At 41.0% G+C, this 72089-nt stretch overlaps 2 protein-coding genes and 2 pseudogenes across 2 annotated transcripts; 2 read left to right on the plus strand and 2 right to left on the minus strand.

Annotated features, from left to right (window-relative positions):
• Nucleotides 1–19548: 19548 nt before the first annotated feature.
• On the minus strand, nt 19549–20791 carry LOC114706225 (annotated as a pseudogene).
• A 3046-nt stretch (nt 20792–23837) lies between these two features.
• Nucleotides 23838–25226, minus strand: LOC114706226 (olfactory receptor 10Q1-like). Its single transcript, XM_028888569.2, has one exon. The coding sequence runs from the start codon at nt 25151–25153 to the stop codon at nt 24218–24220; it is 936 nt and encodes a 311-aa protein (XP_028744402.1). The 5' UTR covers nt 25154–25226; the 3' UTR covers nt 23838–24217.
• Nucleotides 25227–28434: 3208 nt separating this feature from the next.
• LOC114706227 lies at nt 28435–33469 on the plus strand (annotated as a pseudogene).
• A 21699-nt stretch (nt 33470–55168) lies between these two features.
• On the plus strand, nt 55169–57073 carry LOC114706228 (olfactory receptor 13H1-like). Its single transcript, XM_028888571.1, has 2 exons — nt 55169–55219; nt 56120–57073. Exons 1-2 carry the CDS (start codon nt 55169–55171, stop codon nt 57071–57073), a joined length of 1005 nt encoding a protein of 334 aa, XP_028744404.1.
• Nucleotides 57074–72089: the final 15016 nt, after the last annotated feature.

Below are 72089 nucleotides of genomic sequence, written 5' to 3' on the forward strand. Positions count from 1 at the left end.
AGCTTGAGCAGGAGACCTCAAAGCCTGCCTCCACAGTGACACACTTCCTCCCACAAGGCCATACCTTGCTGTGGGATGTTCTTTATGTCCTGTGGGAGCCTGTTCTTGGGTTCCTCGTGGCTTTACCCAGCAGGTCCGCATAGAGGATGATTAGGACCACGGGCCTGAGTGCAGGTGTCTGAGATGGTCTGCACTTGGCTGTGCTGTGGGATGGTCTATATGTCAAGTTGCTCTGATTAGTCAATAAATAAAACCTGATTGGCCCGTGGCTAGGCGGGAAGTATAGGCGGGACTAACAGAGAGGAGAAATAAAAGAACAGAAAGGCAGAAGGAGTCACTGCAAGCCGCTGCCATGACAAGCAGCATGTGAAGATGCCGGTAAGCCACGAGCCACATGGCAAGGTATAGATTTATAGAAATGGATTAATTTAAGCTATAAGAACAGTTAGCAAGAAGCCTGCCATGGCCATACAGTTTGTAAGCAATATAAGTCTCTGTATTTACTTGGTTGGGTCTGAGTGGCTGTGGGACTGGCGGGTGACAAAGATTTGTCCTGACTGTGGGCAAGGCAGGTAAACTCTAGCTACAATACCTCCTAATGGTGCCACTCCCTTCTGTGGCCATTTTCTTTCAAACCACCACAGTAGTCCATAAGGATGTGAGCTACACTACTAAGGAGCTTAATTCATTCAATTGATTCATTCAGTTTGTTCACTGAATTGTTTATTCAAGCAGAAGTCTGGGGAGTATGTGTGGGAATGGATTTTAATTGTGGAAGAAAAACTATATCAGGCTGAGTTTATTGATATGGACCCTCTGAGTGGAGAGTCTAGGTTTAATATGGAAACTCTCATAATTTAAAAAAGGTATGAAAAGTTTGAATGGTTGACTGAAGAGTTTATCAAAAGATGGCCTAAAGAAAAGGAGTTGGAGATGACTGATATTCCTTGGTTTAGTGTTGATGAAGGGATTTTTTTGAGTTTCAGAATCTTTTTTTTCTTATTAATCTGCAGTTGTTTAAATCTTTTTTATTTTTATTTTATACTTTAATTTAATTTTACATATGAAGGGATTTTAAGGCTCAGGGAAATTGCAATGCTCGAGTGGGTACACTGTGAAAGGACCAAGCAGATACCATAACAGACTGCTCAGTCTTTTCTCAGAGATCAGGCCTCAAGTTCAGTTACCTGAGACTTAAGCAAGCAGTTTCTGAGAAAGCTATGACATAGTCCTTGTAGTAGCTCCCTTTCTGCATGTACTCTGACTGCTCAAGGTTCAGCCAATTGTTTACTGTCTGGGACCCCTCACCAACTTAGAGCTACGTACAAGGGTCAATGTGAATGTGTGAGGGCAGCCAGCCTCCATGGCTGCTCAAGGACAGAACCTTGGCCACTTAGTCAGCCCCATAGTTAGTACGTGCTAGACCAGCCAGCCCCCATGGCAGCTCAAGGACAAAGCCTGGGACTTGTTTAGGCCTGCCCCCAAGATGATAACTGTAACCTCCAACCAGTAAATTCAAAGGTTACACACCCTCACCCAGGCTTGGACCACCCTGCTTGTGTTTTTTCCCTTTAAAAAAACCCCTCACCCTGAGAGCTCAGGGCCATCCTCCTTCACCTGGCTAGCCAGTGTGTTGGACGCGGACCAAGTCCAGGCTTATAATAAAACCCTGTTTTACATCAGATATCAGCTCTGTGGTGGTCTTGCTGGGGGAGGGGAGGGAGTCTTGCAATGCGGTCACAATAGTATAAAACCTAATTCTCCATGATGGGAAGGTCCAGAAGATGTGCCCTTTACAAATCCTATAAGATGCAAAATGGTGAGGTGGCACCAGCACATTTGAAGAGTTTTGTTGTCACCCGTTTCCTTGTGCTAGACCTTACGGTTGGAGATTCTGTTGCTCAATTGAATAAATTAAATGCAATGGGTTTAATAGGACCCGGAGGTAGCAGGGGCCAGATGGCAGCATTGAATCATCAGAGGTAAGGTGATCATAGTTGTCATAATGGGCAATGTAGACAAAACAATGTTCATAATGGCCTAATTCTGTAGCTAGAGTTTTCCTGCCTTGCCCACAGTCAGGACAAATCTTTGTTACCCGCCAGTCCCACAGCCACTCAGATCCAACCAAGTAAACACAAAGACTTATATTGCTTACAAACTGTATGGCCATGGCAGGCTTCTTGCTAACTGTTCTTATAGCTTAAATTAATCCATTTCCATAAATCTATACCTTGCCACGTGGCTCATGGCTTACCGGCATCTTCAAATGCTGCTTGTCTTGGTGGCGGCTGGTAGTGACTCCTTCCGCCTTCCTGTTCTTTCTTTTCTCCTCTCTGTTAGTCCCGCCTATACTTTCTGCCTAGCCACTGGCCAATCAGTGTTTTATTTATTGACCAATCAGAGTAATTTGACATATAGACCATCCCACAGCATAATTCATAATGGTCAGCATAGGCAAGGTGAATTTTATAGTGGTATGACTTGTATGGACCTTTGGTACTGGCTAATCAATCATTGTATTTCCAGGCATGAAATAGATAAGAAGCCTACTGCATTTCAGTTTGATCTGTATAAGAAGAAAAATTCTCAAATGAAAGAAAGGCTGCATTGGATTGTGGCAAAAGACAATTTTGGCCAGTGAATTGATTTCCACATGAGTCAGTTTGCAGACCCAGAACCCTTTGAATGAGGGGTGGCAATGTTCCCCTGAGGAAGGATCCTGATATGACACCTAAAAGTTTTACACTTAGTCTTTCTCCAGTTCTTCCCCAGAGGGACCTACAGCCTTTTTCAAGGGTAACTTACACTGGGGGAAAGGAAACAATCAGATTTTCCAGGGTGTATTGGATACTGGTTCTGAATTGATGCTGATTCCAGGAGATCCCAAGAAATATTGTGGCCCCCCAGTTAAAGTAGGGGCATGGAGGCCAGCTGATTAATGGAATTTTGGCTGATTCCAACTCACAGTAGGTCCAGTAGGTCCCCAAACCCTGTGGTTATTTCCCCAGTTCCAGAATGTATAATTGGGATAGATATACTTAGAAGTTGGCAAAATTCTGACATTGGTTCCCTGACCTGTGCAGTGAGGGCTATTATGGTTGGAAAAATTAAATGGAAGCCTTTAGAGTTGCTTCTTCCAAAGAAAATAGTGAATCAAAAACAGTATTGTATCCCTAGAGGAATTGCAGAAATTATTGCCACCATCAAGGACTTGAAAGATGCAGGGGTGGTGGTTCCCACGACATCTCCGTTTACTCCTCCTATCTGGCCAGTACAGAAGACAAATAGATCATGGAGAATGACAGTTGACTGTCAAAAACTCAATCAGGTAGTAACTCCAATTGCAGCTGCTGTACCAGATGTTGTGTCCTTACTTGAGCAAATTAACACATTCCCTGGTATGTGGTATGCCGCAATTCATTTAGCAAATGTCTTTTTCTGGTATCTGTCCATAAGGATCACCAGAAGCAATTTGCTTTCAGTTGGCAAGGCCAGCAGCATACCTTTACAGTTTTACCTTAGGGATATATTAACTCTTCAGCCCTGTGTCATAACTTAATTAGAAGAGATCTCAATTGTCTGTCTCTTCCACAAAATAGCACACTGGTGCATTATATTGATGACATTATGCTGATTGAACCACGTGATCAGGAGGTATCAAACACTTTGAACTCATTGGTAACACATATGCATGTGAGAGGATGAATACTAAATCCAACTAAAATTCAAAGACCTTCTACCTCAGTGAAATTCTTAGGAGTCCAGTGGTGTGGGGCATGCAGAGATGATCCTTCTAAGGTGAAGGATAAGTTATTGCACCTGCCCCCTTCCACCACCAAGAAAGAAGCACAATGTTTAGTGGATCTGTTTGGATTGTGTATCTTTCCATCCTCCAGTGTGTACTTCAGTTTCCCTTTTCAGTGTTTTATAGTTTTCAGCATAGAGGCCTTTAAGCTCTATGTTTATTGCTAAATAATTTTGAGGCAATTCTGAAAAAAATTGTTTTCCTGTTCTTTTTTTAATGAGATTAGTATGATGTACTCAAAGCTTCCTATTTGTTTATATGTAGTTTGATATGAATTTAGGGGAAATATTTTTATTTTTTTCTAGTTCAATATAATATTGGCAAGTCAATATCTAATAGGTGATTAATATCTAGAGTCTATAAAGAATTCCAAAACTTTAAAACCCAAAGTCATCCAATCAATAAATGGGCAAATGAATTAAATGATCTGTTCTCAAAAGAAATAAAAACAAATGGGCAGTAAGTACCTGAAAAGATGTTCAACATCCTTAAACATCAAGGAGATGTAAATTAATCCTGTATTGAGATTCCATCTAATGCTAACAAATTTTTGTGAAGATGTGCAAGAACTATTGTACACAGCTGGTAGGAATATAAACTGGTATAGCTACTATTGAAATGAATATGGATTTTTCTCAAAAACCTGAAAATAGAAAAGGTGCTCCAGCTGTATCACTTTTGTATATGCTCAAAGAACTGTAAGTCAGCATACCACAGAGCTACTTGCATATCCATGTTTATTGCTGCAGTATTCACAATAGTCACTGTAGTGGGTAGCCATTCCAGCTTTGATCTGGAAGTTCCAACCCCCATTGAGGCTTTGGTAACTGTCACGCCTACAAGGCGGGGCCAAGAGAGGACCCTGAAGACATGAGATCCAGATACACCTTCTCTCTTGGTTCTTGGATCCTGGACGCTGCAGGTAGACCGAGCAGAGTTCTCCAGAGAACACCACCGGACTGTGCCATACCTTTCCCAGACCCTGTTACCTATCCCTTCACTTGTAAGTTACCCCACAAAATAAATCTTCCTTTTAACTATGTGGAGTGGCCTTAATAATTTCACCAATAAGTCACTATGGTGGTTTGAATGAAAATGGCCCCCATACGCTCATAGGGAATAGCATTATTTGAAAGGATTCGGACATGTGACCTTGTATTGACTGTTTTGCTGTTATTTTTTGTTCGTTTGTTTTGTTTTTCTTTTATTTATTGCTTTGTTATTAATGGCCACACTTATGCAGATCTGTAATAAAAAGGAGCAAGTTGAGCAAAAAAAAAAAAAAAAAACAAACACAAAGTATATAGTTTGAGGAGAAAAGGAGAACCAGGAAGTGCAATGGAGTCAAGTCCAGTGTTCATGGATATTAAAAGTTTAAAGAAAAACTTGACATTAAATGGAATAAAGGGAGTTGCAACCTCAGGGCAAGACCCCACCCAGCTAAGCTTCCAACTTAAGACAAGGAATTAAAGAAAAATCTTCGGGTTGGGTATGGTGGCACACACCTTTAACCCCAGCACTCTGGAAGCAGTGTGAGGTGGATCTCTGAATTGGAGGCCAGCCTGATCTACATATCAAGTTCCAGGACAGCCAAACTTAAGCAGTGAAGGAAACCATCAAAAACATAAAGCTAGTGAAAATGTATTTGAATGAGGGGTCCATGTTCCATGCCGAGCAAGCAGTAGAACTTGGCATCTTTAGCCACATGGCTCTGGCTTTAGAGTCAAGGATAGAAGAAAGGGGTTATGAAATTTCTCTCCATGACTAAGGAAAGTCACTGAGGCCAGGCATGTGTCATGGGTGTCCCTGAATGGAGGCCTGGAGAGGCTGTTTTGTGGAGCTGTGAAGGAGAAGCCTGGGTTGCCTTGAAGACCCCAAGATGTTGTAGATGCCAGAGCCATGGGATACCTACTGAGGAAAGCTGCCAACAGGGAGTAGAACCAATCCAAGAGAAAGAAGTGTGTTGCAGTCAACAAAGCTGAATGGAGTTGGAGATCTGAAGAGCACTTTGACATCAGGCATGGAGATGCAGTTTGAAGTTTTCCCAGATAGTTTTTGGTCTTGCTTTGGTCTAGTATTTCCTCCCTATGCTCCTTTTCCTCTATTTTGGAATGGTAATGTGTATCCTGTGTCATTATATGTTGGAAGTATGTGATCTGCTTTTTTATTTTGATTTTATAGGAAATTACAGTTAAGAGACTGCATGAGTCTCAGAAGAGACTTTGAACTTTTAAGCAAGTTTGAGACTGTTACACAATATGGGGGATTTTGAAATTAGACTAAATGCATTTTGCATTATGATATGGCTAGAAGCCTATTGGGGACCAGGGAGTGGAAATGTGGTGGTTTGAATGAAAATAGCTCCCATAGGACCATAGGGAATAACACTATTAGGAGGTGTAGCCTTGTTGGACTAGGTGTAGCTTTGTTGTAAGAAGTATGTCACTAGGGGCTAGGCATTGAGGTCTCAAATGCTCAAGCCAGGTCTAGTGTGACATTCACTTACTGCTGCCTGTGGATCAAGATGTAGGAATCTCAGCTACCTCACCAGCACCATGTCTGTGCACACTACCATGCTTCTTGTCATCATGATAATGGACTAGACCTCTGAACTGCAAGCAAGCTCCAATTAAATGTTTTCCTTTATAAGAGTTGCCTTGGTCATGATGTGTAGCTAGAGTTTTCCTGCCTTGCCCACAGTCAGGACAAATCTTTGTCACCCGCCAGTCCCACAGTCACTCAGACCCAACCAAGTAAACACAGAGATTTATATTGCTTACAAACTGTATGGCCGTGTCTGGCTTCTTGCTAACTGTTCTTATAGCTTAAATTAATCCATTTCTATAAATCTATACCTTCCCACATGGCTCGTGGCTTACTGGCATCTTCACATGCTGCTTGTCCTGGTGGCAGCTGGAAGTGACTCTTTCTGCCTTCCTGTTCTTTCTTTTCTCCTCTCTGTTAGTCCCGCCTATACTTCCTGCCTAGCCACTGGCCAATCAGTATTTTATTTATTGACCAATCAGAGCAACACATTTGCCATACAGAACATCCCACAGCAATGATGTCTCTTCACAGCAATAGAAACCCTATCTAAGACATCACATCATAATGAAAAAGTTCTCCCAGTTCTTTACAGCTTAAACATTTTAAAAGTACAAAGTCTCTTTTGAGACTTAAGGTAGTTTCTTAATTGTAACCCACTGTAAAATCAAAGAGCAAATTACATACTTCCAACTCACAATGGCACAGAATATCTGAGATTGTCTTAATTTCTAATATAAACTCTTTTGTTTTCTTCTTGAGGCAGGCTCTGTCTATATAGATCTGGATGTTCTGGAACTCTCTATGTAGACCTTGAACTCACAGAGATCTGCCTTCCTCTCCCTCCCAGGTGCTGGGATTAAAGACCTATACCACTACACTCCGATTCTAATAGAAACTCTTAAATATCTAAAATTTTTACCAAACATTGCTTCTTCATCTTCAAAATTGTGTATTCCAAGAAGCTGGTCAATATCATCTGCAGGTATCTGTGCTGGAGCCAAACCATAGGCTTCATACTCTCTTCCATGCTGTGCGTGCCCCTCCACCTCCTAGGCTGTCTCCTCAGGGCAAAAGGAACCATGGCAGAGGTAAGATCCCTACCCCACTCTTCCCTGGGAGGGGCAAACCGTCATCCAGAAACACAGCTCAGACTACGGGTAAATGGAAGGAAAGCTAACCCATCATGGCTTCATGTGGCAACATGGAAGCAAGGCCTACCTCTCATTTTCCACACAAGGACCACTTAACCTTGCTTCCCATTGTAGGGAGCATGGCCTGGAAGGGTGCCCTAAGAGAAACAGACCTGCCTTGGTGGCAGGTAGTAGGAGCTAGAGAGGCAGAAGCTATTGCCATGGGGTGGAGCAAGTGACTCATGGGAGGTTCAACATGCCCTCCTCTCCCACAGCGCTGGCAGCACCTGACCCAGCCTATCTGGGGCCTTCACCACTTGGAATACAGAGCTCAGGATGCAGATGTCAGGGGCCTGACCACCCTGACTCCAGTGTCCGAGAGCAGCAAGGTCGTCGTGGTGGAGAGTGTCATGTGACAGGCACCCCCCAGCTCATATCACCAGCTCATCCTTTGGTAGCCATAGCAGCCCTTGCTTTAGCCTCTACCCATCCCTCCAGGGGGCTTGCCTTTCCTTGACAGTTTGGGGGTCTGTCTGTGGTGGGGGGGGAGGAGGAAGCACCATGAGTGCTAACAAAAATAACTTTTTCCATTTTTAATAAAATGCCAAAAATACCACAACTCACCCTAGCAAGTCAGTCATATTCCTAGGCTCTACCTCTTGTTCCTCTTTTCAGTGCCCAAGAAAATGAAGACCATTGTCAAAAATGACTTCCAGGCTTTGGTATAACTGCGGTCCATCTAGATGATACTGTAAAGGGAAAAAAAAAAAAACGGATGTGGAAGGTTAAAAATGAAAAGTTTTGCTATTAGTCTCTTTCCTGTATTTTCTATTTCCCCTTTGAATCTGTTCTGGTTACCATCATCTCTAGAGTATAAAGGACCTTTGTACTTCCACAGAGAATTTTTCACATCTCACATAACACTGTATAAATGGCATGTTTGGTTGATATCACTGGGAGATCTTCTCTTTTCTGAAGGGAAATGGAAGAGCACTAGATCTGAGGGAGAGAGGAGGTGGGGGAGGACTGGGAGGAGAGGAGGAAAGGGAGGCTGTGGTTGAGATGTATTGTATGAAAGAATGAAGAAAATATGAATGCCTCAGTCCCTTACTCTTTGGAAGACACATCTGAGATGCAGCTGGTTATTGAATAAATAAAATGAAATGAATAGTTAGAAATAAGAATGGACAAATAATTACTGACTTATTAAGCAAATGTATATCTTGTATGTTAAAGAATATTACAAGTAAAAGTATTTCTATATTGTTTGAATTATTTATAACTATAATGTATTCAATTAGTATATATATATAAATAAAACAAAATATTAAGAAGAAAATTTAGATGAATTTTGTTTGATTTTTGGATTGGGACATACTTTTCTTGAATCCACTTGCAATTGAATAGTAACAACCAATGACACTGGGCAATTTTCATGTAATCACTGCTCTAAGCACTAAATAGGAATTAGTTTATCTAAATATTATATATTTTTCATTATGACTATCTTTAATAACAAGATGGTGGTGTATTTTTACATTCTTTTCCATAGTTGCCCATTTTCTATAGTTAACACGTATCACATTTGTAAGCAAAACAAGTTTAAGAAAGTTATTTACCAATTGTTGAGAAAAACTTCTAATTAGTTCCCAAGTGATTTGCTTTGCTGAAGTTTTAATTATCCTGTATAATTCATTAAAAGCTGAATTATTCCTCTGACAGCTCTTCTAATTGGTACCCTGTTATCCATGCAGTGAGGAGGACTATACTATAATGAAGTCCCTGAAGCCACTGAGCATTGGGTCCAGGGCTAGTCACCATGGGGCCAACACAATGGAGTTTTTTCTGTTTCTGTGACTTTAAGCTGTTTCTAAAAAGCAACTTTTGCAAAATTCTGCACATATACTCATCTGATCTTGAAAGTTATCCTCAAGAGAGCTACTGATGGCTTGCTTCATCAACATTTTGTCAATATTATACAGTGGCATTTGTATTCTGCTTCTTCAAGTGCTCACATATAAACTCACAAATGCTTAATCACACAAAAAATATGCATACAAGGCAAGTGCTTAACAAATAGAAGGCCCTCTTCTCCATAGTGGCCAGCCCTAGCCTGAACACATTGAATATCACTGCTTTCCTGTTTATGTATCATAGAAGACATGCTCAGAATGTAATAAACATTTGAAAACATCAACCTGTAGTAGTTAAGCCTAAGAAGTGACAGAACTGAGTGTATAAATTTGAGGAAAATGGAAATTAAACAAATATCTATTTTCCAGATACTTAGGACATTTCTTAGAATACTGAAATTCAAGAAGGACAATTATCTCTTAGTATCTGTGAGAGACTGATTCCAGGGCCCTCTTAGATGCCTAAATCCTCATGCTCAAGTCCTTTATATAAAATGGCATATTATCTGCATGTAACCTATCCTCCCAGCACTTTAAGTGGTTTCTAGGGTACTTTTAATTTCTAACACAATGTAAAGTCTACACAAACAGTTGTTATACTGTATTATTTAGAGAACAATGGTAAGAAAAGATCTCTGTATTTTAGTACAGATGTAATTTTTTAAAAAAGGTTTTCCTGGAGCTCAGCCTGGTGTTTGGCTGTGGATCTCTGCATCTGCTTTCATCAGTTACTGGAGAAAGGCTTTATGATGACAGTTAGGGTATTCACTGTTCGATTACTGGAATAAGCCAGTTCAGGAATCCAGTTAAAGAGAGAGAAAAGGGATTCTATGAGCAAGGAGCACCAAGATCATGATGGGGAAACGTACAGAGACAACCAAACCAAACTAGTGGGAACTCATGAAATTTAGACTAACACCCATGGAGCCTCCACAGGACTGGACTAGGCCCTCTGCATAAGTGAGATGGTTGTGTAGCTTGATCTATTCAAGGGGCCCCCTGGCAGTAGGATCAGGACCCATCCCAGGTGCATCAGCTGGCTTTGTGGAGTCCACTACCTATCATGGGACACCTCACACAGCCTTGATGCAGGGGGAGAAGCTTGGACCTGCCTCCATTGAATGTACCAGGCTCTGCTGACTCCCCATGGGAGGCCTTACCTTCTCGTAGGAGGAAATGGTTGTGAGGGGAAAGCTGGAGGGGCAGGAAGAGGGAAGAGGAGGATCTGTGGTTGGTATGTAAAATGAATAAAAATTTCTTAATTAAAAAAAAGAATTTCCATTTGATGTTAGTTTTCTCTAAAAATTTTGGATGGCCAAGTATATAGCACATGAATTTAGATAACCCATGGTCACATCAAATCTAACCAACTCCTAACCAATTCTATTGTGTATTTCCTTCAGTTCCCAAATGTATCTCTCTTATTTGTTCTGTCTTGGTGATATGCATTTTCACAGACTGTTAGTTCCCCTTCTACCTGACCAGTTGTCTTAGCTGTGTCCTATCCAATTTCCCTAGGTTACCAGATGCCAAGAGGGCAACATCTCTCACCTGTGTGAGGACAAAGTATTTCCCCTGTTCATTTCAGGTTCTTGGAATTTTTCCTGTAAAGATTTGGTCTAGGTGGCACTCTCCCTCTTGGAAGGGGCATGCAGCTGGCATAGGCTTAATTGGCATAGACCAGGGAAGGCCCAGCTACACCTGACAGATAGTGGGCCTGATCTTGTTCCTTCCCTTGGAGATCTCTGAGGACCTCCAGTTTCCTTGGGGGCTCTTGTTCTGGATCTGTGACTTGGGGTAGGGAGTCTTTGTATCAATGGTGTGCTCTGAACTTCCTTTCCCCTATCCTCCCACTATTTGATGACAATGAAAAACAGCCACGAAGGGGCAGCATATCTGTTTGGGAACAGAAGTCATTCTGCTTTGAGAAGCTAACTTATTCTTCAGTTGCTGCCCACTTGACTGGGAGGCCACCTTCCATAGATGGCCCTACCAATGGTGTCTTTTTCCTTTCTGTCCCCATAGCCTGATCTATGCACTACTTTTGCTTGGGGCTTTGTGTGCTGCCAAAGCCTTGTCTTCTTGACTGGGAGTGGCCTGATTCCATCCCTGTCTGCCCTATCTCCAAAATCTGTGTACCTATGTATGTGCACATGAGTGCATGAGTGTGTGCATGTGTGTGTGTGTGTGTGTGTGTGTGTGTGTGTGTGTGTGTGTGTGTGTGTGAATAGAGTGGTAGGGAAAGGACAATTAGACTGCCTAGACTAATGAGTCCAATTAGTAATCTTTAACTTTTAAAATGTTTTATTACACATTTTTTTCCAATTTAACTTTTTATTGATTCTTTTGGCTTTCACATCATGCATCTCAATCCCATTCACCTCTCTGTCCCTTCTCATCCAACATCTATCCTTGCAACATACCCCTGCCCAGGATAAAACAAAATAAAATTTAAAAGAAAAGAAAAATCTCGTCATGGAAGCTGTACTGTGACACAGTGAGTCACACAGTATACCCTTTAGTCCATATATCATAACTTATAAGTGTTCATTGCAATGAGTCATTGGTCTGTTTTGAGGCCTCTGGTTTCTGCTACATCATCAGTACTGGGCCCTCCATGGGGTTCTGTAGTTGGAAGTTTTTCTATGTCCCACCCAGACCTGAGTAGTTGGGTCTAGCTGCTCAGACCCAACTAAACATATTATTTTCAAACTATGGCCATGTCAGGCTTCTTGCTAGCTAGCTCTTATATCTTAAATTAACCCATTTCTATAAATGTATATCTTGCTACATGGCTTGTGGCTTACCAGTACTTTACATCTTGTTTCTCCTGGTGGAGGCTAGCAGTGTCTGCCCCGCTCTCCTTTCTCCTCTCCTATCTCTCTTGGATTTCTCCACCTGGCTCCATCCTGCCCTGCCATAGGCCAATGTAGCTTTATTTATCAACCAATCAGAGCAACACATATTCACAGCATACAGAAAGATATCCCTCAGCAGGGTTCCTCTTGGATATCCTGTTGTCCTGTTTCATGGAAATCCTGAAACTTTGGGTCCACAGGATCAGCCCCTTCATGTGCTCCAGCAGATCATAGGTGGGGTGGATGTTGGGTTGGGCCAGCTCATAGCCCTGATTCTGGGCCTGGGTGGTAGCTGGGTTGGTCAGCCCACCAGCTCTCCCTCATCCTCAACACCAGAGTAAGCTCTCTAGCACTGCCCCAGCTAGCTCACCCTATGTAGTAAGCAGCAAGAGGCAGGGCCAGTTCTCATGCTCTCAGGTCCTGGGGCTGGCTTGTCCACACCTACACCACCAGGGCCAGCTCTACTGTGTCACCCAGGTGAGGTGTAGGGGCCACTATACCCAGTGCTACAGCTGGTGAGAGGCAGGGCTAGCTCTCTCACTCTCATGACCTTAGGGACAGCTCTCCCAACTGCTACAGGCCTCAAGGGACTGCAGGGGACATGTTTCTTTCCTTTGCCCACACCACCATATGGCACATGAGAGGTGGGGACAGATCTGTCACGCTCAAATTTTCAGGACCAGCTTACCCATACCTCCATCAATGGTCAGCTCAACTGTGTTGCCTAGGTGAGGTGCCAGGCATGCAGGTGTCAAGGGATGAGGGGGGAGGGCATCTTTCCCTCACCCTCACCACTACATGGCAGATGAGGGGTTTAGGGCTAGCTCTCCCACTCTCAGACCACAGGGCAGGCTCACCCATGCCCCTGCCAGCAGAGTTGGCACTACCGTGGTGCCCAGGTGAGCTGCATGGCCTGCTCTCCTAATTACTGCAGCTGGTGAGGTGCAAGGCCAGCTCTTCCACCTTCCTGACACAGGAGCCAAGGGGAGGCTAAGGGAGGCATGACAGACAAGTAGTGGAGAGACTGATAGAAGAGAAAGTGGGCTAGCTCTCCCATGCTCACACTCTCTGGGCAGCCTCATCCATGCCTCCACCAGCAGGGCCAACTCTACTGTGGTGCCCAGGTGTGGTGCAGAGCCTACTCTCTGGAGTGTTACAGCTGGTAAGGTGTCAAACCAGTTAATTGATTCTCATAACCTCAGGGCCAGCTTTCCCACTTGCTACAGGTGGTGAGGTGGGAGTGGGGTGGGGTGAAGGGGCATCTCTCCATTGCTTTCACTACTCTATGGCAGATGAGGGGCGGGGGCAGATCTCTTACACTCATGTTCTCTGGGCGAGCTCACCTGCATCTTTGCTTGCAGTGTCAGCATTACTGTGCTGCCCAGGAGAGCTGCAAGGCCCACTCTCCTCAGTGCTCCAACCAGTGAGGGGCATGGCCAACCCTTTTACTCTCATGACCTAGTGGCCTGCTCTTCCACCTGCCATAGGCAACAATGGGTGAGGGGCAAAGGGGAGGCATCTCTGCCCAGCCCATGCCACCACGTGATAGACAAGTAGTGGGCTAGCTCTCCCATGCTCTCACCCTCGGGGTAGGCTCACCTGCACCATAGTCATCAGAGTCAGTTTACTGTACACACATTATTTCTATACAAAAGTGCACATCTACACAAAAGTGGAGAAAAGAATTTTTACATATATATAAACATGGCATATCAAGTTGCAGTAAGACTAAGCACTTCCCCATGTATTATGGATGGGCAACACGACCCAGTATGAGAAGTATGGTCACAGAAGCCAGTAAAAGAGTCAGAGACATCCCCTGTTCCCACTGTTAGGAGTCCCATAAGAGGTCCAAGCTACACAACTATAACATATATGCAGAGTGCCTAGGTCAGTCTCATGCAGGCTCCCTGGTTGTCAGTTCAGACTCTGGGAGCCCCTATGACCCCAGGTTAGTTGATTGTGTGAGCCTTCCCCAGATGTAAGCTCACAGACTATGGACACCTGATTTTCAACAAAGAAGCTGAAATTATACAATGGAGAAAAAGAAAGCATCTTCAACAAAAGGTACTGTTCTAATTGGATGCCAGCATGTAGAAGAATGCAGACTGATCCATATTTACCACCCTGCATAAAACTCAAGTCCAAGTGGATCAAATACCTCAACAAAAATCCAGATACACTGAACCTGATAGAAGAGAAAGTGAGAAATAATCTCAAATGTATTGGCACAGTAGACAAGTTCCTGAACAGAACATCAATAGCACAGATACTAAGACTGACAATTAATAAATGGGACCTCATGAAATTTAAAAGTTTCTCTAAGGCAAAGGACACCATCAATAGGACAAAACTAGCCTATATAATGGGAACCCAACATCTGACAGAGAACTGATTTCCAAAATATATAAAGAACTCAAGAAACTTGATATCAACAAACCAAATAATCCAATTAAAAATGGGGTGCACATGAACTATGAACTAATAGCTGAGGAGCCCCCCGTGGAACTGGATCAGGCCCCCTGGGTAAGTGAGACAGTTGATTAGCTTGAACTGTTTGGGAGGCATCCAGGCAGTGGGACCATGACCTGTCCTTAGTGCATGAGCTGGCTTTTTGGAGCCTGGGGCCTATGCAGGGACACTTTGCTCAGCCTGAGTGAAGGGAGGAGGGGACTGGACCTGCCTGGACTGAATCTACCAGCTGAGCTGAATCCCCAGGGGAGTCCTTGCCCTGGAGGAGATGGGAATGGGGGATGGTTTGGGGGAAGGGGGAGGGCGGGAGGAGGGAGGACAGGGGAATCCATGGCTGATATGTAAAATTAAATTAATTATAAAATTAAAAAAAAAATAAAAAATGGGGTGCAGATCTAAACAGAAAATTCTCAACAGAAGAATCTCAAATGGTGAAAAGACATTTAAGGAAGTGTTCAACATCCTTAGCCATCAGGGAAATGCAAATCAAAATGACTCTGAGATACCATCTTATGCCTGTCAGAATGGCTAAGATCAAAAACACTGATGACAGATTATGTTGGAGAGAATGTGGAGCAAGGGGAACTCTCCTCCACTTTTGGTGGGAATGCAAGCTTGTACAACCACTTTGGAAATCAATATGGTGCTTTCTTAGAAAATTGGGAATCAATCTCCCCCAAGATCCAGCTATACCACTCTTGGGTATATACCCAAAGAATGTTCAATTCTACCACAAGGACACTTGCTCGGCTATGATCATAGCAGCTTTAGTTGTAATAGCCAGAACCTGGAAACAACCTAGATGTCCTTTCTACCAAGGAATAGATAAAGAAAATGTGGTACATACACACAATGGAGTAACCAAGGAATAGATAAAGAAAATGTGGTACATTTACACAATGGAGTAACCAAGGAATAGATAAAGAAAATGTGGTACATTTACACAATGGAGTATTACACAGTTGTTAAAAACAAGGACACCAGGAAATTTGAAGGCAAATGGATATAACTAGAAAAAAATCACCCTGAGTGAGATAACCCAGACTAATAAAGACAAACATGGTATGTACTTACTCATAAGTGGATATTAGCTATAAAATAAAGGGTAACTATGCTACAATCCACAGATCCAGAGAGACTAGGTAACAAGAAGAGTTCATGGGGGAACACCCAGATCTCCCAGAGAAAAGAACGTTTTTAAAATTTTTTATTCACTTTACATATCAAGCACAGATCCCCCTCTCATCCTTCCTCCCACTCCACCCCCCACCTGACCCACCTTCCCCTCCCTGACCCATTCCTCATCCTTCCTCCCACTCCATTCCCCACATCCCACTCCAACTTCCCCTCCCTGACCCACCCCTCATCTCCTCCTCCAAAAGGGTAAGTTCTCCCATGGGGGGACAGCTAAGCCTGGTACATTCAGTTGAGGCAGGTCCAAGGCCTTCCCCGCTGCATCAAGGGTGAGCAAGGTGTCCAACCATAGGTAATGGGATCCAGAAAGCTAGCTCATGCATTGAGGATAGATCCTGATCACACTGCCAGGGGCCCCTCAAACAGACTCAGCTACACATCTCTCTTCCATACGCAGAGGGTCTAGTCTGGTCCCATGCAGGTTCCACAGCTGTTAGTCTAATGTTTGTGAGTCACACACAGATCCAGAGAAGCTAGGAAACAAGGAGGATACTAGGAGAGACATAAGGATCACCTTGGGAAGGGGAAGCAGAGGAGATCTCCATGAGTAAACTGGGGGTGGGGGAGCATTAGAGGGGAGGGAATGGGGATGAGAACATGAGGGAAAAGAGTATTTAAAAAATCTATGCTTCACAGAGCTGAAGTAATTGTCAATATTTTATAGGTTTATTCTGAAAGTAGGAGCAGATTTATTACCTTTGTATCTGTTTATCATAGTCATAATACTGAATAGCTCCAACACAATAGTTCCTTCATGTTGGTCTCTTACAATCATACCCACCACATCCAGTCACAAAGATGTAAACCTAAGAATCAGGAGAGTGATTCAAGCAGTGTGAGCTAATGCTTCCTGAAGGAATAAAAGAAGAACCAACCTAAGCTTGCTCAAGTGAATGGCTGCCCACCATAGGATATAAGAGCAGTGTGTGTCCCTTGAACCATAGAAGCCATTTGGGGCTGGAGTAGAAAGTTGTCAGCTATTTTTTTTTGACCAGTCTTTCTCTTATTACCATTTGCCTTTTCTCTCTCAAGAGCTATATGGATTTTATGTACCTACCACACCAGTTGTCTTCCAAAAAACATAAATTGCTTAAGTTCCCAGCAAAGACCTCATGATAGTCAAGTATGCCTAGTCTAGGCTGTGACATTACCCAACTCTGAGATGGAAATACAGCCCAATACTTTCCTAAGTTATGGAAAATCCTCATTGTCATTGGTTTGGCACCTAGATTCTGGGCCTTGAGCTAAATGTGACTCTCCATGAATCTTTCCATGCAATCTTCACTACAATCCAAAGAGGTGTTAACAGTTTTACTATATTCAGATTCAATGCCAGCCTATCTTTAAACATATAATCAATAACACCAGGGATTTTTAAAATCTACCTTTTGCATTTATTTCTGAGCTTCCAGCCATACATTATATTCACCATTTTATCACAAAGACATTTTGAGCCTTGTCTCTGACCTAAGAATATACTGAGATAGACGCAAGGGGGAAAGAATCCCATTGCATGAATTTCCCAAGGAGACATAAAAGAAATACTTACCTATGAATTTGAACAACATGTTGATTTATGTCCAGCTTGTGTAATCTCTTTTAGATGTCCCAGCTGGGAATGAGTTTTATGTGTCTGTGTATCATGTAAAATGTTAGAATACTCTCTGGAGATGTCTGAAGCCTTTGTAAATTTCCAGGATATGTTGCCCCACCACAATGCTCTGATTTTGCATGTGCCCAGTGGATAGATTCATCAGGTATCTTGTAGTTATAGTTGAGGCCATCAGTCTCAATACGTATGTCTTGCATGCATTTGTCACAGGACTAGCAGATAAGACACCACATTGCTACAACCTTACAAGTGTATGTGCTACTTTCATGGAGTCTGATTTTGGGAAATCCCAGAAAGGAATTTTTTTCTAAAAGGAATTCAGTCTAACCCATTAATGGATAGGTTGTTTTATCCCTCACTGAAGGAGGTCCAGTGATAGATTTTTATCTGTTCAATGGATTTATATATGCTTGATAGTTGTATGTTTGGCTTTCACCCTTTTCCACAGGATTCTGGTGTTAATCATGAAACAGCGTAGAAGGAAGTCCAATGTACAGCATAAAAAATTTAACTTGATCAAAAGCTTCTTGAACCCTTGACTCCAATTCTCTGTGGCCCATATTTATCACATCATATAAGGGATGGGCAACTTAAACAAAATGGGGTACAAAAATGTGGCAGTATCCCAGATGTCTTAGAAACAGCAGTCATCATTGTTTCACATTCATTAGTACAGGCTGCTGTAAAATTTTCTCAATGACTTTTTCAGATACCATGGATGTTTTACATGACCACAAAATTTCCTAAAAATTTACTGCTATGTCAGGCCCTTGCATGTTATGGGGATTGACCCCTTCATCTCTTCAGGTTTGATTATATATCTTCAACATTTTTTTCTAAATCTATAAAATATTCATGGATTTACATGATTTCATGTATATAACTGCCCTGGTTAGTTTTTTGTCAAGTTGACACAAGCTAGATTTATCCGAGAAGAGGGAACCACAGTTCAGAAAACGCATCCATAGGACTGGCCTATAAGCAAGCTTGTGGGGCATTCTCTTGATTAAGGATTGATGTGGGAGTGCCCCCAGCTCACTGTAGGTGGTGCCACCCCTGAGCAAGTGGTCCTGAGTTATAGAAGAAGACAAATTGAGCAAACCATAAAGAACAAACACTCCTCTGTGGTCTCTGCATCAGCTCCTGCCTTCAGGTTTCTGCCTTGAGTTCCTGCCCTGACTTCCCTCAGTGATGGAGTGTGATCTGAGAGTTGTATAATGAAATACACCCCTTTCCTCTCCAAGTTGCTTTCGGTCATGGTGTTTTATCATAGCAACAGAAACCCTAAGACAATAATGAAACATTTTACAGTTGGTGGCCAGGATAAGAAAGCAGGATTACAAGCCACCATCTTATGCCACACAATAGATAGAGGGACTGTGCAAGTAACCTTGTGCAAGTAAGCTAAAGGTCCATTGTTGTCCATTTAAAATAAATATAAACTGGTTCTGGGACTCAATGGGAATAGGAATTCTGAAAAAATGTAAGATGATCCCAAAGAATATGAGATATCATAACTTGTATCAATTGTTTAGTCAGGAGAGTAATGTTGGGTACAACAGCATGAGCAGGGAGAGTATTACTTCATTATCTCTCTATAATCCAGTCATTCAGGAGTCACATGGCTTCTTTACTGGCCATATTGGACTGTGTTAAAGAGGCTTTAGACTGTTTGGATGATTTTTTAAAAAATATTTGTTCATTTTAATTTTTATCTGTATGTGTATACACCTGAGGGCATGTATGTGTGCCACATGCATGCAGGTGCCCACAGAGGCCAAAAGAAGGATACCAGAGCCCCTGGAATTGGAGTTACAGGCCATTGTGAGCCACCACGTAGGTGCTGGAACTGAACCCAGGACCTCTACCAAAGCAGCACGTGCTCTCAACTGCTGGGCCGTCTGTCTAGCTCTGTGAATTATTTTTTTAATATAAGTTTTTTATTGTCCCTGGAGACACGCCAAATCATTCTTATAATCCAGGATCTTGTTTCTGGAGCTGGGTAACTTAAGTCTTATTCATCAGCCTGCTGCATGGTTCCCTTTTCAGACACACAGATGCCATTCAAAAACTTTCTGATGTGCTTGTTTTTAACTATTGTGGCTTGCTGCATCAGAGCCACTGAACTTGAAACAAGTCCAATTATCATTTTCTTCAATGATGAATTCATCCTTCTGTGCTTGAGAGACAGAACAAGCAACACTTATCCTCAACCAAACCTTGTGGATGTATTTTTCACCCAAGAAATTTTAGATTTCAACCAAAGACCCATTCTTCTGAATAACAACTTTGATGGGGACATGAGCTTACAGAGATCTCATCTTGTAATGAAAGCCCAGCACAATACCCTCAGTCATGTTCTAAACATGACTGCAGATGGTTCAGACAGTGGCTAGTTCCTTTCTGTTATCTCACCATTTGTCAATCTAATGCCTCTTCTTTTTCTTTCCAGGGAGACTCAGCTCTACATTGCTGTGATTGAAGTCTCTCTGAAGGGTTCCTCTGGGGCCCTTCACAATGACTGTGATCCCCTTCAGAGTGACGGTGACATTTTCTGGAATGTCAACAGTCTGATTACTGAGAATGGTCTTCACTCTCAAAGTAGATGTGGCAAAGAGAGCACTATGAATAATTTTTTAAATTTTTTTGAGGGAGGCTATAATATCCTCATATTCCTCTGGTTTAGCCTTAACTACCACATATGTGGCTCTCATTTTGCCCAGCCTTTAGTATTTCTACTCTCAGATAGGTGAAATTCTCTGACAGCAGTGTATAGTTTGTCTCAGAGGTACATTTTTCTCCTAGTGTGTTTTCTTGCAGGGAATAAATAGAAGCCATATATTCCTAGAGGAGAATAACTGTTTGGCCTTCTTAGACCGTTCCCTATCTGTATCTATCTACAGATGTCCATTGCCCTCTCTATTTTTATGAAATTTCCATAAGTTACAGTGTGCTATGCTCATGTCCACCAGAGCCCATGTGGTGTGTATATTAGAAGGGGATCAATATATTTATATTTCAGTGTGAAACTTCTGGTCATCCTGTATGGCCCTTATTTTTAGGCAACCTTTGCCACTCTGTCAGAGGAGCTATTCTGGGGGCTCCTACTCCATGAAATTCTATGCTTCCAACACAGGGAGTGCTGTAGATGCGGCATATACTTCCCCATCCCCATCTCTACCTAGATGACATACTGTTCTGAGCATTTCCATAAACTTACCAATATTAGGTTCACTATCATCTATATCATGTGGCATGCCAACGTGGCTCAGATCCTGCCACATTATCTCTGCAACATGTTTTTTTTTTTTTTTTTTAACTTTTTGCTTTGCTCTTATTCCCATCCATTTATTTTACTTCAGGACAAAGTCTTATTTTGCAATGCAAAATCAGTTCTTATTAAAAAAATTCTCTTACAACTTTTTTTGCATCTATCTCCTACTTACTAGTTCCTTTCTATTCATTGCTTTCTTTAGTTTACTAAAAATATTTTACATAAAGATCTAGTCATGAAACATAATAATGTAACAAAATGTACTAATTTGTTTAAAAGAGATTAATATAAATTGTATTTTTGACATAAAGAAACAAATTTATAAATGACTACATAATAAAACAGTACATGCAAAGAAGCAAAAGATCCCAAATCTTTTTTTTTTTTTTTTTTTTTTTTTTTTGGTTTTTCGAGACAGGGTTTCTCTGTGTAGCTTTGTGCCTTTCCTGGAGCTCACTTGGTAGCCCAGGCTGGCCTCGAACTCACAGAGATCCGCCTGGCTCTGCCTCCCGAGTGCTGGGATTAAAGGCGTGCGCCACCAACGCCCGGCTAAGATCCCAAATCTTTATATGTTAACTCTATAATTACAGTTATTTTTAGGATACAAAAGATATCTAGTTTCCCAGAGAACAGGAGATATTAAATGAATACTTTTCTCACAGAGGACCAGAGAAGATACAGTCCAGTGATGTAGACTGGACAGGAAACTCACTGTTGAGTCTAGCGATGGCAGGGATATCAAGAGTACTTTTCTCTATATTGTCCCCTTACATCTAATTTTATTGTCAAGTCAAAAGCTAATTCAGAGGCTTCTCCTCACATATTCTTAAGTTATTCCTTTGAGCTATTTCCCTCTGAAGCATTTATCCAATTATTCTTTATCAAAAAAAATTGGGAGTCAGATATAAGAACCTGAATGATCAGAGAAATGACGGAGAAGCCACCAGTGACCTCCTCTCTCTTCCGTTCCTCAATACAAAAAGGCTGAGATCCCCTCTCAGCCCTGCCTTACTACTTCCTTTCTCCTATCTGTACTCAGTCCTCCAAGACTGCTATGGTTAATTTTGTTCAGCTAGTGGCTACCTCTGCCCTCTGACTCAAAGCAAACTTTATTGTCAGAATGTAATCAAAATATCATACAACATACCTCTAAGAAAATAGTCTCACTTCAGTAGCTTCCAGAAGATGGCAGAAGTAAAGAAGACCTAGAAAGGAACTGTGTGTGGGATGGGGATTATGACATTTTTGTTTTCATTATTAATTTCAAATGTCACAGCATACACTGTCAAACTATTGGACAGATGGTTTTGTTTGCTGCAGTCTGCACACAGCCTCCGTATACAAAATAACTAAATGGTATTAACTTTGGCCAGGATATGGAGGACTGTTTTCCCCACAAAGCTACATTGTTCATTGTTACTGTCCTTCCAGGTATCTCTGACCCTTTGGTGCTTCTGAGGGCAGACTCACCACTTAAGCATCATGACAGAGGTGATAGGAAGGACAAACTGAAAAAGTTGAGCAAGGTTGTAGATAGATAGTGTTTAAAGATTTTCTGTTCCATGTTTTATTTAACAATGCTTCTTGAGTTCAATCCACACAAAGATTAATTGTTGAATGAATACAAAGTCTAGAGAAATGTGGCCATGGTCATGTTTATTTGTTCAATGAAGGGTCCAACAAGGGGCCAAGCTCCCTCAAGACAAATGAGAGTTACTATATTTGGTGAGAGGAATGAACAAATAGGAAGTAACCATTGTATTAAAATTGATTGTTTTAGTGTCTAATAGCCCAGGCTAGTTTGCCAGCTCCTTGAGAACAGGAACCTTATCTTCAAGTTTTCTGTATTCCCAGTGTTTAATCCAGTGCCTGGACAATTGAGGTGCTCATTCATTCAAGATATATCTCTTTCTAAGTATTATGGTAGAGGGAATCACAGCATCCATAACATGCAGTCCGGTCTGTGGGGTGGGAATGGAACCATCAAATACTTTCTCATAATCAGTATACCTAATCGATGTCCCAGGATCATAGGTGACATCTCAATTAGATAGGTTATTAAATAGAGACTGGAGAGATAGCTTAATCAATAAAGTGCAAAAGGGCCTAAATTTGATCCCTAGGACACATATTAACAAATCTAAACATATTGGCATGTGCTTGTAGCCCCAGAGCTGGAGGGGTAGAGACAGGTGTATCACTAGGGCTCACTGGACATTCAGTCTAGCTGGCTTGGTGGGCTCAAGGCCAGTGAGAGACCTTTTTTAAAAAAATGTAAACAGCACACAAGGAATGTGGAATGAGAATATCCAAGGTTGTTCTCTGACCTCTACATCCACATAAATGCATATACCTGCCCCCCTCCATGCATGCACCTTTACCTGCATATACCCATACATACACATGTATCTTCACATGTGAACACACATGTAAGCACTATACACACACAGAGAGAAGTATACAATCAATCAACGTCTGAATACATTCCTGTTCCAAAGCTCATGGGATTTCATAGTTCAGCCAAATGGCCATTTCTTAGGTAGCTGTTATGTGCTATGTGCTGGGATAATAGAAATTAATCATAGTTTTCACCTTCAAGGAGCTCCCAGGCTGGTAATGGAGCATACAAATAATTATAGCACTAAAAATGCATAAGCACATGTGGTCACAGAGAAGGGACACCTCCTTCAGCTGCTGGGTCAGCTATGGGCAGCCTGCTTTAAATGTTAGGTTGGTCCTTTAGCAAGATGTAAGCCATGAGGGGTCATTTGGCCCAGAGTGGAAGGAAAGAAATCCAATACTGAAGTGCCTTGGGGAGGATAGTGGGGAAGTTGAGTGTAGATCACAGTGTTGGCAGATTGCAGATCCTCATTCATAATGTTAGTGCTGCTCCTTCACTTTGTATTGTTTCTTAAGTAATGTCTAAGCTATCTTTTGGTGGCACAGGAATTCAGATTCTGGGCTGCTTATTCACTTCTAACTCTTTACCTAGCTTTGATCAGGAAGTTTCTTATATTTGTATTCTCCTTGGTTCTTTAGCCAGAGAAGCTTTATTTGGGTCATCCTATCACCTTGCTCATCAGTGTCCTCTCTGGCAGTGCTCCTGATCAAATTGTTTATGATGGAGAACAGAAAAGCATCTAAAATGCAGAATATTCTAGTTATTCTCCAATCCATAAGAAACTCTGAAACCGTTTCCACACCTCAAAAATCTTAAGACTCAGTTCATCTTCCCAAACACAGAAAAGTGAGCAGTAAGTTTCATGTGCACCCAGAACCATGCAGAAGCCTCAAAAGAGAGCATGGGAATATAAAGTGTTCATTGAGATGACTGAGTTGTTGAAAAATGGTCTGGTTACAGTTGTTGGGCTGTGCCTTCCTTTTCAATTTGTATTGGGCTACCACCTCATCAGTTGTGGCTCACCAGGAGTCTCCTGAGGGCACCTTTGACTTCCTTGTTCCTCAAGCTATAGATCATAGGGTAGAGCATTGGGGTTACATTGGTATAGATTAAGGATACAATTTTGTCCTGTTCCGGGGTGTAGCAGGACTTGGGACGAATGTAGATGAATATTGCACAGCCATAGTGCATAATAGAGACCAACAGGTGGCCAGCACAGGTGGAGAAAGCTTTGCTCCTGCCTTCTGCTGAATGAATTCTGAGGATGGCAGCAATAATGAATCCATAGGAAAACAGGATCAACAAGAAGGGTATCAACAGAATCAGCATGCAGACAAGGAACACTGCAATCTCATTGGCCCGTGTGTCAGAGCAGGCTAAGAATAGAACGGCAGGAATGTCACAGAAGAAATGGTTGATGACATGGGACTGACAGAAGGGCAGGAGGAATATCAGCGTGGTAAGGGTAAGTGAAAGTGTAAAACCACTGATGCATGCCAGAGCCAACATCTGCAAACAGAGTGCCCTGGTGATAATGAGTGTGTAACGCAGGGGGTTGCAGATGGCCACAAAACGGTCATAGGCCATTGCAGCAAGGAGGAAACACTCTGCTCCACCCAGGGCAATGAAGAGGTGCATTTGTAGAGCACATCCAAGGACTGGCATTCGCTGGTTTTTGGACATGAAATTGGCCAGCATGTTAGGGACAATAACTAATATGTAGCAAATTTCAATGGCAGATAGGTTCCTAAGGAAGAAATACATGGGTGTCTGAAGGCAGGTATCAATGAGGGTGATGAGCACAATAGTTGTATGGCCTGCTAGGGTGATGAGATGCATAATTAGAAAGAGTCCAAAAAAGAGAATCTGTAGTTCAGCCAGGTCCCCAAAGCCTAAGAGAATAAATTCAGAGCTTAAGGTGTGGTTTTTCTTCAATGGTTCCATGTTTTAGTCTCCTTTGTAGCACTACTGGGCTGGAAAAGAGATTCTTCTAGCAATTCTCTAAGCTGTGAGAAATCCTAGAGCCCTTTTCACAGATGGGGATCTAGTCTGCTCTTCCAGGCATAACCCTTGACCTCATTCTACCAGCTTTTAAAAATCCTGCCCTTTGTTGGTACAGAATGAAAGACAGCTTGTGTGAGAGTACTTTAATTCATCTAAATATAAAGTTGTTTTTCCTAGACCTTAAGGGAATGCTTCCAACAGAGTTGCTATACATTTTGAACAGTTATCTGAGATAAGAGTAGAGGCTGAGATGGGTATATTAAATAAGGCTTACATGGAGACTGAGCCTGTAAGGTTATTGGTTGGAAGAATTCCTGTAGGAAGGAAGGTGTAATTAGTTAACCTTAGATACTTTCAAATTTGTACATTAGTTACATTGTTATCTCCTTGCCACCACCTCCAAACTCCTAGGATTTCTGCATTCAATGGGCTATGAACAGGAAGTCAGAGAGGAACGCCACATACCATGCAGTAGCTGCTTTCTTCCCTGTGTCTTAGCTCTTTGTGGAGATTCTCATTTTTGTGTCACCTCCTAAATGTCTCCTCTAACCTACCTCTTGGTTGAATTAGTCCCTTCTCCATGCTCCCACAGCCTTCCAGGCTCCTATAACCACATTGTTTACCACTGATTCCTATAACTCTTTGATTATTTCTCTGTCTATCTTACCCCCTTATTGGTTCCAGAATGGCAAGAATGATGTTTCATTCTGCTTCTCAAGCAATGGCTGTTACATAGTAGGAGCATTAATAATCATGTGAGTGTTCCAGCTTTGACCTGGAAGTACTACCCCCATTGAGGCTTCCGGTAACTGTCACACCTATGAGGCAGGGCTGAGAGGGAGCCTTTTAGACCTGAGATGTATGGGCTCTCTTGGTTCTTGGATCCTGGACGCTGGATGTAGACCAAGCAGAGTTCTCCAGAGAACACCGCTGGACTGCGCTACACCTTTCCCGGACCCTGTAACCTATCCCTTTACTTGTAACTTACCCCACAAAATAAAACTCCCTTTTAACTACGTAGAGTTGCCTTAATACTACACCAATAATGTGAGCCTGCTCACCTGTTGAGTTTCTGAATGAATGTCAGTTTCTCATTTCTTCATGCTCCACAGTTGACACCAGGTCTGGCCTAGAGAAGAACAGGTAGCAAAAGGCTAGACTAGGTTATAGGATAGGATCAGGGAATAAATAGGACAGAGCTGGAACAGACTTAGGGGCAGTGGATGGTTAAATTAGCAATGCCTTGTCTGATTTCAGAGATGCTTACTTTCTCCTTGCCTTGGTCCAAAATAGAAACAAAAAGTTTTATTGTCAGTTTCTGTTTTCGTCCTATGCTCCCTTCCATCACAGGATGAGAAATGGGGAAGTTTTCCAGGGGTTCTAGGTATTCAGAAAAATCAAAAATCGTTAAGAGGTGCTGGAGAGATGGCCCAGGTGCTTGCAGAGAACCTAGGCTTAGTTCCTAGCACCCTAGGATGGCTCACAACCATCCCCATCTCTAGTCCCAGGGGATATAGCACTCGCTTTTGGCATCTGTGGGTACCAGGCACACACATGGTACACATACATACATGTAGACAAAACACCCATATGCATAAAACAAAATAAATAAATGTAATTTTTTAAGCATTAAGGACTTTGTGGGAGTGGGATTGCTACCAAAAGAGTTGATTTTGGGGGGATGTGACATTTCTACTTGGACCACTGAGGCTCAGAGTGGTACTAGCAAAATCAGAAAGCTGATTTTGATTAGGGCTTTCTTTGGCAAAGATGGTGGTTGTACTTGTGGTTTGCATATTGAGTAGTATTTTGGTATACATTTACCTAACAGGTGCACGTGACAGATCAACATGCCAACTTTTCACATTAAAACAGAGTACTACAAAGCCTTTTTCCCTGAGTGACCCATCCTTTGAGCCTGCTCCTATCACTGGCACTGCCCCAGATATTACAATAAGCCCTTACTCAAATTTCTGTGTTCTATTGGAGCCTATCCTAGCACAAGCTTCCTTCTTCAGCCATCTCCACCTATAGTAACAAAAACTCTGGTGAAAAGATTGGCAGAGGCCAAGGTGAACAGCCTCTTTCCCCAACAGGAACCCAAATAGCTTGAGCTTAACCCCTTTCTATGACTTAGCCCAGCCTCTCAAGTTACCTTCTTCATGCTCAGCCTCCCCCACAGTCTCTTCATTATCCCTTAATAACACTGTGAATAAGAGTGTGATTCTGGGTATCTGTCCTTTTCTGGATGCATACCCTTGACTTTAGCTTTGCCACAACCAGTCTTTTCTACTTTTTGCTCCCATGTCAGTGCTATGGAGATATGGGAATTTCTTTCTTTCATTAGGCCCTAAACCTTGAAAATACAAAAATTCTGAAAATAGAAATCATATATGATCAAAATATTTAACAGTAAGAAGGATCAGTTAATGTAAAAATTTTCTGCTTCTTCCATTCTTCTCTCTTATTCTCCAAGAAAAACCATTTCCTTCTGTTTTGTCTTGTGCCTATAAACACCCATTTTGCAGGGCATGGTGGCAAGTATCTGTAAACTGAGAACTTGGGAAGCTTAGGCAAGATGAGCAGGAGTTAAAAGCCAGCCTGAGCTATATAGTGATTTCCAGGCCAGATTGGGATAGATGAGACTCTGTATACACACATAAACACACACACACACACACACATACACACACACACACACACACACACGTGTGTGTGTGTGTGTGTGTGTGTGTGTGTGTGTGTATATATATATATATGAGCAGTAACCACTAACACATTAAAATATTAAATGAGATTATGGTATACAAACTGATGATTATTATAATATATGACCCTTAATAATATATCTGAGAGGATTTTAGTCAGCACAGATTAGTTACTTCATTTTTTCTAGTTGTTGCATTGCATTATTTGAGTGCTCTGTAAGTTAATGTATTGTAATTTATTAAAATTGCATATCAGTAACACATAGTATAACGAGTAAAGAAAAACATAATAAAAATAAATTAAGGTCTAATCAGTCTCATTATTTGACATTCAAGTGGTTTTCTTTTTTTATTATATTTGATGCTACAAAGCACATTCCAGGACACAGAGCAGTTGCTAGACTATGAAAACTTCCAGCGTATCTTCCTCTAATCTTTCCTCACATTCTTGATCACTCCTAGAAAAGAGGCCTAGGTTACCTGGGAGTGCCAAATATGTGCCTGAGGGGGAACATGGCAACCTGCCTTATCAGGTATCTTCCTGTTACCATCTTCTGTTGTGGAACCTGAAAAGAACAAAGTAGACATGTTCAGAGATCACTAGAGCAAACAAATGGCTCTTACCTGGAAGTACAGCTTCCCAGAGCCCAGACAGTGGTTTTCAAGACTGTTAGTCTGGAACATGGAGAACAGTCCTTAGAAATATTGCTGATGGCTCTAGGAAGAGTGTGTCACCTTAGGAAGAGCATGTCTTTATAATAGTTGCCATGGTTTGTTACTTGCTTTACATAGCAATGAAGGCAGAACTCAGAAAGTCCTAGGAGAGGTCAGAAAGGGAGCCGTTCTGGGATCCACTCACCAAGGGGACTGCTTTCCCCAGGTCACACAGCTAGCTGAGGCCAGGCCCAAACCTCAGTGACTATTGTTTGATTTGATATACAGATATACTATAGCTTTTGGCAATGTTGTTCATAAGTCAGATCTGCAGAAACTTCAGTCCCTGTTGTGCAATCACTATAGTGTGAACAGGGTGGATTTGAAAGGAAGGCAAAAACCATAAAATTCAGCTCAGGCCAAAAGTGGGCAATGAAATCTGAGATTGATATCCTGATAAGTATTTCCTTCCACTCTGCTGAGTTTCACAGCTCTCTATAATGGACAGTAAGGACAAAGGGCTCTCAAGATGTCCATTTTTTTTCTTTTTTTATATTTTATTTAGATAACTTTTTTTTTTCATTTATTTTACACACCGACTGCAGTTTTCCTTCCTTCTTCTCCTCCTGGTCCCCCTTCACCCCCCCAACCACTTCCCATCTACCCCTTCCCCTTCCACTCCTCCTCTATCTCCATTCAGAAAGGGGCAGGCCTCCGATGGGCTTGAGCAAAGCATGGCACATCAAGTTGGGGCAGGACTGAGCTCCTCGCCCTTGTGTCAAGGCTGGGCAAGGTAATCCAGCATGGGGAACAGGTTCCCAAAAGCCAGCTAAGCACCAGGGACAGGTCCTGTTCTCACTGCTAGGAGCCTTACAAACAGACCAAGCTACACAACTGTCACATCTGTGCAGAGGGCCTAGGTCAGTCCCATGCAGGGTCCCTAATTGTTGGTCCAGAATCCACAATCTCCCACCAGCTCAGGTCAGCTGTCTCTGTGGCTTCCCCCATCATGGCCCCATGGCTCATACAATCCCTCTTCCCTTTCTTTAGCAAGACTCCTGGAGCTCAGCCCAGTGCTTGGTTGTGGATCTGCTATGGGTTATCTTTCTGTACACTGTGAATATATGTTGTTGCCATTGGTTAATAAATAAGCTTCTTTGGCTTATGGCAAGGCAGCTTAGAGGCAGGCAAGAAATCCAAGCAGAGATATGGGAAAGAGACAGGTAGGAAGAGAGATGCCAGCCTGCTGCCCAAGGAGCAACAAGATGCCAGCAGACTGGTAATGCCACAGGCACATGGCAATATATAGATTAATAGAAATGGGTGGAGTTAAGATATAAGAGCTATCTTACAAGAAGCCTGACCCATAAGCCATACAGTTTATAAGTAATATAAGCCTCTGTGTGTTTACTTGAAACTGATTGGCTGCAGGACATGAGTGGAAGAAATTTGTTCTGACCACGGGGACTGGCAGGACAGGAGAAACTTCCAGCTACATGGATCTCTGCATCTGCTTCCATCAGTTACTGGATAGAGTATCTCTGATGGCAATTAGGGTAGTCACCAATCTGATTACAATTGATGGCCACTTCAGGCACCCTCTCTACTATTGCTAGGAGTTTTAGCTGGTTATATTTAGTGTTATATTTGTGGATTCCTGGAGGTTTCCCTGGTGCCAGGTTTCTCCCTAACCCCCAAATGCCCCCCATTAAGACATCTCCTTTGTTAATCTCCCACTCTGTGTCTTGTTCCCAATCTGCCCCCTGCACCCAACCCACCCAAACTGCTCCCTCAAGTTCCCATCCCTCCACCCTCCCTCCACCCTCAGTTTACCAAGGAGATCTCTTCTATTTCCCATTTCTGGGAAAATCCATGCATCCCTCTTTGGGCCCTCCTTGTAATCTAGCCTCTCTGGGGCTGTGGATTGTAGGTTGGCTATCCTATACTTCACTCCTAATATCCACTCATGAGTGAGTACATGCCATGTTTGTCTTTCTGGGCCTGGGTTACCTCAATCACGATTATTTTTTTTCTAATTCCGTCCATTTGCCTGCAAATTTCATAAGGTCATTATTTTTTTTAACAGCTGAGTAATAATCTATTGTGTAAATGTACTACATTTCCCTTATTAATTCTGTGGTTGAGGGGCATCTAAGTTGTTTCCAGGTTCTGGCTATTACAAATAATGCTGCTATGAACATAGCTGAGCAAGTGCTTTTGTGGTATGATTGAGCATTCTTGTGGTATATGCCCAAGATTGGTATAGCTGGATCTTGAGGTAGATTGGTTTTCAGTTTTCTGAGAAACCACAATATTGATTTCCAAAGTGGCTGTACAAGTTTGCACTCTCACTAGCAGTGGAGGACAGTTCCCCTTGCTCCACATCCTCTCCAACACAGGCTGTCATCAGTATTTTTGATCTTAGCCATTCTGACAGGTGTAAGATGGTATCTCAGAGTTGTTTTGATTTGCATTTCCCTGATGATGAAGAATATGGAGCAATTCCTTAAATGTCTTCCAGCCATTTGAGATTCTTTGGTTGAGAATGCTCTGTTTAGATTTGTACCACATTTTTAATTGGATTATGTGGTGATATTTTATTTGTGCTGAAATGTGGTGATATTTTATTTGTGCATTAATAAAGCTTGCCTGGAGACCAAGGGGAAAAGGCCAGCCATTTTAAGTAAACAAAGAAGTCAGGCAGCACACGCCCTTAATCCCTTAGCAGGCAGGATCTCTGTGTGTTCAAGGCCACACTAAAGAACAGAGCCAAGCGTGGTAATACACGCCTTTAATCCCAGTACCAACCATAGAGACCTGAAGGTTTGTACAGACAGACAGAAAGTGACAGAGCTGTGTAGGAAGAGAAAGTGAGGTAGCTGGGCTAAGAGCCAATGAGAGAGCAGGAAAGCAAGGAATATAAGCCTGGGTAGGCAGGAAGTCATGCTCCTTGGAAGCTGCAGAGTTGGTGAGGTGAGGTTAGCTCCTGGCTTTCCATATTTCCCTTATCTCTCTAAGGCTTTAACACAAATTTCTGGCTCCCTGTTTTTTATTTAATAAGACCATTTAGAAATTCAACTACAAGATTATTTGATATTTTGATGTCTAGTTTTGAATCAAAGACCCTGATATAAATCTACACACCTATGAACACCTGATTTTTGACAAGCCAAAATTATACAATGGAAAAAAGAATTCATCTTCAACAAATGGTGCTGGCATAACTGGATATAGACATGTAGAAGAATGTAAATTGATTTATATCTATTCTCATGCACAAAACTCAAGAACAAGTGGATCAAAGACCTCAACATAAATCCAGTTACACTGAACCTGATAGAAAAGAAAGTAGAAAGTAGCCTTGAATGCATTGGCACAGGAGACTACTTCCTGAATATAATGCCAGTAGCACAGACACTGAGAGCAACAATTAATAAATGGGACCTCCTGAAATTAAAAAGCTTCTGTAAGGCAAAGGACATGGTCAATAAGACAAAACGACAACCTACAGAATGGGAAAAGGTCTTCATCAACCCCACATCTAGCAGAGGGCTGATCTCTAAAATATATAAAGAACTCAAGAAACTAGACATCAAAATACCAAACAATCCAATTAAAAGGCTTCCATTTTTAATCTACATTCTTAGTTGCTAGAATGGCATCTATCATTACAAAGCATAGGTAATAAGAATTACAGAACCTTGACAATGGTATAATAGAGTTGCCTAACCTCCTGGGGCTAGGAGGGAGAGCAGTGTTGGGTTCTAGACAGCATCAGGGAGAAGGCCTCCCTTTGTACAACACAAAATGAGAAACATGAACTCCAAACATCCCTCTATGAGCTTAGAATCATGCACAATTCTCTTTGAACCATTCCAGTAGTTTCTATCTCTGCATGTACTCCCAGAAGGGCTCCCACTATTTCAAGGAAATAGGACTTTTCTGGGTCTTTGACTTTCTTCTTTCTCTTTCCTGTCTTTTTGTCTCTCCTCTTGGCCACAATTTCTAAAACTAAAACTACTCTGTTTTGAATGGAAACAAAGGCCTTCAAAACTATTATTCTAAGCACCCATGGAATATGCTTTGAGAAAAGCTGTGATGTTGTTTTCTTTGCATTTAGAAATCATGTGGGACAGTAACAGCATCATTGGATCCACTTCTAGGAATGTCCACTCTAACATTGAGATATGATGTTGTTACCTAAAAATGTGGTATCCCACATTATAGCTATGCTGGAACACATGTGGCCTGTGGAATACAGGTTGGACACACCTGTAAGCCAAGCCAGCAAACAGCTGAAAACCACAGGGAAGGCCTGGCCTGGAAGCTGAGAGCTTTCATTCACAGAGACCATAGGACTCTTGTAGCAGGCAGCTTTTGTAACCATAATAATTGAGCATGGGCCTGAAAGAGGGAATGGAAAGGAAGAGGTTTCAATTATAAACTTAATACTTTCAAAGTAAGGCACTTCAAATGAGACCTAAGATACGCTGCCTATGCAAATTGTTTGATGTTCTGAAACAGTGAAAGTGAGTCCCAGTAAGTTAGAAGATAAAATTCATCATGAGCTTTCTGCTCTTGCATTGGATTCAGAGGGAGAAGGCATGGTTTGAACATACAAAATGACACAGGTGACTTTGTAGACCATGTTGCCATAGAAATGTTCCACTCACAACCATATCATTGGTACCAAGGACCATGAATCAATCCAAATGAATGTGGCTTAAATTAACAAGGTTACAGACAAGTTAAATAGCCAGTTTAGAAACTGTGCTATCAGTGGGGCCATTACAGGATGAGTGAGTCAGATGATTCTGTTGTGTGATTGGTAAAGGCTCAGAGAATCATCTCAAAGAACCTTTCACTGGAGGTAACTGTGAATGTGAAACAGTAGTCATAAATAAACAATAAAAAATTCATCATGAGTCATTGAACTAACATGGATGTTGGGTTAAGTTTCAGAACTCTGGCTCCACAAACTACCCAGAACCCCATTTAAGGCTGAAAAGATATTGGAGAGAGTGAGTTGGGACTTCAGTCTCTTTCAATTTTACCTAATAGATCAATAGACATATTTTGATCTTTTTAAAATAATTTCATTGAACTTAAACTTGCAAATAGTATTGATTTTTTTGAATTTTGAACTTTATTGAACTTTATTGTCTTCCCAGGGAAAAAAATCTATGGTAGGAAAGAATTCATATTTGGAACAACTAAACAGACTGGACTTATTATTAATGTTAGCATTCAGGCATCTATACTGGCCTATCCTTAGGGTCCTGACAGGATACATCCTCAGCTGCAGCCACTAAGAACATCCCCTGTGCTCATTCACTATGTTTCCTTATAAAAGGTGGGCCTTGCCCACCTCGCATTTCTTTCTCTTCCACTGCTTTTGTCCCCAGGGACTGGTCTCCTGCCCCTCCTTTGCCCCCTTCTCTGTCCCTTCTTTATCCTCTTCCAATAAACCTCTCATGTGAGCCCTGTTGTGTGGTATGACTCCTTCCTTCCATTTTTAAATAAATTGTAACAATTAGAGCAAATTCTAACAATTGTAGTGTGATCTTGTAGAAGCTTCTGGGAGATATATTGGGCAATGGTGGCTAGAGATAATTTGAGATGAAAAAAAACAGAATAAATAATAAAATTTTGCCAATTGATACACCATATTTGTGGGAAGGGAAACAGAATAGATTCTACAGGTGGATGGGGGTGGGTGTGTATGGGAATAGGAGGGATCAGTTGGGGGAGAGGGATGGAGAGTATGGTGAGAAACAGCTGGAATTGGGGGGCATTTGGGAATGGTGTGGAAATATAGTGCCGTGGAAACTTCCTGGAATCTATGCAGTGACCATAGTGAGGACTCCCAATAATGGAGGATATAGAGTCTGAACTGGCCAACTTTTGTAGTCAGCAAGGCTTCCAGTGTTGGAACTGGGTTACACTTAGTTGAGTTGTTGTCCAAGGAAGTCCTGTGGAGATCTCTATACAGCCCAGGCTGATGCTAGGACAGAAGCTTGTCCTCTGAAAACTGACAGTGGGGCCCCATTGTTGAGGACTTCCACTCGGCTTAAAGAACATAGAGAGGTCTAGCTGGTGTGGGCTTGGAGCCTTCACCCCTGGGTTTTATTCTCTTTAGTGTGGGAAGGTACTCTCTAGACTATGGAAAGAGAAACATGGACACCAACCCAGCCACAAAACCCTCCACCTACAATCTGTCCTGCCTGCAAGATGCACTGGGGCAATGGTGGTTCAGAACTTGTGGAAATGGCCAACCAATGTTTGGATTAATTTGAGACTCATGCCCTGAGAGGGATCTTACGCTCAATACTGCCAGGCTGGCCAGGAACTGGAGACTGGATAGCCCAGAGACCTAGGGTAGAAGCAAACACCACTGGCAAAAAAAGTCAGTGGAATAATTTCTAACAATCTGCTATACTCATAGATCAGTGGCTCGTTTTCAGAGAGGCTTCCTCTGGCAGCAGAAGGGAGTGGGTGTGGAAAGTCACATCCAGACATTATGTGGAGAGAGAGTTTAATTGGAGGTCTCAATTGGGTCCCTCCCGATGGAGTCAGGGAACCCTTTGAAAGAGGGGAAAGAAAGACTATAGGAGTCAGAGAGGATGGAGGATACCAGGAGAACATGGCCCACTGAATCAACTAAGCAGGGCTCACCTGGGCTCACAGAGTCTGAAGTGGCAAACACAGGGCCTGCATCAGTTCTGCTGAGGGATGGTTTGTATGCCAAATTGCTCTGATTGGTCAATAAATAAAACACTAGCCAGTGGCTAGGCAGGAAGTATAGGTGGGACTAACAGAGAGGAGAAAAGAAAGAACAGGAAGGTGGTAGGAGTCACTGCCAGCAGCCGCCATGACAAGCAGCATGTGAAGATGCCAGTAAGCCACGAGCCATGTGGCAAGATATAGATTTATGGAAATGGATTAATTTAAGCTATAAGAACAGTTAGCAAGAAGCCTGCTATGGCCATACAGTTTGTAAGCAATATAAGTCTCTGTGTTTACTTGGTTGGGTCTGAGCGGCTGTGGGACTGGCGGGTGACAAAGATTTGTCCTGACTGTGGGCAAGGCAGGAAAACCAAAGCTACACAGTTCCTCTGAGTATATGTTATGGCTGTTAGCTTGCTGTTTTTGTGAGACTCATAACAGTGGGAGCGGGTGTATCTCTAACTCTTTGCCTGCTTTTGAGACTCTTTTCCTCCTATTGGGTTGCCTTGTTGAGTCTCAATACGAGGGCTTTTGCCTTGTCTAATTGTATCTTGTTTTGTCCTGTCTGGCTGTTGTCTCTTGGAGGCCTGCTCATTTCTGATGAGAAAATGGATTGGGAGTGGTTCTGGGGGAGAATTGAGGTGGGAGAGAGGTAGAAAGAGTGGAGGGAAGGGAAACTGTGGCTGGGATGTATAAGAGAAGACTCTATTTTCAACAAAAAGAAAAAAGAAAAAGAAAAAAAAAGAAAAAATTTGACTATTGACAAGTCTCTTGTAGAATATTTTACTAGGCAAAGATGTGTTATATTTGTTTATGCTACATTTGTTTAACTATGTAAAGATATGTTGTATTTGCATTAATTAAATAAAATTAATCTGAGCTCATAGAGGTGGGGTTAGCAATTAGTTGTCAGGAAGTAGTTGGGAGGAGCATAGCATGGGTTTTTTAGTTGAGGTGGTATGGAAGGAGAGGGATTCTGGCGATGCCAGGAAAGAGAGAAAGTTAGCCAGTTGCTACTCCAACTCTCTGGAATTCACATGTTTTCACCCTAGCCTTTTATTAGAATGATAGAGATTTAGTTAAAGCTACCTTTAAGGGCAGCAACAGAGCTATTATCTGGGGGGAACAGAATTCCCTCCAGGCTACACAGCCTGAGTGGCTGGCATGTTAGTAGTTTAAAGTGCACCACTGTGATGAAGGTAAAATAGCAGTCTTTTTTAAGTGACTATTGTGGGAAATCCTTAAACAGATAATAAAATTATTTGCCACTTTTATATTACCCAATTTTTTTCTTTTCATTTTTAAAATTTATTTATTAAATTTAATTTTACATATCAGCCATGGATTCCCTTGTTCTACCCTCTCCCCCCACCCCCCCACCCCTGCCTTTCTCCCAGCCCACCCCCCATTCCCATCTCTTCCAGGGCAAAGACTCCCCTGAGGATTGAGTACAACCTGGTAGATTCAGTCCAGGCAGGTCCAGTCCCCTCCTCCTAGGCAGAGCCAGTGTCCCTGCATAAGCCCCAGGTTCCAAACAGCCAGTTCATGCACTGAGGACAGGACCTGGTCCCACTGTCTAGATACCTCCCAAGCAGATCAAGCTAATCAACTGTCTTATTTATCCAGAGGGCCTGATCCAGTTGGGGGCTCCTCAGCTATTGGTTCATACTTCATGTGTTTCCACTAGTTTGTATATTTGTCCCTGTACTTTTTCCAACCTTGGTCTCAACAATTCTCGCTCATATAAACCCTCCTCTTTCTCACCAATTGGACTCCTGGAGCTCCACCTGGGGCCTGACCATGTATCACTGCATCTGGTTCCTCAGTAATTGGATGGGGTTTCTAGCATGACAATTAGGATGTTTGGCCAGGTGGCCTTCAAATACTTCAGAGATCTATTCAGAGGGCCTGATCCAGTTGGGGGCCCCTCAGTCTTTGATTCATAGTTCATGTGTTTCCATTCTTTTGGCTATTTGTCCCTGTGCTTTATCCAAACTTGGTTTCAACAATTCTCGCTCATGTAAACCCTTCTCTTTCTCGCTAATTGGACTCCCAGAGCTCCACCCAGGGCCTAGCCGTGGATCTCTGTGTCCAGATTCCTCAGTCCTTGGGTGGGGTTTCTGGCATGACTATTAGGGTGTTTGGCCATCCCATCATCAGAGTAGGTCAGTTCCGGCTGTCTCTCGACCATTGACAGCCATCTATTGTGGGGATATCTTTGTGGATTTCTGTGGGCCTCTCTAGCACTTTGTTTCTTCCTTTTTTCATGTGGTTTTCATTTACCATGGTCTCTTATTTCTTGTTCTCCCTCTCTGTTCTTGATCCAGCTGGGATAATGGGCTATAGAACTAAACAAAGAATTCTCAACAGAGGAAATTCAAATGGCTGAAAGACATTTAAGGAATTGCTCAACATCCCTAATCATCAGAGAAATGCAAATCAAAACAACTCTGAGATACCACCTTACACCTGTAAGTATGGCAAAGATCAAAAACACTGAAGACACTTTATGATGGAGAGGATGTGGAACTAGGGCAACTCTCCTCCACTGCTGGTGGGAATGCAAGCTTGTACAACCACTTTGGAAATCAATATGGCACTTTCTTAGAAAATTGGGAATCAATCTCCCCCAAGATCCAGCTATACCACTCTTGGGCATATACCCAAGGAATGTTCAATCATACCACAAGAGCACTTGCTCAGCTATGTTCATATCAGCATTATTTGTAATAGCCAAAACCTGGTAACAACCTAGATGCCCTTCAACTGAAAAATGGATAAATAAATTATGGCACATATACACAATGGAATACTACTCAGTAGAGAAAAAACAATGACATCATGAGGTTTGTAGGCAAATGGATGGATCTAGAAAAAAATCATCCTGAGTGAGGTAACCCAGACACAGAAAGACAAATATGGTAAGTACTCACTCATAGGAGGATACTAGAGGTGGAACAAGGATGACTGGACTGCTACTCACATCACCAGGGAGGCTACCTGGAAAACAGGACCCCAAGAAAGACACGAGGATCACCCAATGATGGAGAAATGGCTGAGATCTACATGAACAACCTGGACATGAGTAGGAGTAATGAAGGGCGAGGGTCGAGGGAAAGAGAGCCTGTGGGAGCGGGAGATCCCAGCTATATTACCCAGTTTTTAAAAGGTATGTTTGTGAGCTCCAGGTTCAGTGAGAGATCCCAGGAATCTACCAGTGAGACCTCAGCTTAGACTCCTAGCAATAGCCTGAACTGGTCTTCTCCTGTGACCAGATTGGTGCCTAGCCCAATTGTCATCAGAGAGCCATCATCCAACAACTGATGGAGGCAGATGCAGACCAACAGCCAAACATTACACGGAGTTTGGGGAATCCTGCAAAAGAGGGAGAGAAAGGATTGAAAGAGCCAGAGGACAGTGTAAGAAAACTCACAGAATCAACTAACCTGGGCTCATAGGAACTCACAGAAACTGAACTGACAATCAGGGAGCCTGTATGGGACTGACCTAGGCACTCTCTATATATGTGAGAGTTCTGTAGTTTGGTCCTCTTGTGGGACTCCTACAGTAGGAACAAGAGCTGTCTCTGACTTTTTTACTGACTTTTGGGACCCTACCCCACATACTGCATTGCGTTGCCCAGCCTTAATACATGGGGAGTTGCTTAGTCTTACTGCAACTTGATATGCCATGCTTTGTTGATATTCATAGGAGACCTGCCCTTTCCTAAAGAGAAACAGAGGCAGAATGGATTGGGGGCTGGGTGGGAATGAAGAGGGAGTAGGGGGAGGGGCTAGGAGGAGAGGAGGGAGGGGAAACTGAAGTTTCAGTGTAGAATAAGGTGAGGGTAATTGAGGAAGACATCCAAATTCTTGCCTTAAAGGACGTAGAGCTCAGAAGATTTCATAGATTAACAAGAAACTAAACAGAGATACTTGAAGTACATATTTAGAACTGAGCATTAAGCATTACAACATGTAAGAGTTTATTTTGTAATATGCACCCCCCACACCCCCACTGCACTGACTGGGAAGAGGTAAGGCCCTAATTGCCCAACTGGACAACCAAGTTCTCTAGCCCCTAAACCCCCAGGGCACATTCTGTGCCCCTTCCCCCAGCTATTGCAGCCCCAGAGACCAGGCAGCAGCCTCCTCCTTCCCTGCTTGCCAACTATTACCTGCAGCACCAGTGACCACTGGGGCCATACTCCCTACCTACACCAATTGGGAAGAAGAGCAACCACAGGAGCCAGAGGCCCCACTTGAACCAATTGGAAGATAGAGCTACCTGGAGCTCCACCTGTACAGATTAAAGGAAGAAATGGGTAGACAGCAGTGTAAGAACACATCAAACAACATAAAGAGTGATATGGTACCACCAGAACATAGTGATGCTATAACATCAAGACCTGAACATCTCAAAGCAGATGATCCAGAAGAAAACAACCTTAAAAACAACTTTATGAAGATGATAGAGGCCGTAAAAGAGAAGAGGAAATGAAAAATTCCCTTAAAGAAATTGAAGAAAAGACAAACAAAAAATTGGAGGAAATCAAGAAATCTCTTAAAGAAAGCCAAGAAACCCAAGAAAGAAAGAAAAAAAAACAGATGAAGGAAACAGTTCAAGACTTGAAAATTGAAATAGAGGCAATAAAGAAAACACAAACTGAGGGAATTCAGGAAAAGGAAAATCTAAGTAAATGAACAGGAACTACAGAGGCAAGGATAACCAACAGAATACAAGAAATGGAAGAAAGAACCTCAGGCTTTGAGGATACGATAGAGGAAATAGATTCATTAGTCAAAGAAAATGTTAAATCTAGCAATTTTTATTTATTTATTTAATTAATTTATTTTGTAATTTAATTTAATTTTACATATCAGCCACGGATTTCCTTGTTCTCCCCCCTCCTGCCACCCCCCCGCCTTCCCCCCAGCCCACCCCCCATTCCTGTCTCCTCCAGGGCAAAGACTCCCCGGAGGATTGAGTTCAACCTGGTAGATTCAGTCCAGGCAGGTCCAGTGCCCCTGTATAAGCCCCAGGTTCCAAACAGCCAGCACATGCACTGAGGACAGGTCCTGGTCCCACAGCCTGGATGCTTCCCAAATAGATCAAGCTAATCAACTGTCTCATTTATCCAGAGGGCCTGATGCAGTTGGGGTCTCCTCAGCTATTGGTTCATAGTTCATGTGTTTCCATTTGTTTGGCTATTTGTCCCTGTGTTTTTTCTAACCTTGGTCTCAACAATTCTTACTCATACAAACCCTCCTCTTTCTTGCCATCTGGACTCCCAGAGCTCCACCTGGGGCCTAGCTGTGGATCTCTGCATCCGGTTCCCTCAGTCATTGGATGAGGTTTCTAGCACAACAACTAGGGTGTTTGGCCATCCTATCACCAGAGTAGGTCAGTTCGGGCTTTCTCTCACCCATTGCCAGTAGTCTATTGTGCAGGTATCTTTGTGGATTTCTGGGGACCTCTCTAGCACTTTGCTTCTTCCTATTCTCATGTGGTCTTCATTTATCATGGTCTCTTATTCCTTGTTCTCCCCCTCTGTTCTTGATCCAGCTGGGATCTCCCGCTCCCACAGGCTCTCTTTCCCTTGACACTTGCCCTTCATTATCCCTACTCACGTCCAGATTGTTCATGTAGATCTCATTCATTTCTCTGTCATTGGGTGATTCCTGTGTCTTTCTTGGGGTCCTGTTTTGTAGGTAGCCTCCATGGAGTTGTGAGTAGCAGTCTAGTCATCTTTGTTCTACATCTAGTATCCTCCTATGAGTAAGTACATACCATGTTTGTCTTTCTAAGTCTTGGTTACCTCACTCAGGATGATTTTTTCTAGATCCATCCATTTGCCTGCAAACCTCATGATGTCATTGTTTTTCTCTACTGAGTAGTATTCCATTGTGTATATGTACCACATTTTATTTATCCATTCTTCAGTTGAAGGGCATCTAGGTTGTTTCCAGGTTCTGGCTATTACAAACAATGCTGATATGAACATAGCTGAAAAAGTGCTCTTGTGGTATGATTGAGCATTCCTTGGGTATATGCCCAAGAGTGGTATAGCTGGATCTAGGGGAAGATTAATTCCCAATTTTTTTAAAAAAGCACCATATTGATTTCCAAAGTGGTTGTACAAGCTTGCATTCCCACCAACAGTGGAGGAGAGTTCCCCTAGTTCCACATCCTCTCCAGCATAAGGTGTCTTCAGTGTTTTTGATCTTAGCCATTCTGACAGGTATAAGGTTCCATCTCAGAGTTGTTTTGATTTGCATTTCCCTGATGATTAGGGATGTTGAGCAATTCCTTAAATGTCTTTCATCCATTTGAGTTTCCTCTGTTGAGAATTCTCTGTTAAGTTCTGTAGCCCATTTCTTAATTGGACTGTTGGGCATTTTGATGTCTAATTTCTTGAGTTCTTTATATATTCTGGATATCAGTCCTCTGTCAGATGTGGAGTTGGTGAAGACCTTTTCCCATTCTTTAAATCCAGCAATTTTAATACAACACAATGAAAAGACCAAACCTAAGAATAATATAGATAGAAGAAGAATTCCAGCTCAAAAGCACAGAAAATATGCAACAAAATCATAGAGAAAGAAAGACATGCCTATGAAGGTACAAGAAGCTTACAGAACACCAAAAGTACTGGACCACAAAGAAAATTTTCTTCACCATATAATAGTCAAAACACTAAACATACAGAATAACAAAAGACCATTAACAGCATCAAAGGAAAAAGGCCAAGTGACTTATAAAGGCAGACCTATCAGAATTACATCCAACTTCTCAATGGGAACTCTGAAAACCAGAAGGACCTGGACAGATGTTCTGCAGATACTAAGAGACCATGGATGCCAGTCCAGACTACTATACTGAACAAAGCTTCCAATCACCATAGATGGAGAAAACAAAATATTCCATGACAAAACCAGATTTAAACATTACATATCCACAAACCAAGTCCTACAAAAAGTACTAGAAGGAAAACTCCAATCCAAGGAAGTTAGCTGCAACCACCAAAATACAGGCAATAGATAATCTCACACAGGCAATAGATAATCTCACACCAGCAAATCTCAAAGAAGGGAAATATACATACACACTACCACCACCACCACCAAAACCAAAAACAACAAGAATTATCAGTCACTGGTCATTTATATCTCTTAATATCAATGGACTCAATAAGCCTATAAAAATGCACAGGCTTACAGAATGGATTGAAAACAGGATCTGATTCTGTACCCCTCCTCCCAGACATTGGAGCCCCAAGGACCAGGCAGCTGCCTCTTCCCCTGTCACCTCGCCAAGAAAAGAGCTCCCCTGCAACACCAGCGACCACCAGAGTCATAAGCCCACCCTGCACCAGTTGGGAACAGGTAAGATCCCATCTCCAGATTGGACAGACCATGTCCCTAGCCCCTAGGCCCTGGGGGCACATTCTGTGCTCCTTCCCCCAGGCATTGGGGCCCCAGGGACTAGGCAGCTGTTTCTTCCCCTGCCCCCTCATCAAGAAAACCATCACCTATGATAACAGTGACCACTGGAGTCATAAGCCCACCTGCACCAACTGGGAATAGCTGCCCCCTGAGACAGAGTCCACTAGTGCCCACTGGACTAAGAACTGTTCCCTGAGACACAGAATCCATCAGTACCAATTGTACCAGGAACCTGAATTAGACCAAGAGCTCCCATTAGACTAAGAGTATCAATCAACCAAGAGAAGCTCTCTCAGGCACAGACACTACTTGCATGGAATGGAGGAGGAGATGGGTAGACGCCAGTGTAAAAATACAGTCAACAACATAAAGACCAATATGGCACCATCAGAACCTAGTGGTTCTACATCAGCAAGACGCAAATATCCCAATGCAGAAGAATCAGAAGAAATTGACCTTAAAAATGACTTTAAGAAGATGATAGAGGCCTTTAAGGAGGAAATGAAAAATTGCCTTAAAGAAATCGAAAAAAAGACAAACAAAAATTGGAAGAAATAATACAGAAATTGAGAAAAAGACAAAAAATTGGAGGAAGTCAATAAATCCCTTAAAGAAAGCCAAGCAAAAGCAATTAAACGGGTGAAGGAAACAGTCCAAGATCTGAAAACTGAAATAGAGGCAATAAAGTTGACACAAATGGAGGGAATGCTAGAAATGGAAAATCTGAGTAAACAAACAGGAACTACAGATGCAAGCATAACCAACAGAATGCAAGAGATGAAGAGAGACTCTCTGGCATTGAAGATACGATACAGGAAATGAATTCATCAGTTAAAGAAAACTCTAAAACCAAAAAAAGTCATAACACAAAACGTCCAGGAAATTTGGGACACCATAAAACGACCAAACCTAAAAATAATAGAGACAAAAGAAGGAGAAAAATACCAACTCAAAGACACAGAAATTATATTCGACAAAATCATAGAGGAATATTTTCCCAACCTAAAGAAGGAAATGTGTATGAAGATACAAGAAGCTTACAAAACAACAAATAGACTGGATCAAAAACGTCCCCTCGCCACATAATAATCAAACCACTAAAATTACAGAATAAAGAAAAAATATTAAGAGTTGCAAAGGAAAAAGGCCAAGTAACATATAAAGGCAGACGTATCAGAATAATACCTGAATTTTCAATGGAGACTCTGAAAGCCAGAAGGCTCTAGACAGATGTTATGCAGACAATAAGAGACCATGGATGCCAACCCAGACTATTATATTCAAACTCTCAATCACCATAGATGGACTAAAGAAGATATTCCATGATAAAACCAGATTTAAAAAGTACCTATCCACAAATCCAGCCCTACAGAAAGCACTAGAAGTAAAAATCCAACCAAAGGAAGTTAGATACATCCATGTATCTATAAAACACAGGCAATAGATAATCCCACACCAAATACCAAAAAAAGAGAAACACACAACACTAGTACCAAAAAATAACAGGGATTAATAATCACTGGTCATTAATATCCATTAATATCAATGGTCTCAATTCACCTATAAAAAGACACAGTCTAACAGTACAAAAACAGGATCTATCCTTCTGCTGCATACAAGAAACATACCTCAACTTCAAGGACAGACACTAACTCAATTTAAAAGGCTGGAAAAAGACTTTCTAATCAAATGGACTTAAGAAGCAAGCTGGTATAGCTACCCTAATATCTAATAAAATAGACTTCAAACTAAAATCAGTCAAAAGAGATTGGGAAGAACATTACATATTTATCACAGGGAAAATCCACCAAGATGAAGTCTCAGTTCTGAACATTTATGCCCCAAATACAAGGGCACACACATATACACATATGAAAAAGAAACATTACTAAAGCTTAAATTGCAATCAAACTCCACACACTAGTAGTTGGAGATTTCAACTCTCACCACTGGATAGATATGCCAGACTGAAACTTAACAGAGAAGGGACCTAACAGAAGTTATGACCCAAATGGACTTAATAGATACCTACAGAACATTCCACCCTAACACAAAAGAATATACCTTCTTCTCAGCACCCCATGGAACCTTCTCTAAAATTGACCACATGCTCAGTCACAAAGCAAATCTCAACAGATACAAAAAAAAAAATGGAATGACCTCCTGTATTTTATTGGACCACCATGCCTTAAAGTTAGATTTCAACAACAACAAAAATTACAGAAAGCCTACAAACTCATGGAAACTGAATAATACCCAAATGAACCACCAATGGGTAAGGAAGAAATAAAGAAAGAAATTAAAGATTTCCTAGAATTCAATGAAAATGAATGTACAACATACCCAAACTTATGGGACACTATGAAAGCAGTGCTAAGAGGGAAATTCATAGCACTAAATGCCCACATAAAGAAGTTGGAGATGCTTTCTTTTTTCCATTGCACACTTTCGGCTTCTTTGTCAAAAATTATATGTTCATAGGTGTGCGGGTTAATGTCAGGGTCTTCAATTTGATTCCATTGGTCCACATGTCGGTTTTTATGCCAATACCAAGCTGTTTTTATTACTGTAGCTCTATAGTAGAGCTTGAAGTCAGGGATCGTGATGCCTCCAGAGGTTGTTTTATTGTACAGGATTCTTTTGGCTATCCTGGGTTTTTTGCTTTTCCATATGAAGTTGAGTATTATTCTTTCCAGGTCTGTGAAGAATTGTGTTGATATTTTGTTGCCAATGGGGATTGCATTGAATCTGTAGATTGCTTTTGGTAAAATTGCCATTTTTACTATGTTGGTCCTGCCTATCCATGAGCATGGGAGATCTTTCCATTTTCTGACATCTTCAATTTCTTTTTTCAGGGACTTAAAGTTCTTGTCATATAGGTCCTTCACTTGCTTGGTTAGTGTTACCCCAAGGTATTTTATGTCATTTGTGGCTATTGTAAAGGGTGATGTATCTCTGATTTCTTTTTCAGCTTTGTCCATTGTATATAGGAGGGCTACTGATTTTTTTGAGTTGATCTTGTATCCTGCTATGTTGCTGAAGGTGTTTATAAGCTTTATCAGTTCCTTGGTGGAATCTTTGGGATCACTCAAGTATACTATCATGTCATCTGCAAATAGGGAAAGCTTGACTTCTTCCTTTCCAAATTGTATCCCCTTAGTCTCCTTATGTTGTCTTATTGCTCTGACTAGAACTTCAAGTACTATATTGAATAAGTATGGGGATAGTGGACAGCCTTACCTCGTTCCTGATATTAGTGGAATTGCTTTGAGTTTCTCTCCATTTAATTTGATGTTGGCTGTTGGCTTGCTGTAAATTGCCTTTATTATGTTTAGGTATGTTCTCTGTATTCCTGATTGCTCCAAGACTTTTTTTGGGGGGGTTTTCGAGACAGGGTTTCTCTGTGTAGCTTTGTGCCTTTCCTGGGACTCACTTGGTAGCCCAGGCTGGCCTCGAACTCACAGAGATCCGCCTGGCTCTGCCTCCCGAATGCTGGGATTAAAGGCGTGTGCCACCACCGCCCAGCCCTCCAAGACTTTTATCATGGAGGGGTGTTGTATTTTGTCAAATGCCTTTTCTGCATCTAGTGAGATGATCATGTGGTTTTTTTCTTTGAGTTTGTTTATATGGTGTATTACATTGACGGACTTTTGTATGTTGCCAAAAGTGTACAATGGAAAAAAAGAAAGCATCTTCAACAAATGGTGCTAGCATAACTGGATATCAACGTGTAGAAGGCTGCAAATAGATCCATATCTGTCACTGTGCACAAAACTTAAATCCAAGTGGATCAAGGACCTCAACATAAATCCAGCTACTCTGAACCTGCTAGAAGAGAAAGTAGGAAGTAGTCTTGAATGCATTGGCATAGGAGATCACTTCCTAAATATAACACCAGTAGCACAGACACTGAGAGAAACAATCAATGGGACCTCTTAAAACTGAGAAACTTTTGTAGAGCAAAGGATACGGTCAACAAGGCAAAGCGACAGCCTACAGAATGGGAAAAGATCTTCACCAACCCCACATCTGACAGAGGACTGATATCCAGAATATATAAAGAACTCAAGAAATTAGACATCAAAACGACCAACAGTCCAATTAAGAAATAGACTATAGCCGGGCGGTGGTGGCGCACGCCTTTAATCCCAGCACTCGGGAGGCAGAGGCAGGCGGATCTCTGTGAGTTCGAGGCCAGCCTGGGCTACCAAGTGAGTTCCAGGAAAGGCGCAAAGCTACACAGAGAAACCCTGTCTCGAAAAACCAAAAAAAAAAAAAAAAAAAAAAAAAGAAATAGACTATAGAACTAAACAGAGAATTCTCAACAGAGGAAACCCAAATGGCTGAAAGACATTTAAGGAATTGCTCAACATCCCTAATCATCAGAGAAATGCAAATCAAAACAACTCTGAGATACCACCTTACACCTGTAAGTATGGCAAAGATCAAAAACACTGAAGACACTTTATGATGGAGAGGATGTGGAACTAGGGCAACTCTCCTCCACTGCTGGTGGGAATGCAAGCTTGTACAACCACTTTGGAAATCAATATGGCACTTTCTTAGAAAATTGGGAATCAATCTCCCCCAAGATCCAGCTATACCACTCTTGGGCATATACCCAAGAAATGCTCAATCATACCACAAGAGCACTTGCTCAGCTATGTTCATATCAACATTGTTTGTAATAGCCAAAACCTGGAAACAACCTAGATGCTCTTCAACTGAAGAATGGATAAATAAATTATGGCACATATACACAATGGAATACTACTCAGTAGAGAAAAACAATGACATCATGAGGTTTGCAGGCAAATGGATGGATCTAGAAAAAATCATCCTGAGTGAGGTAACCCAGACACAGAAAGACAAATATGGTAAGTACTCACTCATAGGAGGATACTAGAGGTGGAACAAGGATGACTGGACTGCTACTCACATCACCAGGGAGGCTACCTGGAAAACAGGACCCCAAGAAAGACACGAGGATCACCCAATGATGGAGAAATGGCTGAGATCTACATGAACAACCTGGACATGAGTGGGAGTAATGAAGGGCAAGGGTCGAGGGAAAGAGAGCCTGTGGGAGTGGGAGATCCCAGCTGGATCAAGAACAGAGAGGGAGAACAAGGAATAAGAGACCATGGTAAATGAAAACCACATGAGTAAAGGAAGAAACAAAGTACTAGAGAGGCCCACAGAAATCCACAAAGATACCCCCACAATAGATGGCTGGCAATGGTTGACAGACAGCCGGAACTGACCTACTCTGGTGATGGGATGGCCAAACACCCTAATAGTCATGCCAGTCAAACCCCACCCAAGGAATGAGGAATCTGGATGCAGAGATCCATGGCTAGGCCCTGGGTGGAGCTCTGGGAGTCCAATTAGTGAGAAAGAGAAGGGTTTATATGAGCGAGAATTGTTGAAACCAAGTTTGGATAAAGCACAGGGACAAATAGCCAAACAAATGGAAACACATGAACTATGAACCAACGGCCGAGGGGCCCCCAACTGGATCAGGCCCTCTGAATGGGTGAGACAGTTGATTAGCTTGATCTGCTTGGGAGGTATCTAGACAGTGGGACCGGGTCCTGTCCTCAGTCCATGAACTGGCAGTTTGGAACCTGGGGCTTATACAGGGACGCTTGGCTCAGCCTGGGAGGAGGGGACTGGACCTGCCTGGACTGAATCTACCAGGTTGAACTCAATCCTCAGGGGAGGCTTTGCCCTGGAGGAGATGGGAATGGGGGTAGGGTGGGGCGGAAGGGGGAAGAACAAGGGAATCCGTGGCTGATATGTAAAATTAAATTTAATAAATAAATTTTAAAAATGAAAAAAATATAATACAAAAAAGAAAGTTAAAAAAAGAAGTTGGAGAAATCTCACACTAGTGACTTAACGGCACAACTGAAAGCTCTAGAATAAGAAGAAGCAACCTCATCCAGGAGGAGTGGAAGCCAAGAAATAATCAAATTGAGTGCTGAAATCAATAAAATAGAAACAAACCGAGCAGTACAAAGAATCAATGAAACAAAGAATTGTTTCTTTGAGAAAATCAACAAGATAGACAAGCCCTTATCCAGACTAACTAAAAGGCAGAGAGAGAGAGAGAGAGCATCCAAATTAACAGAATCAGAAATGAAAAGAGAGACATAACAAGGAAATCCAGAGAATCCTCAGGTCATACTTCATAAATTTATACTCCACAAAATTGGAAAATCTAAAAGGAATAGACAATTTTCTGGATAGGTACCATGTAGCATGAACCTTAAAAGTTCTTATTAATAAAATCAAACCCGAGGCGAGTTATTGGGGTCCATGCTGGTAGATCAGAGAGATAGAACAAGCCACAGCTATCTCACCTTGCCAATTCCTTAGCTGATCCTGTTTCCTCAGACTGGAAACTTCTGTGTCCTCATCCCAATGAATCTCAGCTGAACTGCTGCTAGAAGCCTGAATGCTTAACCAGCCAAATGCTTAACCAGCCAAATGCTTCTAGTTTCTGGTTCTCACGCCTTATATATCTTTTGGCTTTCTACCACCACTCCCTGGGATTAAAGGCTGGCTTTCTGGGATTAAAGGCGTGTGTCACCATGTTTGGCTATTTCCAATGTGGCCTTGAACTCACAGAGATCCAGAGGGATTTCTATCTCTGGAATGCTAGGATTAAAGGTGTGAGTGCCACCATTTTCTAGCCTTTGTATCTAGTGGCTGTCTGTTCTCTGACCCCAGATAAATTTATTAGAGTACACAATATTTTGGAGAACATAATACCACCACAGTACCATGTACCCAAATTAAATCAAGTCCAGATAAACAATTTAAATAGACCTATAACTCCTATGGAAATAGAAGCAGTCATTAAGTGTTCCAACCAAAATCATCCCAGTGCCACTTGGTTTCAGTGCAGAATTCTACTATAATTTCAAGGAAAAGCTAATACCAATACTCCTCAAATTGTTCCAAACAATAGAAACAGAAGGAACATTGCCAAACTCCTTCTATGAGGCTACAGTTACCCTGATACCCAAACCACACAAAGATGCAACAAAGAAAGAAAATTACAGACCAATCTCCCTCATGAACATTGATGGAAAAATACTCAATAAAATACTGGCAAACTGAATCCAAGAACACATCAAAAAATCATCCATCATGATCAAGTAGGCTTCATTCCAGAGATGCAAGGGTGGTTCGGCAAATGAAAATCTGTCAATGTAATACACCATATAAACAAACAACTGATCATGAAAAAAACCACATGATCATTTCATTAGATGCTGAAAAAGCCTTTGACAAAATACAACACCCCCTCATGATAAAGGTCTTGGAGAAATCAGGGATAAAAAGAACATACCTAAATATAATGAAGGCCATATACAGCAAGCCAACAGCCAACATCAAACTAAATGGTGAGAAACTCAAATGATTCCACTCAAATCAGGAACAAGTTAAGGATGTCCACTCTTCTCCATACCTATTCAATATGGCACTCAAATGTTCTAGATAGAGCAATAAGACAACAAAAGGAGATCAAGGGGATACAAATTGGAAAGGAAGAAGTCAAACTTTCACTATTTTCAGATGATATGATAGTATACATGATTCCAAAAATTCTACCAGGGAATTCCTACAGTTGACAAATACTTTCAGTAATGTGGTAGGATACAAGATTAACTAAAAAAAATCAGTAGCCCTCCTATATCCTTATGATAAAAGGGCTGAGAAAGAACTTAGAGAAACAATACCCTTTACAATAGCCACAAATAACCTAAAATATCTTGGGGTAACTCTAACCAAACAAGTGAAAGACCTATATGACAATAACTTTAAGTCTTTGAAGGAAGAAATTGAAGAAAATATCAGAAAATGAAAGATCTCCCATGCTCTTGGATAGGTAGGATTAACATAGTAAAACTGGTAATCTTACCAAAAGCATTTTATGGATTAGGTGCAATCCCCATCAAAATCCCAAAGCAATTCTTCACAGACCCGGAAAGAATAACACTCAACTTCATATGGAAAAACAAAAACCCAAGGATAGCCAAAACAATCCTATACAATAAAAGAACTTCCAGAGGCATCACCATTCCTGACTTCAAGCTCTACTGTAGAGCTATAGTAGTAAAAAAAAACCCAGCTTGGTATTGACATAAAAACAGATATGTGGATCAATGGAATCAAATTGAAGAGCCTGACATTAATTCACATACCTATGAACACCCGATTTTTGACAAAGAAGCCCAAACTGTACAATGGAAAAAAGAAAGCATCTTCAACAAATGGTGCTGGCATAACTGGATGTCTACATGTAGAAGAATGCAAATAGATCCATATCTATTGCCATGCACAAAACTCAAGTCCAAATGGATCAAAGACCTCAACATAAATCCAGTTACACTGAACTTGATAGAAGAGAAAGTAGGAAGTAGTTTTGAATGCATTGGCACAGGAGACCACTTCCTAAATATAACACCAGTAGCACAGACACTGAGAGAAACAATCAATCAATGGGACCTCCTGAAACTGAGAAGCCTTTGTAGAGCAAAGGACATGGTCAACAAGACAAAGCTACAGCCTACAGAATGGGAAAAGATCTTTACCAACCCCACATCTGACAGAGGGTTGCTCTCCAAAATATATAAAGAATTCAAGAAACTAGACATCAAATATCAAATAATCCAATTAAAAATGGGGCACAGATCTAAACAGAACAACAGAAGAATCTCAAATGGTAAAAAGACATTTAAGGAAGTGTTCACATCCTTAGCTCTCAGGGAAATGCAAATCAAAATGACTCTGAGATATCATCTTACACCTGCCAGAATGGCTAAGATCAAAAACACTGATGACAGCTTATATTGAAGAGAATATGGAGCAAGGGGAACACTCCTCTACTGTTGGTGGGAATGCAAACTTGTACAGTCACTCTGGAAATCAGTATGGAGGTATCTCAGTAAATTGGGAATCAGTCTCCCTCAAGATGAAGCAATATCACTCTTGGGCATGTACTCAAAAGATGCTCAGCCACACCACAAGGACATTTTTCTCAACTATATTCATAGAAGCATTATTAGTAATAGCTAGAACCTGGAAACAACCTAGATGCCCCTCAACCAAAGAATGCATAAAGAAAATGTGGTACATTTTCACAATGAGTATTACCCAATGGTAAAAAAAAACAATGACATCATGAAATTTGTAGGCAAATAGATGGAACTAGAAAAAATCGTTCTGAATGAGGTAACCCAGACTGAGAAAGACAAACACAGTATGTACTCACTCATAAGTGAATATTAGATGCAAAGCAAAGGATAACCAGACAATATTCCATCCCCCCCAGAAGCTTGGTAAAGAGGAGAACCTGTGGTGATATTGTGTCCCCCAAAATAGTGTGCACCCTAATAAACTTATCTGGGGTCAGAGAACAGAACATCCACTAGATATAGAGGCCAGAAAATGGTAGCACACATGCCTTTAATCCTAGCATTCTGAAGGCAGAGATCTGTGTGGATCTCTGTGAGTTCAAAGCCACACTGGAAATAGCCAGGCATGCTGACACACACCTTTAATCCCAGGAAGTGATAGCAGGAAGCAGAAAGGTATATAAGACATGAAAATCAGGATGCCTGGTTAAGTTCTTAGGCTTTTAGCAGCAGTTCAGCTGAGATCCATTTGGATGAGGACTCAGAGGCTTCTAGTCTGAGGAAACAGGATCAGCTGAGGAATTGGCAAGGTGAGGTGGCTGTGGCTTGTTCTGCTTCTCTGATCTTTCAGCGTTCACCCCAATACCTGGCTCCGGGTTTGTTTTTATTAATAAGACCTTTTAAGATTTGTGCTACAAGGATACCCTAAGAGGGACACATATGGATTACCCCAGAAAGGGCAAAGGTTTAAGATCTCCTGGGTAAACTGGGAGGGGAGAGTAAAGAGGAGGGAATAGATGGTGGGAACATGAATGTTCAAGATGGCCAAGTTGGGGGAGGGATGAAGAGGTAGAGCAATGAAAAAGATATCTTGACAGAGTGAACCATTAATGGGTTAGGGAGAAATCTGGAGCTAGAGAAATCCACAGGAACCCACAAGAATGTCCCCAGTTAAGACTCCTAGCAATAGTGGAGAGGGTGCGTGAACTAGCCTTCCCCTGTACTCGGATTGGTGACTACCTTAATTGTCACCATAGAATCTATATCCAGTGACTGATGGAAGCAGATGCAGAGACCCACAGCCAAGCACTTGGCCAAGCTCCTGGAGTTTAGTTGAAGAGAGGGAGGAGGAATTATAAGGAGCAAGGGGGGTTAAGATCATCATGGGATAAACCACAGAGATAGCTGACCCAAGCTAGTGGGAGCTCATGGACTCTGGACTGACAGTTGGGGAGCCTGCATGGGACCAAACTAAGCCCTCTGAATGTGGGTGAAAGTTGCATGGCTTGATGTGTTTGTGGGTCCCCTGGCAATGGGACCAGTGTTTATCCTGGATACATGCACTGGCTTTTTAGAGCCCATTTCCTATCCTGTGATGCAGGGGGAAGGGGCTTGGTCCTGCCCCAACTTGGTATGGCAGCCTGTGTTGACTAACCAAGTGAGACCTTACCCCCAGTGAAGAGGGGATTGGGGTGGGACAGAGGAGGTGAGGGGGAGCAGTAGAATGGGAAGGAGGGGGAACTGGGGTTGGTATGTAAAATGAAAAAATTTTTAAATAAAAATAAATTTTAAAAATTAGAAAATGAGTTTATTCTGCTTACACTTCCATAACACTGTTCATCATCAAAGGAAATTAGGACAGGAACTCAAAACCTATCCTGTCCTGGAGGCAAGAGCTGATGCAGAGGCTATGGAAGGTAGCTGCTTACTGGCTTGCTCAGCTTGCTTTCTTATAGAACCCAGGACCAGCAGCCCAAGAATGGCACCATCCACCATGGGCTGGACCCTCTCCCATCAATCACTAATTAAGAAGATGCCTTATAGCCAGATATTATGAAGGCATTTTCTCAGTTAAGTTTCCCTCCTTTCATATACCTCTAGTTTGTGTGTTAAGTTGACATAAGGTTAGGCAGCACAGATTCCAAGTGTAGAAATCCCATGTGCTGGGCTGTGATATTGCTGTATGAACTTGTAATTCTTTGGCTCAGAGAGTCCTTCTCTTTATCTCACCATGGAACACATTTACTACCATAGCTGCCCAAAGAGGCTACCCACAACTTCAGTATTATAGCTGGCATACACTTCTAAATGTTTCTCCTAAGGCTCTTTTTGCCAAGATCTTTATGTACTATCTAAATCTTGCTCTGCCTGATAAGGCCAACAGAGTTAACTGCTAAGCCAACTCTTCCTCCCCTTAACTTAATTGGAAAGTCATGATTTTGTTCCAGTGTCACACTTTGAGTCATAAGGCTAGGAAGTATTTCTTCCTAATATTCTTCCAGATATTGTTGATCAGTTGCACCAAGACAACTGGACTTTCATATTACCTAGCCTGGTTTCACTGTAGCCCTGAATTTTAAGCAATGAAGTTTACATGATGGAAGGGAGATAAGTAACTTGATTTTAAATTGTTTTCTTTCCACACCCCAAGTCTCTGAAGTTTTTAGCAAGCTTGTGTCTAGGGAGATGTCCCTTTTGCCTGTCCCAGGTGGACCTCAGAATCTTGGGAACAACTCATTGGGAAATATTAATAGTTATGGAGATAGTGAGATTTGGCCAATGCCCCTGGGGAAGAAGAAATACTCATCTGTATTTCCATGTTCATTTTCTACTACACTGCCTACATAGACAATTATCTTCCAGGAGAACTGGAAGTCCATACTTTAGGTAAGCAAAGACTTCATGGCTCTCTAAAACACTGTTGAATTTGGGAAAACCATGCTATGATTTGACAAGGAAAAGGTTACACACAGTTCTGTGTGAGGTTGGAAATGACAACAAGAAATGACCACCTTCCAAAATGACTGATGTATTCTCAACTGAAGACTATGGCAGCAACGTTTTCATCAGGAGCTCACCTTGCAATATTTCTGCCAGTGATCTTTGACTGGTTGAATGGTCTTAGTGCTATTTAAAATCAGCTGTGCACACTGCTAATGGTAAACAAGTACTTTCTGAGGAATACTAATGCAGGGGTAGTCTTAAATTGTGCGTATTTGTAGTAAGCAAGAAATTATATCTTTGCCACTAAACAAATTCAAATATAATCTTTCAATGCCTGTGTGTAAACAGTTTTCCAAAATTCTTTAGAGAGGAGATAAATAAAGATATTGAGGTCTACTATTCTAGTGGCAGATGCTTTGGCAGGTGATATGGAGCACTGCAAATGGTTATTATAATTACTTCTTGGAATGTGTTACAGGAAATTCACCTTATCTATACCCACTGTGCACCCCTGTTTTGTTCATACCATTTTCTAAGTTCTGGGGAAAGATGGACACTTTTTCCAGGACCTATCACTACTCAAAGCATCCAAGCCATAAGGTGGGAAAGCAGTTGGAGAAATGTGAGGAGTCATATGACAGAGATTTGACTCATCAGTCACGAGGCAGCAAGGAGGACCTCTTTCCTTGACAAAAGCTGTTCAAAGACTTTGGGGCACTGAAAATGTAAGGGATCAGGACCGTTTCTCTGGGACTGAGGTGAGTACTTTTCTCACTAATTCTTATCTTGAAAGCCCACAATTATTAGGCATATGAAAAGCTGCCTACGTCTGTTTAGTCTGTCATTGCTGCTTCAGGATAAAAGCTAAAAATGATCAAAATCTCAGATCTCATCATTTTGATGCAATGAAGATCAGTCTATGTTTTGTCAACTAGAAAGAATATTTGGTCGGTTTTCCCAGCCTGTCAGCACCATCCACTTTCCCACATATAGGCACCCTGAAAGTAGCAGATGCATCCAGCATGTCAGGCCTTCAATTTAGGGTCCTGTTTAGGGTCCTTTCCCTAAATAGCCTTACTCACCAATCTTCCATTTTTCTTTTGTCTCTTCTCTATCCTGTGCTGCCACAGCATCATCTTTTGGTGCCTGAGTGATTGGATCAGTTGGTTTCCATCTGTGCTTAGGCCTCATTTAGCTTAGAATGGAAACTCATGGGAAGCTTGTTGTCCAGAAGGCTCAATGGATCATCTAGTATTTCTTCATTAAATACTTGTCTCCACACAAGTCTGAGAATCTTGATCATTTTCACTAAAGTTTGTTTTTTTGCTTTTCTATCAATGATAGGAGTGTGCTACTGAAACTTTTGTCAGTTTAGGGGCTTAAAACTTTAGAGATGAACTTGTGCCAAGGGTTGCTATGCTTTTACCAACGTGGCAATATAATAAATGCATCCCCTGTTGACAAAGAGCTGATTCTTCTGTTTTCTGTCCACTCCTGTAGCTGTGGATAAAGGAAATGAATTACCAGGAAATGGAAAACTATACCAGAGTGACTGAATTCATTCTTGTGGGACTTTCTAGGCATCCCACATCTCAGAGTGTTGTTTTCTGGACATTGATGTTTCTTTACATAGCCACTTTGGCAGGAAACAGTTTGATTATTTTCCTAGTAGGAGGCAACTCTCAACTGCACACTCCAATGTATTTCTTTCTTGGTAACTTGTCTTTACTGGATCTTCTGTTTTCCACCAGTGCTGTACCCCTAATCATGGTGAATTCACTGTACAACTTTTCCACTATCTCCTACAGCTCCTGTTTCACCCAGCTAGCTATCAGGGCCTTCTTGGCACTAACTGAATGTTTTCTGCTTGCCATTATGGCTTATGACAGACTTGTGGCTATTTCAAATCCACTCAGGTATAACTTGGTCATGTCTTCTCAAGTATGTATTTTCATGGCTTTGGTTGCCTGGATGGCAGCCCTCCTTCTCACTGTTCTGCCCATTCTACTCTTTCCAATCAGTTTCTGTGGGCATAATGCAGTCAATCATTTCTCTTGTGAGGTTCAAGCCATCTTCAAATTGCTCTGTTCTAATACCATTTCTTTAGAAATTATGATGATGGCATGTGCTGTCATTTCAATGCCAGTACCTTTAATTTTTATTCTTATCTCTTATCTTTGTATCCTCAAGGCTGTTTTAAGAATTCACCCAACTGAGGCCAGGCTTAAAGCCTTTTCTACATGTGGCTCTCACTTGATTGTGGTTACTATATACTTTGGGACACTTATATGTATTTATGTGAGACCACAAAGCAAAACATCCCACAATGGGGACAAAATTGTCTCAATATTTTATGCAGCAGTGACCCCAATGCTAAATCCACTCATCTATACCCTAAGAAATAAGGATGTGAAAGCTGCTCTCAGGAGGGTAACTTGTAGGGTCAAGTCCTAATGCCTCAAGCACACAACAACATCCTGGATTGGCTTTAGTTTTTCTGGTAACATCACATCTATGATTGTCACTTCAGAAATGGGAAAGGGCTTACAAAACTTTTGAAGTCACACAATAACAGGAATTTTATGACAGAAGTATAAAACTGCTTTATGCTGCATGCATCCTAAGCAAAATTAAAATGCAAGCTCCACATGAGGAGCAAAGTTTACAAGTTCATGACAGAAAATGATCAATGGTCTTTATAGATGAACCTCATGAAATTAAGACAGATAATAAATATTTTAGTCGGAAAATGGTCAAAAAGTACAAACACTCAATTCTGTAAAGAAGAAATAAGCATTTGCAGTTTAGCAACAATAGATGATACTTTTTGCTTATATTAACAAAATGAAAACATTTAGTGTTGATGAGGGTTTAAGGAAATGTCATTCAAGGTGGAATACAAACTTGAACAACCTTTAGGGGGACAATTTTAGTAACAAGGAAAAACAACCATTTAGGTGACCTATTTGGGATATGGCCCCCATATGGCAACTGTCTTTTTAACTGGCTGCTTAGAGAGCACTGTGGAATACCAAGCCTGGTAGTTCTATAATATCCAACCTGGAACAAGCTGTCACTCACCATGCCCCTTGATTCTTATCAACCTCGGAAAAGCTTGAGACAAAGGGTTGTTTCTCACAAAAGTTAATTCTAGCACCTCTGCTCCTTTAGTAAGAAAGGTGCAGAGAGGTGATTTATCCAAATGGAATTTCTCTTTTCCCTTATAGTGAAGCTTTTTCATAACTGTGAACTTTGCTCATCAATTCCAGGAAAATAGGGAAAAACTATTTGTTATCTTATATCATCATGCTACTTAAATGAATCTATACAACAGAAGTACTTATCTATGTATGTAACATGTATGTGCAAAATGCTTGTCAAAACACTCTTTAGACTTGTGAAAGTTTTTGAATAAAGGCCCTCAGTGCCCTTTAGAGTAATGTCTAAATAAATTACAGTACATCTATTCTACAGAACATCACATAGCTAGAATGGCCATACTTACATGAGTCTCTTATTCTGGGGCAAGAAGGCAACCTGGATATTGAAGATGTTCTTTTGTAATTATGGTAGAAGTAAGTGTGAGTGAGATAACTGTGATGCCTCTTAGAGCTGGGGATGAAATTAGCATGCTGTTACTTTGCCCACATTGCATTAGGTTGTGGTAGTCATATGATTAAGTCAATGTCAGTGGGATAAGAAAGTGTATATTTTGTCAATAGAGGGGAAATTTTCAACATCATAGGGCTGAGGACATAGATGAAAGGAAGGATTAAGAATTAAGAAAAATATTATATTATACCACAAACTACTTTACAAGCATTTTCAAGAATATGTAATGCAATGTACTCACATTACCTTCATAGCCCAGAATTAAACATCCTATGGTGTGAACCTCTGGTTATTTACTCAACCCATGAACTAGAATGCAGAAAACAGTCAGGTTGCATTGAGTAGGTGTGATTGAAGGTCTAGGGGTGTGATAAACATGTTCTCGGTTAATAAATTGTGTTTTAAGGAGGACAGAGAAATGTAGTGAAAGAATGAAAGTAACAAATATTATGATAAGAATATAAATGTCTTTTAAAGATAGAGGCTCACTGTTTAGTCCTGGCTGTCCTGGACTCACTATGTAGACCAGAGTGGCCATGAGCTCACAGAGATCTACTTGCCTCTACCTCCTGAGTTCTGGGATTAAAGGTGTGTGCCACCATACTCTGCTTTGAGTGACAGCTAGCAATGTCTACACAACCCTCCTGAAAGTTTCTCACTTGTTGAGGAATGTTTTTTAAATATTCTCATTTATTTGTTTTCCCTTTCAATTAATAACTGCTATTTGTATTTCTTATGCTTTCTTTAGGTTTATTTTATACATATTCTATTAATTTCTCAAGTCAAATATGCTTTATTTTCATTAAAATATTTTTAGATCTCTGAAATATTTTCATTATGAAAAACAATAGTTTTATAGAGGAGTTGCAAAGACAGTACCGATGATTTTTGTACACCTTTCAAACAGCTTTCATTAAAGTTACTGTCTGACAAAGACATGGCACACTCAAAGCCAAGAAGTTAACATTGAGTTAGTATAATTAGCCAAGCTGTGTATTTTATCAGATATTTCCCACGTTTCCAAAATGTCTCTTTCTATCCTCCAATCTAATCTAGGGTCTGTCTTCTCTGAGCTGTGATAGTTTCTTATTCTTTCTTTGTCTTTCATGACCTTGCCCTTTTTTGTGGTGCTAGTAGTTGAACCAAGGACCTCACAAATGCTGGATATGTGCTCTATCACTGAGCCATATTCCTACCTACCCTGAAACTTTTGAAGAGCTCTAGGGAGGCATTTGTAAAATATGCCCTGATTTGGGTTTGTCCTGTGTTTTTCACATGATTAGAGCTGGGTTCTGGAGTTTGAGAAAGCTCATCATGGGGACGGCTCATCACCAACATAAGGGAACATCATCTCAACATTGCTTAAGCCAGCTTTGATCATTTGATTTGAGTGGTAGTTCCCAAGTTTATCCAACTAAAGAGTTACTGTTTTCCCTTTCAATAAATTCTTACTTGTTTTATAATTCTTTAGACAACAACATCTCATATATTCCAGGCTGGCCTCAAACTCTCCTATGTAAATGAGGATGATGACCTTGAGTTCATTTAAATAAATTTTAAAAGGGAATATTAAGTCTAGCTCAGCCTCAAATGGAGAAATATTAAGCTCTATCTTCTGGGGATGGTTAATAAACATTTTATTGATAATATTTGATTCTATGAAACTTCACATTCCTCAAAGTTTCAATTTATTTATTTTAACATGCACTGAAATATCACACTAACAGCAGTGATTAGTTTGGTGTCTAATGGTGATTTGGTGTTTCCCCCATCTATTGTTTCATTGGTTTTTATTTTATTTTATTTTGGGAGTGGGTGAAACATGGTTTCTCTATCTAGCAAAGGCTGATCTCATACCTGATGCAAGTCTCCTACTTTAGCCTCCCCAGTGCTGGGATTATAGGTATGCATCACTATGTCTGGCTCAATATTTTAAATTTAAAACTACATTTTTCTCTGAGGGCTAGTGCCAGTGCCTTCCATAGGTTTTAGTATGTAATAATTTTGTTGTCATTCAGTCAGACTACCTGAAGCAAAGCACTCTTGGTTTAGTGAGAGACACCACCTAAATAAATAAGCAGAGAGCAATTGAAGAGGATACCCAACATCATCTTCTGGCCTTTTCATGTACACACACACACACACACACACACACACACACACACACACACACAGAGAGAGAGAGAGAGAGAGAGAGAAGAGAGAGAGAGAGAGAGAGAGAGAGAGGAGCATGTGCCCTCTCACACAGACACATATATGCACATAAAGTACACTGCATATAAAAACAAAAAGAAAAAATTCATAATCTGTATCGTTATTAGCTCTGTTTACTATTGATGTTATTTAAGGGTACATTTTAGAGTTCCAAAGATATATGTATTCAACCTTAAATTATTATTTTAAAAGTTTGCTTTGTTTAAAGTTTGTTTTGGGGCTGGTGAATTGGCTTAATGGGTAAAATCACTTGCTGCCAAGCCTAACAATCTGAATGTGATCACTCAGACCCACATGGTGGAAGGAAGGAGAGAACTGACTCTCTTAGGTTGTCCTCTGACTTCCACATCTCACAGACAGACAGAGACACACAAAAAATGAATAGATTTGCATTTCACTGTATAGAAATTGAAGAATGCAGTTTATGATATGGGTTTTGACATTTTATTTTTCTTGTATGCCTATAAGTGCTTTGCCTGCATGTGTATAAATGCACCATATGAGTGAAGTGCCCAAGAAAGGCCAGAAGACGGCATTGGGATCACCTTAGAATTGGAGTTACAAAAGTTGTTAGCCACCATATGGGTGCTGGGATTTAGACCTTAGTCCACTTTAAGAGGAAGTACTCATAAACTCTGAGCCATTTTTATAGCTTCATAATATTTACTTTTTTGAGGTTTATAAAAACTTTATTTGAAAGCAAGTTTTGGGTCAATTTTTATAACATTTCTATGTATGAATAGAAAAAACCCGTAATCTTTAAGTAGTAAGACAGGGCTTTTATGTGTTTTTTATATTGATCTAAGTTTGTTCAAATATTCTATATCCTTACCAGTAATTTGTGATCTGTCATTTTTTGGTTGAAGTGACTTAAAATTTTGTTTTAGTATTATATATTTGCTAGTTTCTTCCTATAATTATGTCAGCTTTTGCCTTATACATTTTAAATCTATGAAATTTTATGTATATAAATTTATGAGTTTATATTTCTTAGTGGATTACTGTTATTCAGTGTTTCTAATTCCTTATTTGTGGTGATATTTTATTTGTGCTGAAATGTAGTGATATTTTATTTGTGCTTTGATAAATAAAGCTTGCCTGGAGATCACAGGAAAAAGCCCAGCCATTTTAAGTCAACAAAGTCAGGCAGCACACGCCCTTAATCCGATCACTTAGCAGATAGGGTCTCTGTGTGTTCAAGGCCACACTAGGGAAGAGAGCCAAGTGTGGTGACACACGCCTTTAATCCCAGTACCAACCATAGAGATCTGGAGGTCTGTACAGACAGACAGTGACAAGGAAGAGAGGTAGCTGGGCTAAGAGCCAACGAGAGGGCAGAAAAGCAAGGCATATAAAGGCATGGGTAGATGAGAAGTAGTTTGCATTTGGAAGCTGCAGAGTTGGTGAGGTAAGGTTGGTGGCTTTCCTATTTCCCTGCTCTCTAAAGCTTTCACCCCTATATTTGGCTCCATGTTTTTTATTTAATAAGGCCATTTAGAAATTCATCTACACTTGTGTGTGTGTGTGTGTGTGTGTGTGTGTGTGTGTGTGTGTCTGTGTCTGTGTGTCTGTGTGTGTCTTTGGGGGTGCACTTATAGATGTGCATGTACTTCCATGTGTGCATATATGTATAACCTCAGATATCACTCCCCAGGTTTCGTGTATGTGTGTGTGTGTGTGTGTGTGTGTGTGTGTGTGTCTGTGTGTGTGTGTGTGTGTGCGTGTGCACATGCACACATGTGTATGTTTCTGTGTGTCTGTGTGGTGTGTGTTTACCCATGTGTGTAGAGAATAGAGGTTGAGTTCAAGTGTCTTCCTCTAGTGCTCTCTACCTTATTTTTGAGACAGTCTGTCACTAAACAAAGAGCTGGCTGACCAGTAAGCCTCCAGCATCTTCCTGTTTCCATACCGACAGCAATAGGGTTATAGATCCCTTTTGTTATCTGGGGGACCAGCTTTCTGCCGCACAGGGATCTAAAGGAATCCATGGCATCTGTGTGTAATAAGATTTTCTATGTGAGGGGGTTAAGGAAAAAGACACTCACACACGCTCTTGATGGTTCCCTTCAGACCTTTCCTTTATTCTTCTTTTGCATTCTCTATTCTGTATTCTTCTGGTGATTTCCTTCTCTCATTCTTGATGTTTTCCTTCTAACTCTATCTTTATTCTTGATGTTTCCCTTCTAGTTCTTTCTAGCTCTCTCATTCTTGATGTTTTCCTTCTAACTCTGTCATTCCTGATCTTTTTCTTCTAATTTATTTAACTCTCCTATTCTTGATGTTTTCCTTCTAGCTCATTTTAATTCTATCTTTATTCTTTCTCTTACAGCTTATATACCCCAGCAAAAATTTTCAGGCAATATAAAATTACAATGTGGTTACATTCTGTTTTTCAAGTGAATGACTACAATGATTAAAAAACAAATAGTACAAAACAGCATGTTTTCTAATATCCCTTACATGATTAAAAATTTTACATATTACAGGTAAAAGACAAATTATCCCAAGAACCCACATACATTCAGACCCGAGCAACTTGTTATAGATTAACCGTGTGATCAAGCAAGGTATTCTTCTCAGTCAGGCCTTTTACTGGCAGGCTGCATTTTGCAGTTACAAAGAACGGGCCAATTACTTTTTTACTTATCTTGAAAGGTAATTGTTTAACTCTTTCACAACTAAGATTTTATTAGTTTAGGAGCAGAGTACACAGACATTTCAATTCTTAAAACATGTACCCAAACTCTAAGAGTCTTACATTGTGTTTACATACCCAAAAGAGCCATATGTTGTTTCTCTTTCAACTTCGTCCAGTGATGTTCCAGCCTAAACTTGGCAAGTTTTCCCTAAGACCTCACATAACAATCAAATGCTTACAATCCTCAATTCCACTGACTCACAATTTTATGCCACATAGAGTACATACTCAAAATTTCAATCTTTCACAGCACGTTATCACAATTAGGAAAATGGACTGCCATGACCAGAGACAGTTCTGACAGGGCAAGGACTGAGGAGTGGTTTTCTAGGATACAGTTCTACTAGAAACACGAGACCAGAAACAACTGAAAATATTCCAGACACAAATGCATACAAATTACCATTTAGTATGCTTTGTGTTGTAGGATATAAAGCTAGCCCCCTCTACGGAATGTTATGGTGACCCCCAAGATAGTCACAGCCTCTCCTGATTCAGTATCCTGCTAATTTCTGGATGTACTGGGAAAAAAAAAAAACAACTAGCAAGTGATTTAACCTTTTAAAAAATCATTTACACTTAAAAAATGGGATGAGGTTGGACTTCCCCCCACCTTTTAAAATGTTTCTAGAGCTACCCTCAAATTTACAAAATAGTTGATAAAGATATTCCTCTGGATTATACAAGAAGGGAAGCGGGGACACTGACAGACATGGATGGTTAGTTGGACTTGACTTCTTTCTCTTCTACTTCAGAGACTGGACTCTGGTTTTCAGTCTCTCCATTTTCTGCAGGCACATTTGTAGTTTGCTGGTCAGCCACCTCAGTTTGTTTGCCCTTTGCTCCCCTCTTCCCTTTTGTTTGCACTTTTTTTGTCTGATTTATCATTTCCTGCAACCATTTTTGGCTTCATGTCCACCTTGGCAGAGGCAGACTTGGCCAAAAGCCACATGGCTCGGGCTCCGCCTTCGCCACTTCACCCTGGCTAACCTTCCTCTTGGGCATCCTGGAGGTGCTGAGTGGGAGGCACTTGTGATGCTGAACCTGTCATGGAGTTTCACTGCTTAGTTTCCACCTCAGAAACTGCTGCAGCCACTGCAACCCGACGAGGGGCCGATGGGCATTGAAAGGTAATCTTATAAGGAATCTTAAAAGAATCACAAACCTAAACTTTTATACATGAAGAAACAATCAGTCAGCTCTACTTTTAAATCTTTAGTGTACATACACACTCGTCAATAGTTTTTTATATTAGGAGATTGAGGGCAAAAATGGGTATAAGGAATTAATCATCCTTTGGTCATCAACCAATCCTAGAAAGAAAAGTACATCAGCTAGTAATAATTGGACTGCTTTGTTCTTGTTCCCTGACCTTAAGGAATTCTGCATTAAACTATGTGCCTCTCTAAAACGTTAGATTATCTTCTTGGGCTTTTTTTTAAACCTCAGAGTTATCTGATGAAAACATCTTAGTCTAACTTTAAGTTATTTTCAAAGCTTTGTATCAGTTATTATGCACTCTGAAACCTGTGAACACATCTCTCAACATTAAGGTTAAAAGAATTTAAGCTAGATGGGCTACTGGGAAACAATTGTTTTTCTTTTTTTGTATTTTTTTTATTCATTTTACATACCAACCACAGATCCCCCTCCCATCCCTCCTCTTGCTCACCCCCTGCCCCTGTCTTCCCACCCCGCCCTCAACACATCCCTCATCCCCTCCTCCAACAGCGTAAGTTCTTCCATGGGGGGACAGCTAAGTCTGGTACATTTATTTGGGGCAGGACCATGCCTCTCCCCACTGTATCAAGGGTGAGCAAGGTGTCTGACCATAGATAATGGGGTCCAGAAAGCCAACTCATGCAGTAGGGATAGACCATGATCACATTGCCCCTCAAACAGACCCAGGTACACAACTGTCTCCCTTATGCAGCAGGTCCAGTCCGGTCCCATGCAGTTTCCACAGCTGTCAGTTCAAAGTTCGTGAGTTCCTTTGAGCTTGGTACAGTTGTCTCTATAGATTTCCCTATCATGATCTTGACCTCCTTTGCTCATACAATCCATCCTCCCTCTCCTCTACTAGATTCCTGGAACTCGGCCTAGTGCTTGGTTGTGGATCTCTGCATCTGTGTCCATCAGTTACTGAATGGAGACTCTACTATGACAGTTAGATTATTCACCAATCTGATTACCAGGGTAAGCCAGTTCAGGCACCCTCTCAAATATTGCTAGTAGTCTAATCTGGGGTCATCCTTGTGGATTCCTGGGAATTTCCCTAGCACCCAGTTTCTCCCTTACCCCATAATGTCTCCCTCTATCAAGATATCTCTTTCATTGCTCTCCCGCTCTGTCCCTTCCCCATCTGGACCAGCCCATTCCCTCATGTTCTCATTCCCTCTCTTCTCCCCTCTATTCTCCACCCCCACATCCCCAGTTTACTCATGGGGATCTCCTCTGTTTCCCTTTCCCAAGATGATCTGTACATCACTCTTAGGGTCCACCTTGTTTCTTAGCATCTCTGGTGCTGTGGGTTGTAGTCTGGTTATCCTTTGCTTTACATCTAGTATCCACTTATGAGTGAGTACATACCATGTTTGTCTTTTTGAGTCTGGGTTATCTCACTCAGGATGATATTTTCTAGTTCCATCCCATTTGCCTGCAAATGTCATTTTTTTACAGCTAAGTAATACTCCATTGCATATATGTACCATATTTTCTTTATCCATTCTTTGGTTGAGTGGCATCCAGGTTGCTTCCAGGTTTTGGTTATTATGAATAATGTTGCAATGAAAATAGGTGAGCAAGAGTCCTTGTAGGATTGAGTATCCCTTGGGTATATGCCCAAGAGTGGTATCATTGGATCTTGATGTAGATTAATTCCCACTTTTCTGTGAAACCACTGATTTCCAAAGAGGCTGTACAAGTTTACACTTCCAGCAACAGTGGAGGAATATTCCCCTTGTTCCAATCCTCTCCAACATAAGCTGTCATCAGTGTTTTTGATCTTAGCCATTCTGACAGGTGTAAGATGGTATCTCAGAGTCATTTTGATTTGCATTTCCCTGATGGCTAAGGATGTTGGGCAATTCCTTAAATGTCATTTGGGATTCTTTCTGTTTTAAATAATCTATTTAGATCTGTAGCCTATTTTTTAATTTGATTGTTTGGTATTTTGATGTCTAGTTTCTTGAATTATTTATATATTTTGGAGATCAGCCCTCTGTCAGATGTGGAGTTGGTAAAGATCTTTTCCCATTCTGTAGGCTGTTGTTTTGTCTTATTTACTGTGTCCTTTGCCTTACAGAAACTTCTCAGTTTCAGGAGATTCCATTTATTAATTTTTGCTCTGTGTCTGCACTACTGATGTTATATTTAGGAAGTTGTCACCTGTGCCAATGTGTTCTAGGCTCCTTCCTACTTTCTCCTCTATCAAGTTCAGTGTAGCTGGATTTATTGTTGAGGTCTTTCTAGTGCTTTCCGTAGGGCTGGATTTGTAGATAGGTATTGTTTAAATCTGGTTTTATCATGGAACATCTTGTTTACTCTATGGCAATTAAGAATTTTGCTGAGTATAATAGTCTCCGTTAGCATCCATGATCTCTTAGTATCTGCATAATGTCTGTCCAGGACCTTCTGGCTTTCAGAGTCTCCATTGAGAAGTCATGTGTTATTCTGATATATCTGCCTTTATATGTTACTTGGCCTTTTTCCATTGCAGCTCTTAATGTTTATTTTTTTTTATTCTGTATGTTTAGTGGTTTGATTATTATGTGGTGAAGGGACTTTTTTTGTTTCCTGTCTATTTGGTGTTCTGTAAGCTTCTTGTATCTTCATAGGCATTTCCTTCTTTAGGTTGGGAAAGTTTTCTTCTATGATTTTGTTGAATATATTCTCTGTGCCTTTGAGCTGATATTCTTCTCCATCTTCTACTTCTATTATTCTTAGGTTTGGTCTTTTCATGGTGTCCTAGATTTCCTGGATGTTTTGTGTTATGACTTTGTTGGCTTTAATGTTTTCTTTGACTGAATCTATTTCCTCTATTGTATCAATGCCAGAGTTTCTCTCTTCCATCTCTTGCATTCTGTTGGTTATGGTTGCATCTGTAGTTCCTGTTTGTTTTCAGATTTTTTCCATTTCCAGCATTCCCACAGTTTGTGTCTTCTTTATTGTCTCTATTTTGGTTTTCAAGTGTTGAAGTGTTTCCTTCACCTGTCTGATTGCTTTTTCTTTGTTTTCTTGACTTTCTTTAAGGGATTTATTGATTTCTTCCAATTTTTGTTTGTCTTTTCCTCAATTTTTAAGGGAGTTTTTCATTTCTTCTTTAAATGCCTCTATCATCTCCTAAAGTCATTTTTATGGTCACTTTCTTCTGCTTCTTCTACATTGGCATGTTTAGGTCTTGCTGATGTAGAACCACTATGTTCTGTTGGTGCCATATCGTTCTTTATGTTGTTGAATGTGTTCTTGCACTGGTATCTAACCTTCTCTTCCTCCAATTGGTGCAAACAGTGCCTGTATCTCAGGGAGTCATTCTTGGTTCAATGGGGGCTGGCAGAGTCTATATCTCAGTGAGCACCTTTTGGTCCAATTTGAGATCTTGGTCCAATTGGAGCTTGCTTAGTCTGTGTCTCAGGGAATATGTGCAGTCTCAGAGGATGGGTTTCAGAGGTAGAGTGGGGCTTATAGGAATATGATCTGGTAGGAGTTGGTAGTGGTCAGGTCTGCCTGCAGGAGTCCTGCCTGCTGGCCTACAACTGGGGCTGCAATGGGTGGGGCTATTGTTTTTCTTAATCATTAACCTAAGCCATAGTCTACATAACTCCTCCTAAGAAACTCATGTGTTCTAGCTGTGTGATACTTCCTTGTTTTATTTTTTATCATCAAAACTCTACTTAAGGCAACATTATTATTATCAGTTAGTACGGCTTAGGAAGAGATCATCTTCATAATAATCCACAGGTAAAAATGGCCAGTAGAATGGGGTATTTCCTTGCGATACACACAAATTACAAGCAGTGGGGATCTCCCCACACCCAATCACACCATGCCAGATACCAGAGAAAGATGGCAGAAGCAGACATGTAAAGGCACAGCAGAAGCAAAAGATATTCTGGAGTCTGTGGTCTTGGAGCCTTGCCTATACAGGAATTAGTTATCAGGGATTTTCTTCCTGGTGGGCTGACACCTTGAACTTCAATTGCCATCTGCTGTTTCTCTGACATGGTTACTGGCAAATACCCACTGCCATGCTGAGCTATGCCAAGCTTTTATGTAGGTGCTGAGGATCCAAATTCAGGTCCTCATGCTTAAACAGCAAACACTCCCAATTCCCATCTCCTCCAGGGCAAAGACTCCCCTGGAGATTCAGCTCAACCTGGTAGATTCAGGCCAGGCAGGTCCAGTCCCCTCCTCCCAGGCTGAGCCAAGTGTCCCTGCATAGGCCCCAGGTTCCAAACAGCCAGCACATGCACTAAGGACAGGTCCTGGTCCCACTGCCTGGGTGCCTCCCAAACAGTTCAAGCTAATCAACTGTCTCACTTATGCAGAGGGCCTGATCCAGTTGGGGGCTCTTCAGCTATTGGTTCATAGTTCATGTGTTTCTATTTGTTTGGCTATTTGTCCCTGTGCTTTTTCCAATCTTGGTCTCAACAATTCTCACTCATAGGATGGCCAAACACCCTAACTGTTGTGCTAGAAATCTCATCCAATGACTGAGGGAAGCAGATGCAAAGATCCATGGCCAGGCCCCAGGTGGAGCTCTGGGAGTCCAATTGGCGAGAAAGAGGAGGGATTGTATGAGTGAGAATGCTTGACTTTTTTATGCAGGTTATGAAACTTAAACTCATGCATAGCAAGCACTTCACCAATTGAGCTATCTCCCTATCTTTTCATTTTCTTTTGCAAAAATACATAATGTAATTTCAAGCATCCTGGAGATATAGTGAAGACATTTTTCTTTTCTTTTCTTTCTTTTTTTTGTCTTTTGTCTACCCCACCTTCCTGTGCATCTCCATTTATATGATTCCTATCACCCAACCTTGGGTAATTTATGTTAATAGTTAGTTAATAGTATGTTAATGTCCTTCAGTATAATAAAATAGAAGATAATTGTTTTCATGGGCATATAAATATACAAGTATTTTTGTCATTTCTGCTTCATAAAATTGAGCTCATAAGAACATTTTTGGCAATCTTTTCCTCCTCTATAACTAGTGTAAATCTTTCCAAATGAAATGTTATATCTTTGATTCATTCTTGTTAATGCCTATATATTTGAGGATGCTTGATCATTCCCTCTTGTCCTACTTTCATTTCTTAATGCTGTGACAAAATACTTTGAAAAAAAGCAACTTAATGGAGAAATGATTTATTTGGCTTACAATTCCAGGTTACAGTCCATTATTGAAGGAAAGTTAACAGGGAAACTTGAAGCAGCTGGTCACATACAGTCAAGAGCAGAAGGGGAGTGAATGCATACATATCAATTCTCAGTTGCTCTCTCCTTGTCATTCAGTTGAAGGGCCCAGGCCATGAAATGATGTCAGTGTATTTCCACTTCATTTATTCTAATTAAGAAAAATTTGTCTAGCTGGAGAGGTGGCTCCCATGGTTAAAGGTAACTAGATGCTCTTTCAGAGGATCTTGGCTTGAATCTGACACCATCTTCTGGTCTCCACAGGCACTAGGCACACTTATGTGGTGCAGACAAACATACAGGCAAAACACCTATACACATAAAATATTTTTTAATTAAAAAGAAAAGAAAATCTCTCATAGACATGCCCACAGGGCAACCTAATTTTGATAATACCTCACTGAGACTCTCTTCCCATGTGATTCTGGATTGTGTGATATTGACAAGTGAAATTAACCAGCATACCCATGCTGGGCATTTATTTTATTTCTGGGTGGGTTATTTATCCGCTATGAGAAATACCCAGATTAACATTTCTCCAACCCCAGAAATAAATAATAAACTAACACATATTTCTGAGAAAAATATTAGAAGGTATTATAAAGAACAGTCACTGGCCATACGAATTGTACAAGAATAGGACACAACAACTGCTGATCTTTCAAAGATACCAACAGCTCTATCTTTAAAATGGTTAACAGACAAGCCTGTATGGGTTCAGCAATGGCCTTTAACAACAGAGAAACTCCCGGCTTTAGAAGAGCTGGTAGAAGAACAGTTAAATGCTCAGCATATTGAAGAATCAACCAGCCCTTGGAATCATCCTGTATTTGTTATTAAAAAGAAATCTGGTAAATGGAGAATGGTAACAGACCTTAGAGCAATTAACAAGGTAATTCAGCAAATGGGCTCTCTACAATCTGGAATTCCTTTGCCTACTCTGTTACCTAAAGGATGGCCTCTTATAGTTATTGATTTAAAAGACTGTTTCTTCTCAACATCCTTACAAGAAAAAGACAGAGAAAGATTTGATTTCACAGTGTCTAAATAATAATTCTCAACCAGTTAAGAGATATCAATGGAGGGTTCTCCCACAGGAAATGTTAAATAGCTCAACCCTCCATTGGAAGTAATACGTAAACAATTTCCTAAATCTATAATTTATCATTACATGGATGATATTTTACTAGCCGACTCAAATGCAGATACTTTAGAAAGAATGTTTGAAGAAGTAAAGAAAAAATTGCCTTGTTGTGGATTACAAATTGCTCCTGAAAAGATACAAAGAGGAGATTCTATTAATTATTTAGGACATAAAATAGGCCTACAAAATATTAGACCCTAAAAGTTGCAAATTAGGAGAGATTGATTACAGACTCTTAATAACTTTCAAAGATTATTCGGAGACATTTCCCATCTACAAACTATTGTTGGGGTAAAAATGATGAACTGAGTAATTTGGTCAAAACCTTAGAAGGTGACAAGGCCTTAAATAGTCCAAGAGAATTATCAGCTGGAGCTGAGAGAAAATTGGCCTTGGTGGAAAAGAAGTACAGGAAGGACACGTGGATCATGTGGATCCAAACCTTGATTGCATTTTGGTTATTTTACCCTCTAAGCATTCTCCTACAGGAATTTTAATGCAGAGGGAAGATATTATATTGGAATGGATATTTCTACCAAATAAACAGAGTAAAAAATTAAAAACTTATGTGGAAAAGATCTCTGACTTGATTTTAAAATGAAAATTGAGGCTTCATCAATTAGAAGGAATAGACCCAGCAGAAATTGTAGTACCTTTAACTAATGATGAAATTGACAAATTATGGGCAGAAAGTGAACCTTGGCAAAGGGTTTGTGGTAATTTTTTGGGAGAGATTAACAGCAAATATCCCAAAAGTGACAGAATTCAGCTTATAAAGAGAGCTAATTGTATCCTGCCTCGCATAGTATGGGAAACTCCAATAAATAGCTGGAGACCCTACATTTTATACAGATGCAAACAAACAAGGAAAAGCAGGTTACAAATCAGAAAATTTAAGTAAAATGGTTCAAAGTCCTTATAATTTGGTTCAAAAATTGGAATTATATGCTATTCTGTTGGTATTAATGGATTTTTCAGAACCTCTCAACATAGTTACTGACTCTCAGTATGCTGAAAGAGTGGTCTTACATATTGAGACTTCAGAATTTATCCCTGATGAGTCAGAATTAACTTTGCTATTTATTCAATTACAATATATAATCAAGAATAGGAATCACCCTTTATATATAACTCACATCCAATCCCATATGGGTCGACCAGGTCCTCTAGCACAAGATAATGAGATTGATAAACTATTGATAGGAAATGTGCTGGAGGCCTCAGAATTTCATAAAACACATCATGCCAATAGTGAGGGTTTAAGAAAGGATTTTTCCATAACCTGGCAACAAGCCAAAGAAATAGTAAAGAAATGTCCTACTTGTTCCTTCTATAATCAAAAGCCATTATCAGCAGGATGTAATCCAAAAGGTACTCAGAGGAATGA

This window comes from Peromyscus leucopus, chromosome X, assembly GCF_004664715.2.
Source record: "Peromyscus leucopus breed LL Stock chromosome X, UCI_PerLeu_2.1, whole genome shotgun sequence".
NCBI lineage: Eukaryota > Metazoa > Chordata > Mammalia > Rodentia > Cricetidae > Peromyscus > Peromyscus leucopus.

Coding starts and splice junctions, on each gene's coding strand:
- LOC114706226 (XM_028888569.2), bottom strand. CDS start 25,153: ATGGAACCATTGAAGAAAAACCACACCTTAAGCTCTGAATTTATTCTC.
- LOC114706228 (XM_028888571.1), top strand. CDS start 55,169: ATGGACACTTTTTCCAGGACCTATCACTACTCAAAGCATCCAAGCCAT. Junction 55,220..56,119: donor CAAAGCATCCAAGCCATAAG/GTGGGAAAGCAG, acceptor CCACTCCTGTAG/CTGTGGATAAAGGAAATGAA.